This window comes from Pyrgilauda ruficollis, unplaced genomic scaffold, assembly GCF_017590135.1.
Source record: "Pyrgilauda ruficollis isolate IOZ18807 unplaced genomic scaffold, ASM1759013v1 scaffold215, whole genome shotgun sequence".
NCBI classification, from domain to species: Eukaryota; Metazoa; Chordata; class Aves; order Passeriformes; family Passeridae; genus Pyrgilauda; species Pyrgilauda ruficollis.
The window spans coordinates 125968-193977 of record NW_024520873.1 but is presented as its reverse complement, the minus strand read 5'-3'; the positions used below and the strand labels follow the sequence as shown (position 1 = coordinate 193977).

Sequence of the window (68010 nt, the reverse complement as noted above, 5' to 3'; positions counted from 1 at the left end):
GCACGCCTGGTCACCCCTGCCAGCTTTACCTGCTTGTGTCCTTGCTATGCTGGAGGACCTTTAGGCAAAATTGGGATTGTTCAGCCTGGAGAAGAGATGATTTGGGGTGATCTGACTGTGGCCTTCCAGTCTCTGAAGGAGTAGCATGAGTGATGGGGTGCCAGGACAGGGGAGAATGGCTTTAAACTGCCAGAGGGCAGGGTTAGAGGAGATTTTGGGAAGGAATCCCTCCCTGTGAGGGCTGGTAAAACCCTGGCACATGTTGTCCTGGCACAGAGCGTGGCTGCCGCATCCCTGGGAGCGTTCAAAGCCGGGTTGGACAGGGCTTGGAGCAACCTGGGAGGATGAGAGGTGTCCCTGCCATGGCAGGGGTGGAACGGGATGGTTTTTAAGGTCCTTTCCACCCACATGCCCAGGTCAGTCCCACAAACCATCCGAGAGGAGTCAGGGATGGGGTTCGAGCTGAGGTCCCACACGTGTGGAGGAGTTTCTGGGCTGGAAAAGAGACACCCAGGTTTTCCCTGGAATCCCAAAGAGGCGGAGCCGCGGCTCCTCGGCGGCTCCCGGCGCACGGGGATGCTGTTACTCAGCGTGTTTGTCCTCCAGCAGCAAACCCAGACAGGCTCTCACTCAGCACCCTGCCCAGAGGTGAAGCGCTGCAGTATCAGATGGCTCCAGCCACAGGAAGCCCGGACAGACAGGACAGACAGACAGACAGACGCTGCAGCACGAGAGCCGTGCGAGCCCCAGGGCAGCAGATGTGACCGCGAGCAGAAAGAACTTCTCTGCCCGAGGTTTTAATTATCTGGCTGTTGTAAAGGGGCTCCCCTGTGGGGAGGGGGTTTGAAAGGGGAAGAGGCAGCGGCTGCAGGAACAAAGCAGGGAGGGGAAAGGCCGGGCAAGGGGGAGCAGAGCTGCTCGCAGCCCCCAAATCCTGCAAATGCCCCTCACGGGGAGGGGAGGGGATGGTCAGGAGGAGAGGAGATGGTCACAGGGTTTAGCCAGAGTTGTGCAAGAGCAGCTGGCTGGGGCCTTTTGGCTGCAGCAGATGAAAGGGCTGGGGATGCACAGAGGGAGGGAGGGCTGGGAGCTGCAGGAGGAGGGACAGGGCAGGACGCTCCGGCTGCAGCTGCTCCAGCCCCCAGCAGCAGTTGGGCCACGATTTGTGCTCGGAGCCATCCAAGGAAAACTTTGCTCGGGCAGCTCTCCTGCAGCCCCAGCCCTGTGCAAGCGCGTCCCCCATCACCTCAGCCCCCCGTGCTGCCCCATTCCTGGAGAGCTCTCCGTTCCCAAGGCCCCTCCGGATCGTTGCACTGCGCTGACATCACCGCCGGTTGCCATGGCAAAGCCAGGTTGTCCAAAACACGACCCCTTGGCCTCATCCCATGTGTGTCAGGAAATGAAGGTTTTATGGCACATCCCTGCAGCGGAGCAGAAACAGCCGGAGCAGGAACCGCAGCCCCGGCACCGGCAGAGCCCCCCCGGCCACGGCTGCTGGCCCGGGACCCTGCTGGGGACACGGGACCCCCCTCCTCGGGGCTGCCAGCCTGCTTGGTGTCTCCTCAGCTAGTTCTGGCCTCTGAGCTTGCTGCTGTGGGCTGGAACACCCCGAGGAGAGGCAACCTCCTCCTTTAAATTCCTCCCTGGGAGGGTGGGCAGGCCCAGGGTGATGCCCAGGGGAGCTGGGGCTGCCTTTGGATCCCTGGCAGTGTCCAAGGCCAGGCTGGACAGGGCTTGGAGCAGCCTGGGGCAGTGGAAGGTGTCCCTGCCCATGGCAGGGGGTGAAATGGGAGTTTTAGGGTCCCTTCCAACCCAACCCATGGTGTGACTTTATGCATTTTGGGGAGAGGCAGAGAATCTGTGTGAGGAGCAGGGCAGAGGCAGAAAATGGGAGGAAAGGTCCCCAGGGGCTCACAGAGGAGCAGTGGGGGAACCGAACTCTGCTCACACCTGAGCTGGGGCTCACACTGCCTCTGGAGGGACAATCCAAAGGTATTTGGGAGTCCTGGCCACAGAGATTTTCCTGAAGCTGCCCCAGGAGTGGTGGAGCCAAAGGCCTCACAGACCTTTGGGCTTTGGGAAGGAAAGCTCAGGTGTGGTCCCGTGGCAGGGGTGGCACGCTGCTGTGCCAGGCAGCCTTTGTTTGGCCAGGGCCAGGTTTGGGGGATGTGCTGGGAGGTGAGGATTTGGAGCCCTTTGGTTCTGCACGCCCCATGTGGGGTGCTGGGCATGGCAAGTGCCTGCAGGGCTTCTTCTGGCCTTGCCTTGGCTGAAAATTTGGCCTCACCTTGGCTGAAAATTTGGCAGTGCCACGGCTGGATCACCCCGGTGAGTGGCACCAGGAGCCAGCTCGGGCTCCAGAGCAGGGCTGGCAGTGCCACCCTCCTGTCCCCACGGTGCCAACCGACCCTCGCCCCGCTGCAGCCTCCCCCCCTTGCCGTGGGTGTTTTGGAGTTAAAAATAGGCTCCAGATTTCGGTTGGTGAAGGCGGAGGCAGGGAGCAGGAGCTGTTTATCAGTGCCAGGGTTTCCCCTGAGACACTGAAATGACTCAGATAAGAGATGGGCACAACGTGCACGTCCCCCCTGAGCTGCTGCTCCCTCCCCGGAGCTTTTGTCACGTGCTGAGGTGTCCTGGGTGTCACAGTCCCTGGGATGTGCTGAGGTCTCCTGGGTGTCACAGTCCCTGTCTGTGGATGTGCTGAGCTGTCCTGGCTGTCACAGTCCCTGGGATGTGCTGAGCTGTCCTGGCTGTCACAGTCCCTGGGATGTGCTGAGCTGTCCTGGCTGTCACAGTCCCCGTGGATGCTCCATGGAACTTTTGTTCCTGCCAGATTTGGATGCTCTGCAGCATCCTCCCCTTTTGGAAATGTTGCTCTCTGCTGTTAATCCTGTCCCAGCCACAGAACCATGGATTGGTTTGGGTTGGAAGGGGCCTTAAAGCTCATCCTGTCCCACCCCCTGCCATGGGCAGGGACCATCCCAGCTCCTGGATGTTCCCTTCCACCAGCCCAGGCTGCTCCCGAGCCCTTTTCCCACAGTGTCAGCAGGTTCAAAAGCAGCAGCTGGGCTGTAAATCAGCCAAATCAGAATCAAAATTGGCCAAACCACGTTTTTCAGAGGGGCTGGCACAGGGTTTTTTATTCCCTAACTGTTAATACATCTCTCAAACCAAGTTAGCCCTCTGGCTAGTCCCTACACTAACCTTATTATTTAACCTAATGTTATCTCATCATTTGAAGCATTTTTCGGAGTTGCAAGAAAACAACATTTAAACTTCATTGAAAGCCTTCTCCGAGGAAGAGGAGGGAGCTGCAGGGCGTGGGCAGCATCCCCTGGGCAGCCCCCTGAGCCCCCCAGGCAGGTCAGTACCCAGGGCAGGGCTGTGGGGCTGGGTGCTGCCAGCTCACCCCGGGCACATTTTTGGTGCCGAGCCGCCGTGTCCCGCTCAGCAGCAGCAGTTTCCTGTTTGACTCACACCTGACACGGGCCGGGGCCGCTCGGGAGCCGCTCAATGGGGCTGTTTACAATCAGAGAACGTGGGATTCCCAGAAAGAGCCTCAGACCGGACGTCCCGAAGCGAAATACCCCGGGCGTCACCGGCTAAAAATAACCGCGGCAGAGCAGCCACCAAACCCCGCGGCAGCTCCGAGCCCGTGGCACGGCACCCAAATTCCAGCTTGCCATCCCCCCCCCACCTCCCCGGGGCCTTTTTTTGGCATAACTCGGTGCTCCCCGTGCTGGTGGATGCCCCTCGTAGGGATTTCTCTTGGTTTCTGTCTCATTTGTGGGACGGGGGTGGGGGGCAGTAAGGCAAGGGTTAAAATGTGAATAATCGGAGTTTCAGCCAGGAGTGGCTGGTGGGAATGGGTTGAGCTGGTGGAGGGCTGGCAGTGGGTGGGAAGTGAGGCAGGAGCAGCTGCTCGGGGACAGGGACAGGGACAGGGACAGGGACAGGGACTGTGCTGGGCAGCTCTGGGTGGGCACGGGTGGTCATGGCCAGCTCCAGGGGGGCTGAAATTCTCCAGGAGCTGAGTCAGAGCTGGGGAAGGTGCTAAAGGCAGAGAATCATTGAACCACAGGATGGTTTGGGTTGGGAGGAACCTTAAAGCTGCCCCCCTGTGCCACCCCTGCCAAGGCAGGGACACCTTCCCCTGTCCCAGGCTGCTCCAAGCCCTGCCCAGCCTCGGGCACTTCAGGGATGGAGCAGCCACGGATTCTCTGTGCCACTCTCATAGGGATGGATTTCTTTCAAATATCTTTTAAAGATTTCAGTTTGGTGCTTGGTGCAGGGCTCAGGAAGGGACCAGGCTCAGCCTGAGCTGAGCTTTGCTGTCACCCCAGCCCAGAGCTGGGCCCTGCTGCTTTTGTGCCTCTCCCCAGTGCTCGTGGGCTGGAGTGAGAGACAAAAGATGGGTGAGAGCAAAAAAAAGAATCCTCCAGAGCCAGCCCTGCAGCCCATGACCCCTTCCTAACAGAGATTTCAGAAGGCAGAGCTCCCGTTAAGGCACTTATGCAATAGGTTGTTACCAGAGGAAGTTTCTCTTTAACCCCAGGCAGTTGGTGGTTGATTTATGTCCTGCAGCTTTAGATTTTCTAGGTTGCAGTGGTGTTGCATAAGAAGATAATTTGACCCTGCATTTCTTAAAACCTTTTTTTTTTTTTTTTTTGTTGGGATTGTCTCTTTCATCTGCCTCTCATGTACCTGGAGATGTAAAATGCAGGACAATTCTACAGCTTGTCTTACTGTGAGAGTGAATCCCCGAGTTTTCTCAGAGGTGGGGTTGGATTTGACTCTTCCTTCACACCAGGACTGGACACTTTTCCTTGTGAGTTTTATGCCCGGGATAAGAGCAGCTCCGTTGCTGTTTGTGCCTTTAATTTCTCCTGCTCCCTTCATGCACCAGGTCACTTTTGCTCTTAGGCAATAAACACCACAGTGGGGAACACTCCAGGAATGGGATGCAGGGACAATTTGGAGCCATCTCAGCTCATGTGAAGATCAGCCTTGGACTTAATGGCCCTGGGAGCCCTTCCAGTGCAGGTCTCTCCCAGGGAAGAGCTGTCCCTGAGTGGGAGTGATTTCATTTCATGGCAGGGGAGACAGATGGGTCTTGAGCCTCGTGGCAGCTTCCCTTGGGCTCTCTCCTGATTTGCCATTTGCCTTTAACCTAAACTAAAAGCAATTTAGAATGAAAGCACACATTAGAGTTTGTGAACAGAAGGGCAGTTACAGGAGAAAAGCAATTTCCACCAGTGTGGTGGGGGACAGACACGGCCCCATTGTCTGAACCACGGGGTCCTGCCAGCAGAAGGACCAGCCCAGCTTCTCCTCCTCCAGCAAGGAGAGTTGGGATGATTCCTGCTCTTTTCCAGCCTTCCCTGGTGCCCTTTGCACTCACCCTTGCAGAACTTGGGGACAGTGACCCCTTTCTCCTTCCTTGTCTCAGGAATCTGAACCATTCCTGCTCCGGGTGGTGTCTGTGGGAAATCTGAGCTGAACTTCTCAAACTGAGGGATTTTTCCCTTCCCGGGTGAGTATGGGTGGCTCAGAGGCTGCTCCAATTTTAGCCTCCCCTCACCACCCAGATGTTAAACCGGGCATCTTCTGCATCTGCTCCCGGGACATTCATTGTCCGGGAATCCCCGGGTGGCCGATTGTGCCGGCGGGAGCTTTCATGGAAACAGCCCGTTTTCTTCTGTGGCAGCTCCAAGTGTTTGCAAAAAGCTGGTAGAGCCCCAGGAGCTTCTGGCAGCTCCATTTTGTTTTGAAAGCACTCAGTCCCCAGCTGGGTGTGAGAGTAAAACGAAAGGATGCGAGATAAAGGCGCCGGTGCAGCGAGGGCCCGTCATTCTGAAACCAGGCATGGAAACTGTGCCGAGGAGAAAAGCTCGAGAGCGGGGCTTGGGCTCCTCGCCACGCACACCCCGAGCACGCCAGAGAGTGGCTCTGCCTGGGGACAGTCACGTGTGGCCCTGGGAGAGCAGCAGGAGCCTCGAGGGCAGCGGTGGCTCTGACCAGGCTGATGAGTGGCGACAACAAAGGTACCGAAAATGATCTGTCCTGTCCAGCGCCCCTTATCCAGCCCATCCCTTGTGTCCAGGTGTGTCTGGGAGTCCTGTCCAGCTCCCCTCATCCAGCCCATCCCTTGTGTCCAGGTATGTCCTCATCCAGCCCATCCCTTGTGTCCAGGTGTCTCTGGGCGTCCTGTCCAGCTCCCCTCATCCAGCCCATCCCTTGTGTCCAGGTGTGTCCTCATCCAACCCATCCCTCGTGTCCAGGTGTCTTTGGGGAGTTCTCTCCAGCTCCCCTCATCCAACCCATCCCTTTTGTTCAGGTGTGTCCTCATCCAGCCCATCCCTTGTGTCCAGGTGTGTCTGGGAGTCCTGTCCAGCTCCTCTTGTCCAGCCCATCCCTCGTGTCCAGGTGTGTCTGGGGAGTTCTCTCCAGCTCCCCTTGTCCAACCCATCCCTCATGTCCAGGTGTGTCTGGGAGTCCTGTCCAGCTCCCCTCATCCAGCCCACCTCGTGTCCAGGTGTCTCTGGGGAGTCTCTTTATCCTCTGCCTTCTCCTGAGCATCTCTGCCCTCCTGCTCTCCATCGTGCCGGGGGGTTTGGGCACCTCCAGGCCTGAGCTGCTCTGGAGGCTGAGGAGATGTGGAGGTGGAGGGGAGTGAATGGTGTGGAGAAGAGGAGGCTCTGGTGGGTTTTTGGGGTGGTGTTCACTCCCTTTGCTGCCTGCCCGAGGTTTGGGTTGGAAGGGACCTCAAAGTTCACCCAGGGATTTAGGGACCTTCTCTGTAGGAGGGTTTGGGTTGGAAGGGACCTCTAAGAGCACCCAGGGATTTAGGGACCTTCATTGCAGGAGGGTTTGGGTTGGAAGGGCCCTCAAAGATCACTCAGGGATTTAGGGACCTTCATCATAGGAGGGTTTGGGTTGGAAGGGCCCTCTAAGAGCACACAGGGATTTAGGAACCTTCTCTGCAGGAGGGTTTGGGTTGGAAGGGCCCTCAAAGATCAGTTCCACCCTGCCGTGGACCCGCTGTGCCTGGTCTGCACCGCGGTGCTCTGCTCTTGCCTGCACAGCCCAAGGTCCCCGTCCCCTCTGGTGACAATCCAGCCCCTGGTGTTTCAGACGGCTGTGAGCTGCTCTGGGGACAGTGAAGGGCTGGGTTTGGACATCTGGGTGACACCAGGAAGGGGATGGGTGGCAGGGCAGGTGACTGTTCCTCGTTGTCACCTCCGGTTTCTCACCAACAGTGTGAGAGTCTCCTCACCCAGCTCCCCTCACCCACTGGAGCTGGGACGTGGGGGGCATCTCTTCTTCCTTCATCCCAACGCTTTTCCAGCTTTTGTCCCTTCTCTTGCCACCCCCTGGCACTTCCTGGCTGTCTTTCTGTGGGTGGGAAATGGGTTGAGAAGCGCAGCTCCCGACCCCACGGCTCGGGCAGGGACGCTGTGATGGAAGAATTTGTCGAGTTTTGTCCTATCTCAAAAGTGCTGAAACGGGTGAAACGCTCCCACACTCCCCTCCTGGGAATTTCCAGCTGAACCCGACTGGTTTTGGTTCTCTGGACTGTCGAGAAAGCTGAGCTCAGGCTCGGGGGCCCTGGCTCAGAAAGGAGGATGGAAACTGAGGGATTTGGCACCTTCGAGCTGCATCCCTGCAGACCTCTGCCTGCCTGTGAGCTTTGGAGGGCTTGGCAGCACAGCTCTGCTTCCAGCACCTCATCCCCTGGTCTGAGAGGACAGGGAAGGACACAGCACAAGAACTGAGCCTGTCCTGGGATGCTCAGGGAGAGACAGGGAGGCACTTCGCAGACTGTGACAGGAAAACTTTCAGTCCCGGGGTTCCTACAGCTGCTCTGGGCTGAGCAAACACCTCCAGGGCTGTTCCCAACAGCTGGGAGCAGCAGCAGCAGATGGGAGCCCGATGTAATTAGTGCAAATTAGGGTCAATCACAGCCCTTGGAGGAGCAGAGGAGATGCGGCCAAATCTCTCCTCTTTCCTTCCTCCTTTCCTCGTGTTTCAAAGTGCAGGAGGGGCTGCAGGGACCTGGGGGGGCTCTGGGGGTGGCCGAGGAGGTTGTGTCACACCTGGGGGGTGCCAGCCTCTGCTGCCAGCGTGCCCAGCAGCTCAGAGCAGTGCCCAGAGCGTGCCAGGCGCTTTTGTTCCTTCTCCTGGTGTTTAGAAAAACAGAGTTTTGCCGGTTATTCTTCCCTTCCCTGGCTACAAAAACCTCTGGGCTTTAAACAAAGGGAAATAAACAATTCCCAGTGACATTTTCAAAGCTTTTACAACCCTTCTCAGTGGAACTGTTTGGTCTGAGCTTCTCCAAAGAAAAAGGTGAGGAAGAGGAGGGAGTGCTCCATGTGCAGGTGTGATGGATTTGCCATGTGGGAGCTGCTTTTAGGTTATATTAAAAAGGCACAAATCTATAAAAACCCGGTAAAAACCCTGTCCAGCCTGGCCTTGGACACTTCCAGGGATCCAGGGGCAGCCCTCAGCACCCTCCCAGGGAGGAATTTCTCCCTAATAACCCATCTAAATCTGCTCCCTGTCAGTGCAAAGCGATTCCCCGTGTCCTGTCACCCCCTGCCCTCGGGCTGTGCCCTGCTGAGGGGGCAGAGAGGAGCCCACCCGGTTCTCCTGCGCCTGCAAACCCCATCGGGGCTGCTTTGGGCTGGATTTGGTACCCCGTTATAAGGGGAAACATTAATTAAAGGCTCATTAAAGCCACCGAGTGCCGGGAGGGGGCGCGGGGCCGGCCGGGCTCGGCGCAGAAACTTTGAGTCACTCGCTGGGTGTTTTGGAGCGAAATTCGGAGCCGCCGCGGCCCCTTCCCGGCCCATTGTTGTGGTTTGACAATCACATTTTCCTGTTTTTAAAGCAAATGTTTTTCTCTCCCCTGGGGACGTAACCGAAGCCCCGAGAGCGCAGCGGGGGAAGGTGAGAGGGGGGCTCCGGACACGGAGAGACCCCGGGGGGCTCCGGATTTTGAGAGACCCCGGGGGGCTCCGGACATGGAGAGACCCCGGGGGGCTCCGGACATGGAGAGACCCCGGGGGGTTCCGGACACGGAGAGACCCCGGGGGGTTCCGGATTTGAGAGACCCCGGGGGCTCCGGACATGGAGAGACCCCGGGGGGCTCCGGATTTGAGAGACCCCGGGGTGCTCCAGATTTTGAGAAAACCCCGGCGGACTCCGGACCTTGAGAGACCCTGACCCGGGATGAGCCCCCCACCCCCCGGCATCGCCCCTTCCCTCCCATCTCCGTTCTCTTTGTGCAGCAGGAGGGTGAAGGAGGCAGAAGTGTGCTTATTTTTATTTTTTACTACTTTTTTTTTTTTTTTTTTTTTTGAAGTCGGTGGTTCCTCTTTGCAGCGCTGTGGTTTCACGGCCGGCAGCAGGACATGGGGGTATTTTTGTAGGTCTTATTCAAGGAGTGTCTATTTAAAACAAACTTTTGGGTTGCTGAGCACTTGTTACCCCTCAGTTCAAAGCAGAGGACGGGGCTCTTGGGGAAGTGGGGTGGCTGGTGCCAGCCCCCAGAGCCACTTGGGCTGTCTGAGGGTGCTGGAGGTCTCCAAGTCCCCACAGAGGGTGGACCCACCGTGGCATGGGTGGAGGCGAGCCAAGACAAGGAGAAAAACCCATTTATTATTCAAGTTCCTGTATGCAGAGTGTCTGCACGCTCCCAGATTTGCATTGAAAAGGGAATAATTTGACTTTTACTGAATGAAAGCCATGAAGTTCTAATGCTGAGCCGTGCCTCTGCAGCCGTGCCTGGTGTTTCCAGGCAAGATGCAGCTGGGGCTGAAAACCACCAGGAGTGGGCTGATGCTTGTCCAGCGTGGCCAGGACCTGCTCAGTGCTGCTTTAGCCCCATTTCCTTCTCTCAGAGCCGTGCTGAGCCCCTGGGAGGTGACACAAACCCTTCAGTGCTCAGGACCTGTCTCCTCCCGTGTGTTGCCCAACACAGGGCGTGAGCTGTTCCTCTCCTTTCGTACATCAGCAAATAAAAAAGGCACCAAGCTCCCTTGTGCCCCGATCAGCAACTCACCCACCTGCCTGCTGGGCCCGTCCCATCCCTCTGCTGAGCCTGGCAGCATCAGCAGCTTGGCCTCCAAGCATCCCAAATTCTGTCCCCAGCAGATTAAAAATGGAGGGGAAAAGGAGAAAGCCAGTGCTGGGGAGGTGGAGGTTGGGAGGAGCGTGTTAATCCCTGCCTGGGCACCAGGTGAAGTCTTTTGGCAGGGGGATGCCAGGCAGTGCCACGCAGGGCTCTCAGTGCCTCCAGTTCAACATCCAGGGGTTCTCCTGGTCACCTCTGCCCGCCGTGGAGATCCTGGGCAGCTCCCTGATCCCAGGGCTCCAGGTGGGCCAGCTCCATCAGCTCCCCATTCCCAGAGCTCCAGCTCCATCAGCTCCCTGTTCCCAGGGTTCCAGGTGGGTCAGCCCCACCAATTCCCTGTTCCCAGGGCTCCAGCCCCATCAATTCCCTGTTCCCAGGGCTCCAGCACCTTCAGCTCCCTGTTCCCAGGGCTCTAGGTGGGTCAGCCCCCTCAGGTCCCTGATCCCAGGGCTCCAGGTGGGTCAGGTCCATCAATTCCCTGTTCCCAGAGCTCCAGCTCCATCACCTCCCTGATCCCAGGGCTCCAGCCCCACCAATTCCCTGTTCCCAGGGCTCCAGGTGGGCCAGCCCGTGCCAGGAGCTCTCTGGCTGCAGCCCAAACTTCCCAGCTCCATAAACCTGGGCGGGCCGGCCACGCTGCGCTCCCGTCTGACCGAAACCGAGTCACTCCTCACCTGCTGCTGCCGCCACCTGCGTGGCCTCTTCTGCTCCAGATGCTCCCGTTTGCAGTGGGGAGGGCGAGCCTGGGAAGGGGGGCGAGGTGGATCAGAGCTCCGGGGGTCCCTGAGAGGCTCCTGGATGGGGGATGAGTGTTGGAGGAGCTGCTGAGCACAGGGCTGCCTGTGCAACCCCATGCCTGGCTCATCTCCTGGCATATCCTTGTGCCTCCTGCCCTTTTGGGGGGCCAGGCCAGCCCTGCAGACATCACCAGCCTTGTCCTTGTCTTTTCCAGCTCCCTGCCTCGCTGCACGGCTCGGGAGCAGGGCTGGCAACCAGCAAAGCAGAGAAAAGTCTTAGGTGGGAAATCACCCCCCTTTCCCACCCATTTCCACCTCCTGGCAGCCCGAGGGCTTCTCCTGACCCCTTCCATCAGGGCAGAGCTCTGGGGGGCTGTGGGAGCCTCCCCCCAGCCCTGGGCTGGCTCTGGGAGCCGGGACGAGCCCGGGCAGCCTCGAGCGCCTTTGTCTGCTCCGCCGACGGTCGGAGCGTTGCACAACGTGTGTGGGGGTGAAGCACATCCATCTCCTCGCATCAAAATAACCCCTTTCTTTCCCAACCGGCAGCGGGTTCTGCAATACCCCCCCTTGCCTGGCACGGCAGAGCCCCGCCTGGCCGGCCACGGGAGGAGGGACTGCAGAAAGGGAAGCAGTGCCTCGTTTTCCAGGCTAAAAATACCAGCTGTGCTTCCAAAATCATCTCAGTCCGATGATCTCCATTGCCCCCAGGGCTGCTGAAATTCCCCTAATTCAGCCTGAGCTCCTCCCCGAGGGAGGAAGGTCTCGGTGGGATCTGTTTGCTGTGGGAGGCAGGTTTGGCTCTTCGTGTTCATGTAATTTTTGAATGGGATTTGATTGGGATCGATGGGAGAAGCCAGGCTGCTGCTCCTTCTACTGCTTCTGTTTCAAAATGGGACTGGGAAAAATTCACTAAGTTGAATACAGGGACCAGGAAAACTGTGGTTTTCCATCCCAAATCTGATCTGTTAATTTGTAGGGGAAAACCACAAGTTTCCTCCAGGATGTGCTGGGGTACATTCCCATGGGTTGTGGTGTGGTTTTTGGGGGTGCCCTGTGCAGAGACAGAGGTTGGACTCGATGATCCGTGCGTCTCCCTTCCCACTCAGGCTGGTCCATGGTTCCTTTCCGTGATTCTGCACCGGAATGGAATGATCTGCAGGAATTCTGGGGCTGCCTGAGCCCAGCTTGTCCTCCCTGATGAGTCTGAGCCTTTGGAATGATGGATTTAAGGGAATTCAGGGCACTGGAGAGCAGAAAGAGCTCTTTGGGGAGGATGAATCCACATCTCCAGCTGCTGCTCATGGAATGGTCCCCACCACTCTCACCTCTGGTTGGCTCTGCTCAGTAATATGCAAATTTATGCAGAGCGGGTCCCGCTGGGACTCAGTTGTGAAGTTATTGACGGTTCTCAGAATGAGCTGTTAGTCACAAAAACCTTGTCAGGGCAATTTGGGTGTTGCTGGGGCTCTGACGGGACCAGGGCTGAGACTTCTGTTCTGGTGCTATTTTCCAAATCAGAGAGGCATTAAGTGTAACCCTGGTAATTCTGAAGTATTAAAAAAGCTGCTGCCACTGCTCTGGACTGAACTGTCAGGTGCTGTTTGAGGGCTGTGCCTCTCCTCACGTGAGGTTTCATTGTGGATCAACGAGGCTTTGGAAATGAAAGGGGAGGGAAGGCTGGTCTCGAAGAGAACAGACATAAATTAAAGTGAAAGAGAAAGCCCTGGAGGTGGGTGAGATGCACCCTGAAACCTCCCAGCTTCAGCGGGTGCCGAAAATAACCGCTCTGTAAGCAGGGTTACAAATGTGCCGGCCCGTGAGCTCGATGTGTAACTTCCCAGAGCTGTTTTGGTGTCATAAAAGTGAGCAAAATAACTCAGCAGAAGCACATCCCTGCCCACCCGTGTTTCGGTGCTGTCTCACTGCACCCACTGACCCCAGAGGCTCCGGGGCTGCAGCTGAGCAGGGCTGCTCACCGCGGGGCTGGGCAGGGCTTTGCTCTGCGTCTGAAGTGATTTCTTCCTTGGAAAAGAGAAGTGCAATTCCGTGGTTGGAGAATCCCCCCGCGCTTTGGAGTTCCTGGAAAAGCAGCTGTTCCCTCTCTGAGGAGCTGCAGTCGCCTGCTCCCCCACTGGCAGCGAGGGGACCTCGGGGTCTCGCTGTGTTTTTGGGCAGGACTTGAAGCACCTGAGCCCAGGCACCTCCTTCGCTCTGAACTCGGTTCTGTAATTGTGGTGCTCGGCTCTCCTGGTCACTGTGTGGGGATGCTCCTGGTGTCCTGTGCTCAGCTCATCCCGCGGGATGTTCCTGGTGTCCTGTGCTCAGCTCATCCCGCGGGATGCTCCCTCTGTCCTGTGCTCAGCTCATCCCGCGGGATGTTCCCTCTCTCCTGTGCTCAGCTCATCCCGCGGGATGTTCCCTTTGTCCCGTGCTGTACTCATCCCGCGGGATGCTCCCTCTGTCCTGTGCTCAGCTCATCCCGCGGGATGTTCCTGGTGTCCTGTGCTCAGCTCATCCCGCGGGATGTTCCCTTCGTCCCGTGCTCAGCTCATCCCGAGGGATGCTCCCTCTCTCCTGCCCCCGGCTCATCCCGCTCGTCCCGCTGCTGTGGGAGCTGCCCCGTCCCTGTCCCCCGGGTGATGGAGGAGCGCGGGCAGGGAGCGAAACACCTGGAACGGGCAGGTGCCAGGTGGAAGCACTCGGCTCCAGCTCGGTGCCCGGAGCCCTCCCCAGGCTCTGCCGTTCTGCCGCCCCTTTCCCAGCACTTTGGTGGCTCCGCCATCACCCGGGATGGACGGGCTCGGGCTCAAGTTTGGCACCCAGCCCTCGGCCCCGATTCCCGCTGCCCGGGTCTCTCCAGCCGCTGGAAGTCGCCGCTCCCGGTCCCTCGTGTCGCGGAGCTCTGACCCGGAACGCGCCGCCCGCCCCCGGCCCGTCCGGTCCCGGCCCGTCCCGGGGGCGGATCCCGCCCGGTTCCGGAGCGGCGGCGCAGGTGGAGCCGAAGCCCGCGGAGTCCCCGCGCGGCCCGGCCGGGGCCGCCCCCGCTCCGCCGCCCCCGCCCGAGGACGCTCCGGCATCGCCTCGGTCGCCGCCGCCAGCACAAGGTAGGCTCCGGGACACCGGGACACCGGGAAAAGGGGACACCAGGACATCGGGAAAAGGGGACACCGGGACACCGGGGCGGCGGCCAGGGCCAGTCGCGGGTCTGTCACCCTCGGGGATTGTGGGGTCCCCGTCCCCTCTCCGCGTCCCGGCTCGGCTCCGTTCTCCGCAGGAGGGAGCAGCCCCCGCTCCGAGCGGCTCTGCTCGCCCCCTCCCCAGGTGCTGCCCCCCCTGCTCCCGCAGCCCCCGGCGCTGGCAGGCTCCCGGGAGCGGGGTGGGCTGGACGGGGAGCGCCCATCCCGGGGGTGCCGGGTCCCGGCAGTGCCTGCTTGGGGTCTGCAGCTCCGCCGGGGCTCGCTGGGGTGGCGGTGAGCCCGTATCGAGGGACAGCTGTGGCAGGGCTGTCACAGGGACCGGAGGTGCTGTGCCGGTGCCGGGGGAAGCGCCGGGGGATGGTGACTCGCGGAGCAGCTGATGCCAGCCCGTGTCCCGTGGAATGTGTGCGTGTGGCTGCGGGGCTCCGCCTGGACCGGCTGCCAGAGCTGCGGGAGAGAGCTCGGGCTCACGAGTCCCGGAGTCACCGGGTCCAGCGAGGCCCGCGGGCCCGTGGCTGCCTTCCAGAGCAAGCGCTCAGATGTGGCGAAGCCGAGCCTGTGGTTTGCTGGAATGTTTTTGTGCTAATCCGGCTGCCTTTCCCTTCGGAAGGGCCGGCGGCGCGTTCGGGGAGTGCGAGGGCAGAGGAGCAGCAGCACTGCTGGGCTTGCCCTTGGTGCATTTGCTGCACGGGCACCTCTCTCTCTCCAAATACCTTGTGGGAAAAGGATGTGCGCTGGGAAAAGAGCTGTGGATGCCCCAGATATCCCGGATTGTGGCCAGAGCCACGAGCCAGTGCAGCCCACAGATGTGTGTGCCATCCAAGGTTTGCCCTGTGCTGGCAATCCCTGGGCTCTCAGCAGCTTCCCACCCCTTTTTCCACGGTAAAGGTGTTATCTGTGCTCTGCAGGCTTTGCTGAGTAATGGGATGTTGGGAGGTGTGGGATGTGCGGGACGTGGCCGGGCCAGGAGAGATGAGGTGTCACTCACGGCAGAGGGAGGGAAGGAGTGGCCGCAGGGTTTGGATTCTGCCTCGGTGTTTTCCCCCCAGGATGAGCTGTGAGTGGTCCTGCCCGGGGTTTGTTCCAGCAGCCAGGGCCCCGGGAGGATGGGGAGTGTGGGCCCCGCTCCGAGGGTCCGGATGCGATGGCTCTGAGCAGATGTTTGCCGAGGGTTCCAGCCTGAAATCTCAGCCTTTCTCAGGGGATCGCAGGCGCTTCCTGGTTTGCAGCGAGGGTCGGAGGATTTCAGCACTTCCTACTCTCTGCCTGATGTGAGCAGGAAGTGGGAGCCTGAAAATGGCAGCAGAGGCTCTGGCAGTGGGGCTGGAAGCTCAGCAGGGAGTGTGTGGGGTGGTTACACCTGTCCTGAGCAGGGTCCTGAACCCTCCAGGTGTGTCCTTTGGGAAGGGCCAGGTCCCAGTGCCAGGGCTGGTCCCAGAGTGAGCCTCATCCTGCAGCTCAGGGATGGAGGTGAGCGTGGACGGGCACACGGGAGCGTGTCTTTTCCTGCAGTTATTCAATGGCTTCATTGGGAACCTCCCCGGGGCAGGGAGAGGCTTTGGCTGGGTGCTGGCTGCTGTCCTGGGCGGCTCTGAGCTGGCAGGGGCGTTTCAGTGCGACACCGTGGGCAGCAAAGAGAGGAACTCCACATCCTCCTGTCACTGGGGGCCTAGATTTGAGTTGAGAGATGGGGAATTCGGGTGGCTGGAGCACGAGTGGCTGGCCCTGGCTTCTGTGTTCACATTTGGCTGGATGGGAATCGGAGTCAAGACCCAGCTTCCATCAGGGGTTGGAGGCTGGTGGCTCAAAGTCCTCTGAGGCTCTGGGGATGTGAGTGGCCACATCAATGGCTTTGGGATGCTTGATGCCAAAAAGTTCCCCCACCGTGGGACACTGGGACAGGAACAATTCTGGGGAAGCTGAAAGGCAGTGCTGCAAAACTCCGAACCATTTAGAAACTGTTGAAAGAAAAATGAGCTTTGAAAACGTCAGTTGTAAGGAGACCTTGTGTGTTTGGAGTCTGTGGCTCAGATTTTCAGGCTTTTTCCTGTTCCAGCAGTGGGACACAATGGCATACGTGCTTTTTCAGTGAGTCTGGGAAATCCTGCAATCATGGATTTAACAGCTGGGACCTTGAGGAGGGGAAAAAACAAACAAGTGTGTTGGCAAGGCTCCGAAACCAGGCAGCTCCTTCTGCCCCGCTGCCCGACTCCAGCAGGGGAGGTGGCGAATCTCCTCTTCCATCTCTGGTTCAGACATCAAACCTGAGTTGTTCTGATCTGATTTATTGCCTTTTGATCTCCGTCCAGCGCCGCCGCTGCTCTCTGGGACAGCACAGGAGGGAGGTGAGTCAGTCCTGGAGCCGGAGCTGCCGTGCCTGCCTCATCCCCTTGCTATGCTCCCCGAGGGCAGGAATGCATCCGTCCCGTTCAGGCTCTGCCGGCTCCCCATTAAACGCTTCTCTGCTGACTCGGGTGTCCCTGCCAGGCGGGGAGGGGACACACAGCGTGTCCCCAGTGGGTGTCAGGCTGGGGCAGCCCCTGTGAGCGCCTGACACGGCCGGTCCCGCTCTGCGGCTCTGAGTGCCCTAAAAACGCCTCGGGAAGCCCTGCTGGGATGTTTCCCTGCCTTTGTTGGTGCCTTCACACGCGGGGTTTGCTCCTGGTCACCCCACGGCCACCTCCTTGCAGCGGCTGCTCTGCCCCAGGTGCCTTTCCCGAAGGGCAGGGCAGGGCCAGGCTTTGTTTGGGACAGCTCTGTCACTCGGGGAAGGTCTGAATTGGCACGTTTTGCTGTTTGATGTGATGGAGTCATGAAGGGGGTGTCCAGCTCTGGTAAACGTTCACTTTTTAGCAGAAAAACCCGGGTCTTGTTAAGCCGAGCCAAGGAAATTTAGGATTGCAGCTCTGGCCTGCAGACTGCAGGCGAGGGATTTGTTTTCTTTCTCTGTCTTGGAGAGCTCTGCCTTCCCTTGAAGCTGCCTTCCCGATATAGCAGCAGTTGCTAACTCTGAATGAATGTGCCGAATTCCGGCCGCTTGCCTTCGAGTGTGGGCAGAGCCAGCAGCGCTGGGTGGCACTGTCCCAGCCAGCTGTCACACTCTAAACAGCAAACAGAGCCCAAGTGTGCCCGCTGGAGCGAGTTTGGAGCTTTCCCAGGCTCCCCGTGGAGGTGGCTCAGCGCCGCTGAGGTGGCAGAGCTGTGGGTGCCACGCGTCCCTGTCACCGTCCCTGTCACCGTGGCGGTGCCTCTTGGGCAACACCCGAGGGTGCTGAGGAAAGAGCCTTGAGTCAACGCCACGCTGTCACCCAGGGAGGCCTCCAGCAGGGAGGGGACATGCCAGGGGTGGGTCTCCATGGAGGTCCCAGCCCCACAGAGGGGCTGGAGAGGAGCAGTGGCCTCACATCTGACCCCTGCACACATCCAGCCCACCTTTGGGTTCATTTGTGACCCCTGCACACATCCAGCCCACCTTTGGGTCTGTTTGTGACCCCTGCACACATCCATCCCACCTTTGGGTGGGTTTGTGATCCCTGCACACATCCAGCCCACCTTTGGGTGGGTTTGTGATCCCTGCACACATCCAGCCCACCTTTGGGTTCATTTGTGACCCCTGCACACATCCAGCCCACCTTTGTTGGCTTCCTCAACCTAAAACTTCACTCTCAAGGCCGGGTGTGGTGTCTGGTTGCTGGAAGGAGAATTGGGATGGTGTTTGTGGGGTTTCCCCGGGCTGTCCTGCCCCTCAGCACAGTGACAAACCTCCCTGACACCCGGATCCGTCGGGTTTTGTCCCGTGAGCTGTCGGTATCCAGGAGCAGGAACGGCGCCAGAGGGAGAATTGGCTCTTCCACAGGGCTGCATTGCAGAGCTGGATCAAAACACGGCACCAGTGCAAAACAAACCCTGCTGAGCTGGGCTGTCGGAACCCAGGACATCTCTCTGGATGCCCTGCATGGCTCAAAGCCCTGGCAGGGGCTCAGAGACCCTGGTAGGAAGCCAAAGACACCTGGAAATTTGATCTCAACCTATGGAGCAAATTACCAACTTTGTATGAAGAATTACCGGTCACAAAAGTTTAAGTAGCATAGCAGTGGCAATCACAGGGTGAAGGGAAAAATTTTGGAGCACTGTACAGGGGGGTTTTGGACCTTGTACAGGGGGGTTGGAATTCTGCACATGGGGGTCAGGGGGTCCAGGATGGAGGGATTTGGACATGCCCTGTCCTTCTTCTTTCTTCTCCCTGGCATCCATGTTCAGGATGATGTTGGCACTCACAGATTGGTTTAGGGTAGAAAGTCACTGTCTAACACAGGTGATAGGTGTTGGAAAATAACTGTAAACATGGTATAGGTAGTTTTTAGTATAAAAGATAGCTCCAGCCCGAGAGGTGGGGAGAGTGCACTCGGCTGTCCTGCTGAACAGACCTCGGCTGGGCAGAGAGAAAACATTGTAGATAAGAATTAACAAACAAGATTGAAGACCGAAAAACCTGAGAGTCCAGGCTCGTCCTTGGAAAGCGCGGCCACCCAGAACCGCTTTTCCCATGTCGGGGCAGAGACAAATAACAGCGAACCCCGATACTGGGCACGCTCTGCTCCCTGCTGAAAGGTGGAACAGGAGGACAGAGGGGCAGGAGCTGGGGGAAGAGCTGGGAACCGGGGGTGGCTCACGCTGCTCTCCAGGAGAGCCTCGTTTCTCCTCATGGAGAGAATTTTAACGGGTGTGGGGTGTCCCTGTCAGTGGTGCTGGTTGGAGCCTCTGGAACATCCTGCAGCCCTGGAAGCGCCCTGGAGCTCGGCTCCAGAGAGGGGGAAGGCGGGCAGTTCTCCTGGGAGGAGCAGCTCCCTGGTGCTGCAGGAAGGAGTCGGGATGTGCTGCTGGGATCGGCGCTCTGGGGTGTTCCTGAGCCTTCAGGGAGGGAGGATCTGCCCTGGAAGGAGGATCTGCCCTGGAGGGAGGATCTCCCCTGGAGGGAGGATCTCTCATGGGAGGAGGATCTGCCCTGGAGGGAGGATCTCCCCTGGAGGGAGGATCTCTCATGGGAGGAGGATCTGCCCTGGAGGGAGGATCTCCCTTGGAAGGAGGATCTCTTGTGGAAGGAGGATCTCTCATGGAATTTGGATCTCTCATGGAAGGAGGATCTCCCCTGGAAGGAGGATCTCCCAGGAAGGAGGATCTCCCCTGGAAGGAGGATCTCCCAGGAAGGAGGATCTCCCCTGGAAGGAGGATCTCCCAGGAAGGAGGATCTCCCCTGGAAGGAGGATCTCTCATGGAAGGAGGATCTCCCCTGGAGGGAGGATCTCTCATTGGAGGAGGATCTCCCCTGGAAGGAGGATCTCCCCTGGAAGGAGGATCTGCCAGAGAAGGAGGATCTCCCCTGGAGGGAGGATCTCCCCTGGAAGGAGGATCTCCCCTGGAAGGAGGATCTGCCAGAGAAGGAGGATCTCCCCTGGAGGGAGGATCTGCCCTGGAAGGAGGATCTCCCCTGGAAGGAGGATCTCTTGCAGAGGGTGGGGAAAGCTGCTGATGCTGAGGCTGCTTTTCATAAGCTGCTGTTGCGTAAGGGGAGCCTTGGGCAGCACAGAAAATGTGGAGAACTTCCTCACAATGCCGGAGACAAAGCCAGGATTGCTCTCTCAATTTCTTTGTGCTTTCATGAACTTCAAGGCTTATGTAAATTCCCCAGGTTTGCCCAGGGCTCCGTGCACTGACGATAACTTTCATTTGTAGCCCGGGGGTGCAACTTCCACATGAAAATTGTCTCTTCTACCCGTGCCTTGGCCTCTTTGCCCCATCCAGTGCCTTCAGCAGTTCTGGGGGGGCTGCTGGAAGCAGCTGCTGTCGGGGTTATCCTCAGGGCTGCAGGGTGGGAATATTCACAGCAGAGCTGTCTCCCAGGTGGGCTCTGTCCCTTCTCCCACGTCCCTTGCCTTGCTCACGCCCGGGTTTTGCCGTGTCCTTCCTGTCACCTGTGTGTCACCTTGGTCCCTGTCCTGCTCTGGGGGCCTGGCACTGGCTCCTTGCTGTCCCATGAGGGAGGCACCACGGAACTCCTGGCTGCAGGAGCCTCTGCTGAGCTCAGCACCATCCCTGCCCTGGCCTTCTCCTCCTCCCAGGGCTGCACTGGTGGGCACAGAGAGGTGGCAGCATCCCCGTGCCAAGGGACAGTCCCTGCCGTGGCTGGGTTTGTCTGGGCCCTGTCACCTGCTGGCACGGGGACAGCAGTGCTGGGATAATTGAGCTGTGGCTTGTGGTGGCTCTCCAGCCTTTGGAAGCTGGGTTTAACTGGGAGGCCTTAACTGGCCGTCAGTGTCTGGGTGAGGGATGGAATCATCCCTGTTCACCCTCGTGCCCTGGGTAAGTTTTGGAGGGTGGTTTTAGAGCAGACTAATGGGGAATTCAGTTATTTCATAGAATTGTGGGGCGGTTTGGGTTGGGAGGTGCCTCAAAGCATCCAGTGCCACCCCTGCCGTGGGCAGGGACATCTTCCCCTGTCCCAGGCTGCTCCAAGCCCCATCCAACCTGGCCTTGGACACTTCCAGAAGCCAGGGGCAACCCCAGCTTCCCTGGGAACCCTGTGCCCACCCTCCCAGGGAGGAATTTCTTCCTAATTAGCACTGTAGACTCTGTCAGTCTGGCTGGTGACTTACTCCTGACCAAAAACCCAGAGAAAGCACATTTCTGGGATGTGAGTGAGCTGGCAGAGCACAGTGGCATCACGAGGGATGGACACGCTGTGAACTGGCAGGGGCTGCTTTCAGGTGCTGAGTTTGATCTCCACAAACTGCAGCTTGTGTGTTTGTTTTCCCGGTATCTAAGGGCTCAGAGATCTCCCAGAATTGCCATTTAAATTTCCCTGCATTCATCTTGGTGCTGGTTGTTAACCAGGACCAGATCTTTCCTCCCCACATCTGGTGGCTGGGTGCAATCCCAGCCCTTCCTTTCCAGGGGTGAGCTGAGCCAGGAGCTTGAGGGGCTGCTTGGGCAGAGCTGGGCTTTGGGATTTGGAATTTGGGATTTGGGCTTTGGGATTTGGGCTTTGGGCTTTGGGATTTGGGATTTGGGCTTTGGGCTTTGGGATTTGGGCTTTGGGATTTGGGATTTGGGCTTTGTGCTTTGTGCTTTGGGATTTGGGATTTGGGCTTTGGGCTTTGGGATTTGGGATTTGGGCTTTGTGATTTGGGATTTGGGCTCGGGGGGTGCTCCGGGTGCCTCAGTCCTGTCGCTTCCCTTTGAGGCTCCTTTGGCCACAGCAGCATCTCTGCAATTCCTGCTCCACGGAGGTGCCTGGGCAGGCTGAACCTGTGGCAACAGGCTCAGCTCGACGTGGGCTCGGGGTGGTTTGTGCTGGGGTTTGGCCTCATCCCAGCGCACAGGAGCCACGGCCATGCTGGGCTGCAGCTCTGCACTTCCCAGGGCTCAGCCCTGGGGATGCTCGGGGCACCCTGGGGCTGGGACAGCTCACTGGGGTCCCGGTGCTGCCTCTTGTGAGGACAGGGGTTGTCACAGCGACGGCTTCACCCCATGGGTGCTCCCAGCAGCCCTACCTGCTGCGAGCCGGCTCCGTCTCGGCGAGGTGAGAGTTGTTGTGCAGAGTTTCCTCTTTTATATCCTCTTATGTCACGCAGCCCCGGCGGCTGAGCGCGCCCGAAATAGCTGCCAATCCCGGGAGGTTTCACTTCAAGGTCTCTATTCTTGGCTCGCCGGCGTTACTCAGTCATGAGCTCAGGGAGCGCGGTATAAGGACCAGCAGCCAGTGCCATGCAGGGCTCCTGCCACCGGGCCGGGCTGGCTCCGAGGGGACGGCGTGGGCACAGCCCGGCCGGGCAGCCGCGCCGTCGTGCGCTCTGAGGGACCGCGGCTGGCTGGGGGTGCAAGAAACCCTGCTGGAGCCGCTGCAGGACGGCGTGAGTCGGTTCTGAGAGGCTGCTGTGCCTGACCCAGCTCGGCACGGCTCGGCTGCTCTCCCTGCTGCGCCGAGGATCGGCTGGGATGGAGCAGAAGTGAATGTGGGATGCGGAGCCGTGGCTTCCCGGGAGCGGAACTCGCTGGATGTTCTCAGGGTTGGAGGTCTCCACCGCGCTGGTGATGTTCAGCCCATCCTGTGAGTGCCTCTCCCGTCCCTGGGTGTTGGTTCCTTCCCTGCGTGGCTGTGAGCCCTGGTGGGGCTGGGGGAAGGCGTGCAGGGAGCATCCTTCAGGATGCTCACGGAGAGGGAACAACGCTGGGTTCGCTCCTGGGGCTGGCGTGGAGCTCCTGCCAGGGTCTGGTGGGCACGGCCACCAGCGGGGCCAGCTCAGGGCACTGAGCATTGATAGGCCACCAGCAGGGCCAGCTCAGGGCACTGAGCATTGATGGGCCACCAGCGGGGCCAGCTCAGGGCTCTGAGCATTGATGGGCCACCAGCGGGGCCAGCTCAGGGCACTGAGCATTGATGGGACACCAGTGGGGCCAGCTCAGGGCACTGAGGGTGGGTAGGCACGGCCACCAGCAGGGCTGGCTCAGGGCACTGGGGGCTGATGTCCCATCTTGGGTGGTTCTGCAGCCTTGGAGCCACGGCAGTGTCTGTGCCAGCTGCAGCAGCAGGCACAGGACGGGCTCCTCTGTCAGCTGCATTTTCTGGCTGTTTCAGAGCGAACTCACGAGTTGCCCACCAGCTCTGCTCAGATCCGGTGAAGGCCCTGCCTGGGGGGATGCTGGGGTAGTGCTTCCGCAGGACTTTGGCTGGTTTTGAGGGTGCTTCTTGGGAGGAACCTCATTTTCCAGACTTCCTTTCAATTCCTTTAACATTTTCAAGCTCTTCTGCCTGCCTCCAGCCTTGCTGCGTTGGGTGCACTTCCACCCTGGACTGGGTCATGCCCAGCTTGGGGCACAGCCAGCATCCTGCCCCTGGGCCCATCCTGGGTGGGAAAGGTGCTGGTGGTGGCTTTAGCTGAGCTGGGAGGTGCTCGGGGCTCTGTACGTGGGGTTGCTGGGGAGGACTGTTGTGTTCCGAGCTCGCATCCTGCCTCCGCTGCGGGGAACGGTCACGTGCGCGCCAGGCCTTTGTCCTGCGCCTCGCTGCTTTTTTTAAAATTTATTTTTAGGTGCTCTCTGGCTTCCTCTTCCTCCTGCGCCGCGCTGCACTCCCTCTTTCGAACTCCCTCTTCTAGGATTGCTTTTTTGGACAGTCAGTTCCTCCTTAAACCCATTTTTGCAGGGCTTTGTCTGCGCTTGGGAGCCGGCCCAGTTCAGCGTTAGCAGCTGCTGGCTCCTCTGGGTAAGCAAGAACAAATAAAGATTTACTCTGAATGAATCATTTGAGCCTTATCTGTCCTGGGACAGCTGTGCAACTTCTGCTGCACTGCCTGGAGGGCACGGAGGCTCCTCAGAAAGCTCCTCCTGCCACTGAAAGCTCCTCAGTGGGTTTGTGCTGCTGATGCCAGGGCTGCCCCAGCGAATCCTTCCTGTCTCCGAGCTCCATCCCTTGCTTGGTTGTGAAGCTCCACTCTGGAATGGTTCCTTTCCCAGGAGGACTTGCTCCACTCTGGAATGGTTCCTTTCCCAGGAGGACTTGCTCCACTCTGGAATGGCTCCTTTCCCAGGAGGACTTGCTCCACTTGGCTTCTTTGGCCTCATGGATGCTTTGGGTGGTTTGGTCGCTGGGTGAAAATGCAGAAGTGTCGTGGTGGGAGCCACATCCTGGTGGGATCCTGGTTGTGGTGGGATCTTCATGGTGGTGGGATCTTCATGGTGGTGGGATCCACGTCGTGGTGGGATCCTCGTAGTTGTGGGATCCATGTAATGGTGGGATCTTCATGGTGGGATCTTCATGGTGGGATCCTCATCCTGGTGGGATCCTCATAGTGGTGGGATCCTCATAGTGGTGGGATCTTCATGGTGGTGGGATCCATGTCGTGGCGGGATCCTTGTAGTTGTGGGATCCTGGTTGTGGTGGGATCCTCATGGTGGGATCCACATTGTGGTGGGATCCTCATCCTGGTGGGATCCTCCTCATGGGATCCTCATCCTGGTGGGATCCTGGTCGTGGTGGGATCCTGGTCGCGGTGGGATCCTGGTCGTGGTGGGATCCTCGTGGTGGATGAGCTTTGAAGGCAGACAGGGTGTGTGGGGATGAGCTCCTGGCATCCCCCGGGCTGTGGGACACAGCGTGGCACTCAGGAGCTGTGGTGTGGCTTTGCTGGTTTAAGAGGCAGGATTTGCAGATAAGTGGCTGTAGTTTAATAACAAATAACAAATGTTTAATAACAAATGTGGGAGGAGGGAGGGGACGAAGGCAGATAAAGCCTTGGGCTCGTGCCTGGGAAGTTTGGATCTGACACCAAGGTGAGGAGTTGATCGGAGCTCGTGTTGGACCCTGGGCATGGTGGGCTCCTGAGGGATACCCTGGCAGCCCCCAGGATCCACCACCCCTTCCCCTGCCCCTGGCAGCTCCCAGTGCCCCGTGCTGGGCTGAGCAAACAGAGCCTGCACAACCCCATGGGGCTGGGGTGGAACCCGCTTTCCTCCTATGGCAGAGCAGCTCTCAGCCCCTCTGCCTTTTACCACGAGTGTGCCCAGCCAGGGTTCAGCTTCTCCGCCCTCAACTCATTTTTTAGCCATCAGGTGGACGGAATAAAAGTCCTGCTGGCTTTGTCCAGGCAGTATTTGTGGAGCTGTGGGGGTGGGCTGCGTTGTGACACCTCATCCCCTGCGGTGGGTCCATCCCTGGCTGTGCAGGGATGCTGAATCCCCCCTTCCCCACCAGCTGCAGGCTCCTAAAGCCAGCAGGGATAATTCACCTGGATTAAAGCACCAATCTCCCCTCTCCTTCCAAGGCTCTGCCGCCGTAAACAGCCGCGGGCCGAGGTAGGTGAGCGGAGGCAGCGCGGCCCTGCCAAGGCCTCGTGTCCACAAATGACTAAATCCTGCCTGAAAAGTCAAAGTATGAAAACATTATTTTTTGGGTTTGGCTGAGCCTGGTGGATTGCTGGGATCGAGCCGCCTTGGCTGCCTCTGGACGCTGCCTGCGGCTCTGCCCACCTTGCAGCTGGAGAGGAGGGTGGAGGAAGGCTGGCGAGGGCATGTGGGGGGCTGGCGGGGATTTGGGGGTGCCAGTTGTCACCTGAGGGCTGGGTCAGGAGCCTCGCTGGGCCCTGAGGTGGGTGTGTCACCTGGGCTTTGAGCACAAGCAGGGCCGGACCTGCCTCTCCGCATCCCTGCTCCCAGATCGCTTCTCCTTCCTGTGCTCGCATCTCCAGCTGCCCGGGCTGGGGAATTTCCTGCTGCTGGGATGGATAACGCTGATGTGGGGTTTGGATAACGCTGATGTGGGGTTTGGATAACGCTGATGTGGGGCTTTGTCTCCCATCGCAGCCTCCAGGGCAGGCTGAGCTCATTCCCAGCTCGTTGGGCTCTCACAGCTCGCACCCGCTGGCAGGGGCAGTGCCTGGCTGGATCCAGAGGTGGTTTTGGGATCCCTGGTTTGGGATCCCTGGTTTGGGATCCCTGCACTGACCCTGCACCGTTCCCAGGTGCCCGGAGCCACCGGCACAGGGCTGGCAGCCGCCAGCCCCCGGTGCAGAGCCAGGCCCGGTGGTGAGACGCTGGTATGCGAGATGTAAACTCAATCCCAAAGTTTAGATTACAGCCCTGTGAAAAACATCAGCTCCCCTAAATGGAGCCCAGATGGTGGCGGAAGCCTCGAAGGCGAGGGCCAGGAATTGCAGGAACCGTGTGAGCAAAGGGCCCGGGGCCGTGGGGGAGGAGAGGAAGGGAGGTGAGGTTAAGGCATCGAGGGTCAGCTCCTAAAGCAGGCTGGTTCCTCAAAACTGGAGTTATGGCATCCAGGGTCAGCTCCTAAAGCAGGCTGGTTCCTTGGAGCTGGGGTTAAGGCATCGAGGGTCAGCTCCTAAAGCAGGCTGGCTCCTCACAGCTGGGGTTACAGCATCCAGGGTCAGCTCCTAAAGCAGGCTGGTTCCTCAAAACTGGAGTTATGGCATTGAGGGTCAGCTCCTAAAGCAGGCTGGCTCCTCAGGGCTGGGGTGACAGCAGCTCGTTCCCCTCCCAGGAGCCGTGGTGGCCTGGGCCTGCCACAGGGACCTGCTCTGGGACAGGATGGGCTGGGAGATTTCTCTGGAGGCTCTGGCCATGTTAGATGGGCAGAAGAAGAGCCCAGGTCCCTGGAGATATCTCTGTGTGTGCGGGAGCCACACACCCCTTCCTCCCCTTGGAGATGAGGCTGTGAGACACCCAGCAAGGCCAACATCCAACTGGGGCACCTGCAGGGACATGGGGCACCTGCAGGGACACAGAGCTACTATAGGGACACAGCACTTGTAGGAACACGGGGCACCTGGGACACCTCCAAAATCCCTGCAGGACTGAGCCTCTGCTGAGTCTGTGCTTTTGGGTGGTGCCAAAAAGCACCAGGCGGGAGTGAGGAAATGGGACATCGGGTGGGAGTGAGGACTGGTGACTTTGATGCTCTTAATGCAGCGTCAGCACTGCACTCCCCACTTCAGAAAGGCTCAAAAAGCTGCAGAAAGGCTCAAAAAGCTGCAGAAAGGAGGCCCTGCCTGGCAGGGAGAGGCCATGGTGAAGCCCAGGCTGCTTGGTGGGCAGAGCACACTGGAGGCCTCGGCTCCTTGGGCGGCTGGAGCAGAGCTGGAGTGCTGGAGGCAGGGGTTGAGCTGTGGTTTGTGCCTTGGCCTCATCCCTCCTGCGTGAACCATCCCGGTGACGCCACATCTCATCGGTGCTCGTGTCAAATCACAGCACAGGGAGTCCCAGCAGAAGTGTCTGCAGCTGGCCCTGGCCCTGGCCAGGGCTCTCCACGAGCCTCGGTTGCCGTTCCTGCGGGTTCCTTGGCCGCCTCCTTGTTTGTGCTGCGAGGTGTGGACCTCTACCAGTGCGGATGACGAACCCCCGAAAGGGAGCAGGGAACTGGGAGGGTTTGGATTGTTTTTGCCTTGGTGGGACTTTGCTGTCAGAGCTGCATGCTGGGGGTGTCTGGCTGCTTTAGTCACGGCTCTGTGTGCCTGGGTGGAGGTTCTGGGGCTGGGCTGGGTCGCACTGGGGACCAGGGACGGGGCTGGGCTGGGGGAGCTGGGCGCTGGCACGGGGGGACATCGGCCCCAGCACAGCCCAAGCAGCCCAGCCCCACACGGACGTGCCTGGGACACGGTGCCAGCAGAGCCCAGAGGGTGCAGGGTGTGCCTGGGAGGGGTGCAGGGTGTAGGACGGGGTGCTGGCACATCTGGGGGTGGGACAGAGAAACTTGCAGAAGGATTTGCGGGCTCAGCCTGGTTGGAGCTGGGGCGTGTGCTGGATCTGCACGAATCCGTGTGTCCTCCCTGCTCCTCCTGGATCTCCTGGCTTGCAGGGGGAGGCTGGAGCAGATCCTTGCAAAACCCCGCCACATTCCCTCTGTCCACGTGGCTTCTGCGGTCATCCCCTCGCAGCAGCAGCTCTTGCACATTCCTGACCCTGGGAATGAGAGATGGGGCTTGGCTGGAGCTCTCCACTGACCAGCCAGCCTGACCCCACAGCCCAGCTCATGGCAGAGGTTCCCATCCCCATGCTGGGCACTTTTTGGATCCCATGGATCTCCCAGCCATGGGGATGGGGACGCCCCAAAGAGATCTCTGGGATGAGCAAAGCTCCCAAAGTGACATCTCGCCACAAAACCTGGTGGTTTTTATTTTGTCAGATTATCCAAACTAACGGCAGGAACACTCTGACTTACGTTGACTTCATGGCAGGGAGGAGGAATCCCACCCCAAAGGTCTGGCTGGGAACTGTGGCTTTCGTGCAGGAAAAAAAAAGAGCTCCGTGAGGCAAAGGCTGAGCAGGGAATTGGGTTTGGGGCTGGGTCGGTGGATTTGAGCCTGGATGGGGCAGGGGGGGCTCCAGGGAGGGTTTGTGCAGCCTGTGCTGCTCCTGGCTCGGGCTCCAGCTCTGGCAGGGCTGGGCTGAGAGGAGCAGCCAAACAGCTGGGAGAGAGGAGGTGCAGCTCCGGGAGCCAGGCTGGGGGAGCTGATTTCTCTGGGAAGATTCAAATGTGTTTTATCTCGCTGGAATCGTGGCCTCGCAGGGGCTGTGCTCCTTCTCCAGGCCCCTCCAGCTCTGCCAGGGCAGGAATTCACCCGGGTACTGCCCCTGTCTGCAGCAGCCACAGGGGTCTGGAGAGGCAGCCCCTCCAGAGTCCCTCCTTTGGTGTCACCACCCAAAATCCTGAAAACCCACCAGGGCTGGGAGGGGGTTGATGATGGAGGAGGGTTCCCTGGATGGAAACCACTCCTGTGCTTCCATATTTCCCAGCCCTCCACAGCACAACCTCTCCCCTTGCAGGGGTTTCAGCATCACTCATCCTTTCCCTGCTCATCCCTGTTTGCTGCCAACCTCTGCAGCCAGTGCAGCCCTCGGAGCCGAGCCTGGGCTCCCCATTTTCCCTCCAGCAGCCCCTTCCACATCCCACACAGGTTTTTTTTTTGTTGGGTTGCAGGAGCCCTGGCAGGAGGATGCCGAAGCAGAGCTCCCTGCCAGGCTCTGAGGGTGGATAGACCAGCTTTTCTCCTTCCCTTATCACCCTGAGCTTCCGTGCACTGCTGCCCACCACGAAAGGGCTTTTCAGTTCTTGGCAGCAGGGGGAGAATCGTGGAATTGTTAAGGTGGGAAAAGACCTCCAAAATGGTCAGGTTCAGCCTCTGAAGGGCTGGACTGGCTGCAGAGGTTGGCAGCAAACAGGGATGAGCAGAGAAAGGGCTGAGTGATGCTCAAACCCCTGCAAGGGGAGAGGTTTTGCTGTGGAGGGGTGGGAAATATGGAAGCACAGGAGTGGTTTCCATCTAAGGAACTCTCCTCTATCTCCCAGTCCTGTGGGTTTTTGTGGGGGAAGAGTTTGGGTCTGGTTTTGCAGAGGGGCTGAGAGGAGCCCTGGGATGCTCAAAACCAGCGAGGTTTTAAGAGGAGATTTACAGAGCAAACTGAAATTGTTCTTCTTGCCTCTTCTTCCGTGGCATGCCTTAAGTCTTCTTGAGAAGGTTTTTAATTGGAGCACGCCACACTAAAAGAATAATCCCAGGTGTGAGTGGAGTCTGTCCCAGTTTAGCTGGAAATGTTCAGCAAACTGGTGAAGTTATGCCAAATTCTCAAGGGGCATTTGGAAAATGCTCCCAGGGATGCGCAGGGTGGGATTTTTGGGCTGTCTGTGCAGGGCCAGGGGTTGGACTGGATGATCCTTGTGGGTCCCTTCCCACTCAGAATATTCTGTGATTCTGTGATTCTATGAAAACATTTGTTCCTGAAATTGGAGTCATTCCTGGGATTGCAACACCCAGGCTGTGTTTCCAATTAATCTGCTGAAGTCGTCATGTATTTCCAAGTGCATTGGCTCAGCAGAGAGAAATCTGGCACTGGCTGGGGGCTGAAATGCCAGCTGGGATGTGCACGGAATGAAATGAGGGAATGGCCCCCGGGGCTGGCCCGGGGCACCTGGCCCGGGATCACCGAGGGGCTCTGCTGGAGGGGGGGATGAGGGCAGAGCAGGCTCCTCCTGGGAATGGAGCTGCCTGGAATTGTTGTGGAGTTACTGCCGGGTTTTTCCTGACCGCTTCCCTTCTGTTTCTGGGTGTGTGTTTTGTTTTGGGGAGGAGGGGAGGGGCTGCAGCGAGCTCTGCTCTGTGCACTCCCTGTCCTCCGTCCTGGGGGGCCTCGGTGGGGATGGGGGGGAGATGTTTGGGATGGTGGAGTGACCTCTGCACCCCAGCTCCTCCCAGGCTGCTCCTGCACCGTTGGTTTGGGAGGGGAACGATCCCTGGGGTCACTTTTGGGGTCGGTGTTGGGGTTTGGAGCTGGTTTGCTTTGGGATCCGGGCTCCTTTTGCTGCACCCCCACATCAGAGCCGTCCCCAGGGCGCTGCTGCAGGGACAGACACCCCCCCGGCCCTGGATTCTCCCCTCCCTTGCAGCAGCCAGGATTCCCAGCTGGATGTGACCCTGCCGCATTCCTCTCCTCTCCCCCGGGGATTTGCTGAGGAATAAGGTTGGATCTGGGGCCGGGTCCCAGCTGGGTGGGAGCGCTGAGCACAAACACTCACGGAAAGGCCGGGATTGCGTAGAAAGCTTCCTTTTCCAAAAAAAAAAAAAAAAAAAAAAGAAAGGAAAAAAAGAAAGGAAAAAAAGAAAAGCGCAGTATCTCCCTCATTCCCTGGCAAAAGAAATTCTGTCCTTGTTTCCACTGCTTGCCTATGATGCTAAGTCTATTGTCCTTCTTTCTGACAATATTTCTAGGATCACCTGCAGTACCAGGGATGGAAATTCAGAGAAAAGACCTCCACAGCTCAGCTGGAGCTGAGGTACCAGCTGTACTCTGCTTACAGGGTATTATGAAAGCAAAGAAATATATTCTTGTACAGGGAAAGGGGATGGGAGTAGGGAAAGGGAGCAGGGAAAGGGGATTGGGGCAGGGAAAGGAAAGGGAACAGGGAAGGGTGATGGGAGCAGGGAAGAGGGAAGAGAGCAGGGGAGGGGTCGTAGAGGCTCAGGGCGTCTCCTGCTCCGGGGTCAGGGTTGGCTCTTCCCTTTCTGGGGAGCCCTGCGAGCTGCCTTTGGAACAGGGGTGTGCCAGCTGCTGGGAGCTTTGGGAAGCAGAGCAGGGATGGGGTTTTCCTGCTGCAGTGCCTCCCTGGGAGCTGGGAAGCGCTGACGGGGACGGTGGTGACAAGACCACTCCCAAACTGGATCGGGGCCGTTCCCATCTGCGAGGGCAGCACTGGGGCAGCGCGTTCCTCGCTGGGAGTGCCGTGCAAGCCTGAGCACCCTCCTCCAGCCTGAAAGCCTGAACAAAACCCCAGGGAAGCCGGGACAGGAGGGGGAAGGCGGGTTTTCCATGGGTGTTTAACGCTGCAGTGCGTCAACATCACAAATTTCGGGATTCTGTTCAAACCTCCCAAGTTCCCCAGTCCCAAAATAGAGCTCTCCTCTGTGCCTGGGTTCGAAGAGGTCCCTGCTGTGTCGTTTTTCAGCAGGGAGGATGTGATCTTTCTATATTTGCTTGCAGGACAATAACACTGATGGTTTCTATTTTTAACCCATCAGCAGGGCAGAAATGCACTTGGGAATGTTCAGGGAGCGGAGCAGCCCCGGCCCAGCAGCTCAGAGAGGGCCTGGCCCCACTTTTGGGCCAGTAAAGAGGGGCCAGGCTGTGCTGGGATGGTCCCCCTGCCCTGGGGGACTCTGGGGGTGGTGGCAGGAGCAGGGACAAGTGGCGTCATCCATCGTCTCATTCCCCTCCCTCTGGAAGTGTGGCTTTGGCCACAGCTCTGTGCTGCTCAGGTATTGCCACTCCTGAAATCCCAGCCCTAAAACCACCTCAGACCTTGAAAATATGTATGGTTTTGGGGTGTTTTAAAAGAAAAACAGCTTCTGTCACCACCTTGATCGTGCAGAAGGGCTGCAAGTGATAACTTGCTCTCCCAAAGCCCTCAGAAATGGGAGGCGAATACCAAAACCAGCACCGACTTGAGTGGCAACCCCAAATTTGGGGGCTGATTGGTGGCTTGGAGCGTTCCGCTCCTGCCACCCTGCCCTGCTCAGCTGCCGTCAGCAGTGTCCTCGGCAGGCCAGGCTTGCGTGGGTCCTCGCAGGGTTTTCCAGCTGCTGACGTGAGCTGGAGCAGCTGAACTCGTGCACCTCCCATCTGGAGGAGAAAATAGGGATTTAGGGCGGAACCCGCTCCCCGGGGGCTTCGTATCACCCTCGGGGCTGGTTCTGGGTGTCCTGGGTTTTTCCCTGCAGTGGAAAACCCTGCCAGGTTTTTGGGGTGGGTTTTGTGCTGCTGCGAAGCTGCCGAGGCCGAGCAGCGACCGCGGCGTGTCCACGACAGCCGGCGGATTTTGCACTGAAATCCAAAACCCCCGCCTTGTGCGGGGTCCTGGGTGAAGGTGGACGGGGCAGTTTGGGTTTGGGGCCGCTCCTTTTGGGGGTGCTGGCTCTGCCGTGAGGGGCTGCAGCTGCCCGGGCTGGGCCTGGCTGGACAATGGGCGGAAGCCGGGACCGCGCGCGGCTCCCGCGGCCGCTCCCGCTCCTCCCGGGCTATTTCCATCGCATTGTCCGCGGCACAGGAAGGATGTCTCCAGCCCGCTTCCTTTCTGCCTCAAAGGGATGTGGGGCGGGCGGGGAGAGCAGGGGATTTGTTGTGCAAGAGGCACAATCGCTGCTCCTCGAAGCTCCTCTGACTGAGGAGAGGCGGGAGGAGCGGGGGGAAGGCCTCATCTTGCTCTGTCGTGGAGAAATACGGCCACCAAAGGGGGTTCTGGCTTTTGGGGATGTTTTCAGTGTGGGCAGGGCTCGGATAGTGACAAAGGAATGCTGCAAAGCCCCTCCTGCGTTTTTGCACAGCTCCCGCTGTTGTGGTGGGGCAGAGTTGAGGCTCCTCGCTGTGGCGGAGGAGGCCGAGCTCCCACGTGCCAGGAAGTGAAAGCAGAATTAATTAAGACGGGAAATGATCTTAATTTGTTCTGGCTAAATCCCTTTAGCAGCAGTAAAGCCCAAATATCTGAAGCAAAGCTCTCAGTCGGGGCATGGCCCTGCCTCAGAGGTGGCCATGACATCTCTGGGGGTTTGTCTGGGTGGCAGAGCCTTTCCTGGGGCTCTTGGTGCTTCCTGGCAGGAGCCAGACTGGGAAATGCCCATCTCTGTCTGACCTGGATCCCTGCTGAGCCAGGATCACCCTGGGAGAGCCACAGCAGTCCAAACCCAGCTCTCACATGTGCTGGCATCCAGTCCGCCCTGGGACAGCTCCAGCTGATGTTTCCATGGGGGAGCAGAAAGCTTTAAGGATCCCTTTTGGCTTTTTCCCTCGTCCCAGAGCGGATGGGGATGGAGCGGGGCTGTTTTCCCCTCCTCGAGCAGTGTCAGCCGCGTGTGCTCCCCGGGACTCCCTCCCTGCCCCTCCCCGGAGCTTTGTGACAAACGCCGGGGTCAGGGCCAGCCCCTGTGACTTGCCAGGAGCCCCAGAGCTCGCGGATTTCGCTGCTGACAGGAGGTGTCCAGCATGGGGTCAGGGCCAGCCCCTGTGACCTGCCAGGAGCCCCAGAGCTCGCGGATTTCGCTGCTGACAGGAGGTGTCCAGCACTGCCAGGGCGATGGAGCGACGCCTTGGCGGCGTCGGGGCCGGTTCTGCGTGCGAGGGGAAATCTCGGATGGGCTGCGGCCTTGTGAGGGCCCTGGGGCTTGGGGTGACGTTCTGCGGGGTTTAAGGCTCCCCAGTGTGTGTCCTGCGTGGGGCCTGGCCCTGCCGGGGTGCCCAGGGGAGCAGGGATGGCGCGGAAGGAGGAGGGGATTGGGCCGTTCCGCCGTGCTCTCCCTTCTCCCAGGTTTGGGCTGTGGCCGTGGAGGAGCAGCAGCTCTCTAAGCAGCTCCCAAGTGATGCTGGAGGAGCTGCTGCAATGAAATTCCACTTCAGGTTGGCGTGGAAGCTTTTCCTCGCGGTTTTGAAATCCCAGCGAGAGTGGGGGAGGCGGCTTCCTTAGAGCTCATCCTATTCCATGTTCCTGTTTGCAAAGGGGAGAGGGTCTGGTGCTCCCCTCCGGGCCAGGGGGGGCTGGAATGGGCACCCCTGGGAGCAGCAGGAAGGCTGGAATTGGGGCTGGACGCTGATTCACCGTGGCTTCCCCCGGGAGACCTCGGCGTTTCCACCTGCTGCCAGCACCTGCCCGAGCCCACGCAAAACCTCCCTGTTTATTTTGTCTAAAAGCAAAATATCCCCCAGAGGGGCGGGGGGGAGGGATGCCCGCTGTGGCTTAATTGCACTTAATGAGCCTGATGAGGCCGGCTGCCAGCGAGGGCTTTGCCAGGGCTCGGATCTGCCCGTGAGAACTGCAAGGGCGTGGTGGCAGCCGCGCCCGGCACCGGGGATCCGAGAGCTCCGGGGCCGCGGGGCCGCTCTTCCCACGGCCTCGGTGGCCACGGGGACCCCGAGGATCCACAGGGACACGATGCCATCCGTGGGTGAGTGTGCCAGGCGGGTGGGGGGGCCTGGCACAGGTGGGTTGGCGTGAGGGGCGCCTGGAGCATCTGGAGCAGGGCCCGTGGGCTGGGTCCCGGCGTGTGCCCGGTTTTTTGGGTGCCAGGTGGGCTTTTAGGGCCTGGATGTGTTTGGGGTTCTGCAGGGCTGACGCCAGCTCTGATCCTGAGAGGTTTGAGGGCTCAGCCCCGCCATGAGCACTGATTCCTGGGTCTTTGCTGCTGCGCTGGGCTCAGCGGGAGTTTCTCTGCTGGTTCTTTTTCCCTTTTCCCCCATTTCTGGACAGTTCAGCAGCAGCAGCAGCTCCTCTTTCTGGGTCGAAGCCCCAGGGCAGTGTTGCTCCATGCTTGTGGAGCACTCACACACCCACCTGCATTCTCAGTCCTGCCTCAGCCTCCTCCAAGGCTTCTCCTTGTGACTCCAGGTGCTCCTGGCATCTCCTCCCACCAGAAATCCTGCCTGCTGCCTTTCCTGTAGCTTCTCCATCCCGGATGGAATTCCCAGCATCTCCCCACAGCTGCCTGCAAGCCCCAGCACCAAGCCAGGTTTGTGGCAGGGTGGCTGTCCCTGCTGTCCCCGCTGTCCCCAGGGTGTGGCTCCTCAGATCCAGGCAGGTTTCATCCTCCTCTGCACTGAGGATTTGACACCTGCACCTTTCCCAGCCTCGCTGATGCCAACCCTGAGCTTTCCCAGCTCCTTCCCCAGCATCCAGGCAGGGGAGGCAGAGCCCGCCGGGCCCGTGGGGAAGGGCACCCGAAGTGTGTTTGTGCAGGAAACTGAAAATGCTGTGGCTTCCTCCTGTGACAGAAATAACTCACGCTGGGCCCCAGGTCTGCCCTGGGGAGCTCCTCGGTGGCTCCTGCTCAGACGCCCGAGGGTCAGCACGGGGCAGGTTTGGGGTGAGCCCCGGCTGGGCCCTGCCTGGTGGAGGTTGAGGAGTGCAAGGGCTGCTCAGGGAATTGAGTTTGTGCCTTTTTCCCTTTGTGCCAGTGGAGCTGGGGCTGCCCGTGCTTCTCCCAGCTCCTTCTGCTTCTCCTGAGCCTCGGGTTTTTTTCTTCAATTTCCTTTTCTGCCCTCCAACCCAGCCCTGGACCTCGACCAGCGTTCGCCAAAGGGATTTCCTTCCCTGCGGCTTTAATTAACGGGCAGGTCGCCTTGAGTAGCCACTCGCCGGGAGTGGGTATTGAGCGATTCCAGCTTTTTTTTTTATTTCGTCTCAGCGCTTCCAGATCAAGCACCAAGCCGCGCTGAGCCTTCCCCGGGGGGTTGTGACTCAAGCTGGGCTCTTGCAGCAGCGATTGAAAGGATAAATCAGAGCTGTGCCGGCAGCCCCGGGCTCCATCCCGGTTCCCGGTGGATGCCCCGGGCTCCATCCCGGTGGATGCCCCGGGCAGGGCGAGGGCAGCGCGGCGGGAGGAGCCGCCGATCCCTCCTTCCAAACCGGTCGGGAGCGTTCTCCTGCGCTTGGGTAACCGAGGAGAGAGAGGTTCTGCAATCCTTTGATCTCTCCGCTGCTTCCCTTGGCGCGGCGGCCGCATCCTCCCGTGCTGATGTCACCGGGGCTGTCACCGGAGCGCCCCCAGCGCTGCCCCGGCTCCCGGGAGCACCGGGCTGGTCCCGGGACATCGTCCTGCCGGGAGAGCAGGGAGAATGGAGGAGGTGAATCCCGCCGGGAGCGGTGCCGGATCCTCTCCCCGGAGCGGCTCCGCGGGCAGGGGGTGATGCCGAGCTTTGGGCAGCGCTGGGATCCTGGGGTGGCAGATGGGGCCGGAGGGCACTGGGCTGTTCCAGCTCGGCCAGAGCCGCGTGGTTTGCCAGCCTGGAGGTGCTGCCTGTGTCCCAGCCCGTCCCTGCCTGCGCTCCGGGCGGTGCTGGAGCTTTTCTCGCCCCTCAAGGAGAGGAGCGGCGCGGTGCGGAGGAGCAGCGGGGTGTTTGCTGCAGGGAAAAGCCCCGCGGGAGCATCAGGAGGGGCAGATTTGCTTCCCCACAGGGCCAGGGAGATGTTTGGGGCTCCTCAGAGCAGGGGGGAGCGGGCAGATCCCAGCCGGGCTGGGCGAGCAGGTGAGGGGAGCGATCCGGCGGGGCGGGATGCACTCTGGGGGATGTTTCTCTCCTGGAAAAGGAGGATTTCCCCCAAATCTCGTGGGTTTCTGTGATTTGAGGCTGCCTGTGCCGCTCTGGGGAGCACGAGGCCGCCTTGGCTGCCCTTCAGCAGAGCCCTGTGGTCGCGGCGTTCCCGGTGCTCCTCAGGAAGCCGCGGTGGCCGCGAGGTTTCCTGGGGACACCTCTCCCTCCTCCGCTCCTTGGGATGGGCTGGGGTGACCCGTGGGGGCGGGAGGCTGCAGGAAATGACTGCCAGAGGTTTCCAGCTGTGCCAGGGCTGCGGTGGGGATGGAGCCACTCGCCGTCCCTGCTCTGCCCTGGCCCGGCTGCGGCTGCAGGAGATGAGTGAGCCCTTTGATCCCCCCGTGTCCCTGGTGCTGCCCACGCTCAAACCGCATTTTGTGGGACCCGTGGGGCAGCTCCGTCCTGCCTGTGCCCAGAATTTCCTGTGGTTAAGTACCTGGATGTCCCTGAGATCTCAAATTTAGGCCCAAAAGCTTTTGCTGGGGGGGTTTTGCCTCAGCACATTCAGGGTTGGGTGCTCTGAAGGCTTAGAGCTCATCTCTGCAAAAGGGACAGCATCCAGGGAGCTTCTGCAAGTCCCAAAGGTGTTTCCTCCCTGTCCCTGGACTCTGGGCCAGCCCTGAGGTTTTTGGGTCCCGGAGCCATGAGTTTCAAAAGGAAATGTGCACATGTGTGGGGAGAAAATTCCAGGGAGGGCTATTAAATGTCTGACTCAAAGGTCACGAGCTGCAAAAAACCAGGGAGAGCAATCAGAGGAAGCATCTCGCCCTGATCTGCCTCCCCAGGCCTGATGTGCAGCTCGTCTCTAGGCTCCAGCAGGGAAAATTCCCATTTTTGTGCTTGGAGTGCCTAAAAAACTGCTCTGCTCACAGGTGCACGGCGAGGTTGGTGTGTGGCTGAATCCTGGTTTGTGCCTTTGGTTGTGGGAAGGGTTTTGTGCTGCTCTGGTGACTTTGCCAGACTTTAATCATCGTCTGTCTCATTTTTTTAATTTTTTTTTTTTCTGGAAACTTTCTGCAGAAGGAAGTTTGCAAGAATCAGAGCAGAAAAATTTGGGTTTACCCTGGTGGAAAGTGTCTCAGGGGGCTTCTCTTGGAGCAGCATCAGCCTCGTCTGGTTTTGGAGCAGGAATTTGCTGTCTGGTGGGGAGGGGAGGGATCCACCCACATCTGGCTGAGGCGTAAAGCCCCTGAAACTCCCACTCCATGAGCTCCAGAAAGAGTTATCAGAACTTGGCACCCGGCTGCTCCAAACATTACATCTTCCCTGAGCATCATCTGCTCTCTTATGGCTCCTGCGGGACGTGGCCGGCGCTCTCTCCGTACGGGGACAGCCGGGGGGTGCAGGGCTTTCCCTGGAGCTGCTTTCCCTGGAGCAGCTTTCCCTGGAGCTGCTTTCCCTGGAGCAGCTTTCCCTGGAGCTGTTTTCCCTGGGGCAGCTTTCCCTGGGGCAGCTTTCTCTGGAGCAGCTTTCCATGGAGCTTCTTTCCCTGGAGCAGCTTTCCCTGGATCTCCCACCCCTGGATCTCCCATCCCTTGAGCCCCCACCTCCGGATCTCCCACCCCCGGAGCTCTGTGCTAAGGAGAGGAAAGAGGAAAATGCCCCAAAGGCTGGGATTTTGTGGGATCCTGCAAGGAAACCCCTCGGGGACACACGAGATGGAGGTAGGGGACAAAGGGACGCGTGGGCACCTGTGGGGAGTCCCCAGCATCCCCCCAAAAGCTGGGGCAGGGTGGGTTGGGTGATTTTTCGTTCCGGGGAGCAGAGTTTGGTCCCTAATTAAAGCCAGCACCCCGGGGCCTGGCAGGGTTAAACGAGGTACCCAGCTCCGGGATTTCCTATTTCTCCAGTTCCCCCTTTGTGATCTTCGTGTTCTTTCAACACGGTCCCTTTGGTGTGGTTTCTTATTTAAGTGTTTTTAATTTGAGCGAGCTCCCTCCAGCTCATTCCTGCTCCTTGTGCAGGGCTCTGGAGAAGACCTTTTCCCTTTTATTAGAGAGGAGTGTTTTTAATCACCCGCGTTCTTCAACCCGCCTGAACTCTGAACCTTTCACAGCAGATCAGCATAAGATGGGAAAGGCTTTTGTAAAAGAAGATGGTTTGTTGAAAAAAAAAACCCAGCCTGGATTTAACTGCTGCTCCACCTCAGAGCGAGCTGTGGGCAGGCAGGGATGAGGGAGGGGAGGAGGACAGGGATAGACAGGGATACGTGAAGGGATAAATAGGGATGCAGGCAGGGATAAATAGGGATACAGGTGGGGATAAACAGGGATACAGGTGGGGATAAATAGGAATGCAGGCAGGGATAAATAGGGATGCAGGTAGGGATAAATAGAGATACAGGTGGGGATAAACTGGGATACAGGTGGGGATACAGGCAGGGATAGACAGGGATACGTGAAGGGATAAATAGGGATGCAGGCAGGGATAAACAGGGATACATGAAGGGATAAATAGGGATGCAGGCAGGGATAAACAGGGATACATGAAGGGATAAATGGGGATGCAGGCAGGGATAAATAGGGATGCAGGCAGGGATAAGTAAGGATGCATGTGTGGATAAACAGGGATAGAGGTGGGGATATAGGCAGGGATAAACAGGGATACATGAAGGGATAAACAAGGATGGAGGCAGGGATAAATAGGGATGCAAGCACAGATAAACAGGGATGCAGGTGGGGATAAACAGGGATGCAGGCAGGAATGCAGGCAGGGATAGACAGGAATGCAGGCAGGGATGCAGGCAGAGGTGCAGGCAGGGCTGCACAGAACAGCAGAGCTGGGATGTCACTGCTTTGCTCCTCAATAACCTCCCTGCCCTGCTTTGTTTGCCTCTCTCTTTATTTCCCTCTTATGTAAGCCCAGCTCTGTTGACGGCTGATTTGCCTCTTTAAAAACAATCAGGAAATGCCAAAGCAAAGATTTCTGTGCTGGATTTTTTTGTTGTTGTTGTTGTTCTTTTCCGGGATGGCTGGCTGGGAGCAGCGTGGTGGTGTCCCGAGTGACACCAGCCCAGCGCTGCCACCCCCAGCCTGGGGAACTCGCTGCCACCAAACTTCACCCTGTCCCAAAGCTCCTCAGGACTTTCGAGGTGCAAAGTGGGGCTTCCCACCCTCCCTGGCTGTCCCGGCCCTCCCTCCGTGTCTGTCCCACCTCGTGGCTGAGCCCGTGGCCCCTCGGCTGCGTTCCCTGCTCCGTTCCGTGCCGGCAGCCTGGAAAATGCTGGTAAGGCATTTGTGCCGGGGCTGGAGCACAGAGCCCTCATTCATGCCCTGCCCGGCCGCCGCTTTCCCAGGGCACTCCGGGGAGACTCCGTGTCACAGGCTCCCCTCACCATGGAGGATCCCTGGGGAGACTCCGGGTCACAGGCTCCCCTTCCCATGGAGGATCCCTGGGGAGACTCCGTGTCACAGGCTCCCCTCACCGTGGAGGATCCCCGGGCTGCAGCTGCAGTGCTGGGGATGGTTTGTGCCATGGGCTCCTGGCACCACGGCTCTCCCAGTCCCAAACTGGGCATCCCGGTCCCAAACTGGGCATCCCAGTCCTAATTTTCCATCCCAGTCCCAAACTGTGATCCTGGTCCCAAACTGTGATCCCGGTCCCAAACTGTGATCCCTCTCCCAGATTTTCCATCCCAGTCCCAAACTGTGACCCCGGTCCCAAACTGTGATCCCTCTCCCAGATTTTCCATCCCAGTCCCAAACTGTGATCCCAGTCCCAGATTTTCCATCCCAGTCCCAAATTGTGATCCTGGTCCCAAACTGTGATCCTGGTCCCAGCCATGTCTCCTGGTGCTGCTGGCAGGACCCAGGCTGGGTAGGGGACAGGGACAAACCCCCCAGAGCCACGGTGGGACTTTACATTTGGCTTTTTTTTGGGGTGGGGGGAAGGGGAGGAGCCTTGGGCTTGGTCCCCTGGATGGAGGAGGAGGGGGTTGTTTACTGTGACTGCTGGCCCAGGGCCCGGCAGCAAACCCCAAATGAATCCAAGCTCACAAACAGCTCCCGGGGCAGGAGGGGCTTTGCCAGGGGGGTCCGGAGCTGAGGAGGGGTCTCACACCCACATGGGGACAGTGGCTCCTGCCCAGAGCCTGGGTTTCCCTCCCAGTGCCACCAGCCCTCGTCCCGCACTGTCCCGGCACCCAGCACGGGGTGTTTTGTGTTTCCAAGCTCTGGAAAACCGCCCTGAGTTTGGTGGCCTCATCCTGGCCAGGAGCATCAGGGCTGGGACACCAGTGTCACCCCGGGGCACGCCAGGCCAGGCCCTGCTCGCAGGGTGCCTTTTCCCATCCCAGCCTCTCTGAAAATCCAGGGTGCCTTTTCCCATCCCAGCCTCTCTGAAAATCCACGTTGCCTTTTCCCACCCCAGCCTCTCTGAAAATCCACGTTGCCTTTTCCCATCCCAGCCTCTCTGAAAATCCAGGCTGCCTTTTCTCACCCCAGCCTCTCTGAAAATCCACGTTGCCTTTTCTCACCCCAGCCTCTCTGAAAATCCAGGCTGCCTTTTCCCATCCCAGCCTCTCTGAAAACCCACCCGGACATCCCCAGTGCGGGGTGGGCAGAGCTGGGGCCGTGGCAGGAGCAGGGTCCACGCAGCCTCTTCTTGCCTGGCTCCAGAGCCTCTTGGCCCTGGGGATGCTCCACAGCTTTTTCCTGGCTCCAGGCGAGTGCTGAGCAGTTGTTTTGTTTTTCTGGCTGCTGCCCGGCCTCCCTCTCCCCCAGCAGCCCCCATCCCTCCCGGCTCCGCTTCCGCCGCCTCGCCGTTTGTTTTTGTAGGGACTGAAACCAATGATGTGGAGAGAGATTCCCAGAGCTTCTCCCTCCTGGGGGTGTCTGGAGCAGCCCCTCCTTCAGCTGGGGTGCCCCAAGCCCTTCCCACCCCTTTCTGCACCTCCCCAATCCCATCCCACCCCATTTTTCCCCCAATCCCTTCCCACCCCATTTCCCCAGGAAGGGGCAGCATCAGGCTGTGCTGAGCCACGCTGGGCGGCTCAGACCCAACCTCGGAGCTTCCCGTGAGCATTTTTAGGGAGCAGAGGAAGGCTGGCACAGCCCTTTGGGTGCCATCAGCTGTGCCCGGCTGGGCTGGTCCTTCCCCCTCTTCCCCCCCGATCCCATGGGAGTGACGATCCCAAACACGGCCCCCCAGCTCCTGCCCCTCGTCTGGTGACATTTGGCTGGAGGGGACACGGGGTCAGTAATGTCACGGGGCAGGATTTGGTGCCAGAAGTGCCCGGTGCCCATCCTGAGCTGTGCCGGTCACAGCCTGTCCTTGTCCTGCTGCCAGATGCCCGTGCTGCCACCGCCACTGCCACCGCCACTGCCAGCCCTGCTGCCGCGTCCCTCATGGCGAGGGACAGAGGGGACAGGAGGGACAGGAGGGACAGGAGGGACAGGAGGGACAGGCAGGAGGGGACAGGAGGGTCAGGAGGGACAGACAGGAGGGGACAGGCAGGAGGGGACAGGAGGGACAGGAGGGGACAAGGAGGGGACACTGTTTTGGGGTGTAATGGGCAGTTTCAGGTGTGTAACTGGCACTGTTTTGGGGGTGTAAGGGACAATTTCAGGTGTGTAACTGGCACTGTTTTGGGGGTGTAACAGGCGATTTCAGGTGTGTAACTGGCACTGTTTTGGGGATGTAACTGGCACTGTTTTGGAGGTGTAACAGACAATTTCAGGTGTGTAACTGGAGCTATTTTCGGGATGTAACTGGCGCTGTTTTGGGGATGTAAGGGACAATTTCAGGTGTGTAACGGGCACTGTTTTGGGGGTGATTTCAGGTGTGTAACTGGCACTGTTTTGGGGGTGTGAGGCACAATTTCAGGTGTGTAACTGGCGCTGTGTTGCCGTCCCCACGGGGCACTGTTTTGCTTTCACCCCTCGGGGAGGCTGTGCAGGGAACACCTTCACTCCAGAGCCTTTCTCCACCACGATGCCAGGCGGAGGCGCCTGCAGCACCCCAGAGGAGTGGCATTCCCAGGAATCCCCTTCCCCAGGGGAAGGCTCTGCAGGCAGAGGATGCTCCGTGGGCTGCCAGGGTCGCACCAACCCCCCTCCCCTGGCAGTCCCGTGACTCAGCCGTGTCCCCTTTGTGTCCTGTGAAAAATGTGTATTTTATGATTGGCTTTTCGCAAGTATTAAAATGAATATTGTATGTGTTGTGTTAGAAAGTTATGCTGTATTAATTTTCTTAAGTATTAAATTAACTATTAAATACTGGTTTAGGTTATAACATAATGTTAAAATAGAAACTATGCTATGTAAGATATTTGGTTAAGAAAGGACTTGCACCAGATAGATGCCACAGGACACCTAAGCCTTTCAGGGAAAGGGAATTTATTGCCCCCTTATCAGCAGAAAACTTCTTCCCACCTCGCTCAGACAGGAAGATGGCATGAGGATTAAGAGGAAGAAGTTGACAGTGACCAGACAGAATCCTGTGTTTGAATGGAATTTATGCATCATGTATGAGGTGTATGAATATGCAACAGGCTGTTGTTTTTAAGGGTTAATCCTCTGTTAACCGGGGTCCTTTTTCGGGCTCGTGATGCCCAGAAAAAGGTACCCGGACGTCCGTATCTCTTTGTTTTTATTGTCTCATATTGTCCTAACCTCAATTGTTCAAATTTATTATTCTAATTATGTTACTACTATTAACCTTTTAGAATTTAAAAAAAACAAGTGATTGGCTTTTTTCACAGCTGCCGTGACGCCGTGCACCTCCCCGCGGGTGCCCCAGGCCGTCCCCATGGACCTGCGGATCGGGCAGCGCGTGGTCAAGCCCCAGGACACGGCGCTGCTGGCCCTGAAGCAGCAGCAGCTGCAGCACCAGCTCTTCCTGGCCAGCCTGCACCAGCAGCAAGTGGAGCAGCTCGCCCACCAGCACGTCAGGGTAGGGGACAAAGCAGGGGACAGGGCAGGGGGGGCCCACACCCCGCTCTTGGCGGGGTTTGGGGCAGGATTGGGCACTTTGGAAGGTGAATTTTGCCCCCAGAAGCAGGGGCTGGCTTTGAGTTCCCCTCTCTGGGCAGGGATTCAGAGGAAAAGGCTGGAAATCCCAACGCCAAAATAACATTCCCAGGTGAATTCCTGCTTTTCCCTGAGCTGGAACATCTGGAGGGCTTTCCAGCCAGCCCAGGGAGCTCTGTGACGCAAGGGGAGGCAGGTGGAGGGGTTGTGTCTCAATTCCAGGCCAAATTCCAGGGCTGGAGCCTCCAGCCGTGCTGCAGGGATCCCGGGGCTGCCCCTGCCCTGCTGCTCTGCCCCGGGGGCACCAGGAGCCACCGGCACTCACTCGGTTTGTCTGGGAAGTGTCACCGAGCTCCGGTGCCACCCGCAGCTCCTGCCCCGCGCAGGAATTCGCTGCCGGGTTTCATTGGCACAGGAATCCAGCGGGATTTGGTGGGGATGGCTCCTCCAGTCCCAGGGGTGGCTCCTCCGGGAGGCTTCAGAGGGAGGCAGGTGGGAGGACATGTCCAGGGAGCTGTGACCATGCCCAGGGAGGTGTGACAGTGTCCAGGGAGTTGTCACCATGTCCAGGGAGTCGTGACCATGCCCAGGGAGTTGTGACCTGCCCAGGGAGTTGTCACCATGTCCAGGGAGTTGTGACCATTCCCAGGGAGGTGTGACAGTGTCCAGGGAGTTGTCACCATGTCCAGGGAGTCGTGACCATGCCCAGGGACGTGTGACAGTGCCCAGGGAGTTGTCACCATGCCCAAGGAGTCGTGACCATGTCCAGGAAGTCATGACCATGCCCAGGGAGTTGTCACCATGTCCAGGGAGCTGTCACCATGCCCAGGGACCTGTGACCATGCCCAGAGAGTTGTCACCGTGTCCAGGAAGTCATGACCATGCCCAGGGAGTTGTCACCATGCCCAGGGAGCTGTCACCATGTCCAGGGAGTTGTGACCACATCCAGGGAGCTGTGACCATCTTCAGGCACCGAGGTCCTCCTGCCTGTCCCCAGGGCTGCTCCAGGCTCAGGGCAGGACTCATTTCCATGGATCAGCTGGGATTTCCCTCCTATCACAGATTTTTTTTTTCCCTTTTTGTACTCAACAAAGATTTTTATTTTTTGCCGCGTTGCAACACGGCAGACGTGCCCAAACACCCTGAGAGGAGGCAGCGAGTGGGAACAGACAGGTTTTGACTTTTACGATGTCCCCGGGGAGAGCAAAGCGTCCCTGGAGACCAAAACGTGTCAGGCTCGTTGTGATGGAACAACTTCACACGCTCCCATCAGCCTGAATGACACAAGGGACTGTCCCAGACTGCTCTGTCCTCTTGCCTGGGGCTGGGGAGGGGTCAGAGGGCTCGGGTGGGCTCGGGGTGGGTTATGGGGTCCTGTGCCCATGTCCCTGTCCCACAGGTGGCCATGGAGTCCCCACACCGCGAGGCTGAGCCGGGCCAGCAGGAGCAGGAGCTGCGGCAGATCCTCAACAAGGACAAGAGCAAGCGCAGTAAGGGCTGCCTGTGCCCGGGGGCACTCTGGGGAGGGGGCTCGGGGGGGTCTGCCCTTAGCCAGACCAAGCTCTGCCTTCCACTGGGGGAAAGGGGTGGGAGAGCATCCACAGAATGGGGCTGCAACCCCTCTGGGACCCCCGGGGTGGGTTACCCATTCAGGTACAGACCCCAGTGGGACTCCGGGCTGGGTTTGCAGCCCCTGGGCTGGGTTTGCAGACCCCAGACTGGTTCTCAACCCCCAGAGTGGGTTCTCAGACCCCCAGAGTGGGTTCTCAGCCCCCAGGCTGGGTTTGCAGCCCCCGGGCTGGGTTTGCAGTCCCCAGACTGGGTTCAGAGCTTCCAGACTCAGTTTGCAGACCCCCCAGACTGGGTTTGCAGACCCCCAGCCTGGTTCTCAGCCCCCCAGCCTGGTTCTCAGACCCCCAGACTGGGTTCTCAGCCCCCAGCCCGGTTCTCAGCCGCCGGGCTGGGTTTGCAGCCCCCGGGCTGGGTTTGTAGCCCCCAGAGTGGGTTCTCAGCCCCCCAGCCTGGTTCTCAGACCCCAGACTGGGTTCTCAGCCCCCGGGCTGGGGTGCAGCCCCCTCCCAGCCGCGGTCTCCCGGCGCCCTCTGCTGCCGGCGCTGGAGGAGCCGCCGGGGGCTCGCTCCCAATTTTGGGACGCGCAAGGCTCCACATCGCATCTACTTAATTACTAATTAATTAACTGACTCGCGCTCGGAGGTGCCGAATGCCGGCACAGATGAGCACGGAGCATTCCTGTGGGACAGACGGACGGGGAACGGGGTGGGAGCAGAGCCCGCTGTGCCCCTCGGGGGTCCCCAGCCATCCCGGAGCCCTGGGGTCGGGGTCCTGCCCGCAGGGACCCTTCGGAGCGGCTCTGAGCCCCGAGGGGTCACCGTGGTCACCGTGGTGACCGTGCAGGTGCCGTGGCCAGCACGGTGGTGAAGCAGAAGCTGGCCGAGGTCATCTTGAAGAAGCAGCAGGCGGCTCTGGAGAGGACCAGCAACCCCCCCGCTGCAGCCCTGCCCTACAGGTAAAGATTTGTCCCCAAAAGGACCTGTCCCTGCCCCAAACCTGCTCGGGGACAGCTGGGAAGGGGCTCTGGCTTCTCCCCGCAGGTCTCTGGAGCCCCTGGAGCCCGAGGGTCCCTCCCCTGCCATGCTCAGCACGTTCCTGTCCCCCGTGCCCAGCGCTGCTCTCGACACCCCCGAGCATTTTCCACTGCGGAAAACAGGTACGGCCTCGGGAATGTCCCCGTGTCCCCAAGGCCTGGGGAATGTCCCCATGTCCCTAAAGACCTTGGGAATGTCCCCGTGTCCCTCAAGGCCTCAGGAATGTCCCCATGTCCCTAAAGACCTTGGGAATGTCCCCGTGTCCCTCAAGGCCTCAGGGATGTCCCCACATCCCTCAAGGCCTCACGGATGTCCCCGTGTCCCTCAAAACCTCAGGGATGTCCCCATGTCCCTCAAAGCCTTGGGAAAGTCCCCATGTCCCTAGAGACCTTGGGAATGTCTCCGTATCCCTCAAGGCCTCAGGGATGTCCCCACATCCCTCAAGGCCTCACGGATGTCCCCGTGTCCCTCAAAACCTCAGGGATGTCCCCATGTCCCTAAAGACCTTGGGAATGTCCCCGTGTCCCTCAACGCCTCAGGAATGTCCCCATGTCCCTAAAGACCTTGGGAATGTCCCCGTGTCCCCAAGGCCTCAGGGATGTCCCCGTGTCCCTTAAGGCCTCAGAGATTTCCCCATGTCCCCAAGGCCTCAGGGATGTCCCCGTGTCCCCGGCTAGAGCTGGCACTGGCCCCACAGAGCCCGTCCAGCTGTGGCCAGGACTGACCCCTTTCCCCGCAGTGTCCGAGCCCAACCTGAAGGTTCGGTGCAAGCCCAGGAAGTGCCTGGACCGGCGCAAGAACCCCCTGACCCGCAAGGAGAGCGCGCCCCCCTCGCTGAAGAGGCGCCCGCCCGACGCCATCGGTGAGGCCGGGACCTGGACGGGGCTCGGGGGGACCCCGGGGCTGGCTGGGACAGCTCCAGGTCCTATGTCACCCCTGCTTGGGGACAGTGACACCAGGGCTTGGTGTGTCCTCCCCAGGGGCTGGGACAGCTCCAGGTCCTGTGTCACCCCTGCTTGGGGACAGTGACACCAGGGCTTGGTGTGTCCTCCCCAGGGGCTGGGACAGCTCCAGGTCCTGTGTCACCCCTGCTTGGGGACAGTGACACCGGGGTTTGGTGTGTCCTCCCCAGGGGCCAGGAGGTGTTGGTGTGGGACTGGGGATCCAGGAGGTGTTGGTGAGGGATGGGAGGTGCTGGTGTGGGACTGGGGATCCAGAGGTGTTGGTGAGGGATGGGAGGTGCTGGTGGGGTGGGACTGGGGGTCCATAGGTGTTGGTGAGGGGTGGGAGGTGCTGCTGCAGCTGCTCCTGCTGCTTTTGGGGCCCAGGCTGGACCTGCAGGGCTGGAAGTGCCCCAAGTCTGGCGTGGAGGGTTCCCACCACGGAGTGCTGCTTTCCGAGGGGATTCAGCCCCAGAAGGGTGGGGGGCAGAGGCTGGAGGGGCTGGGGGGCAGAGGCTGGAGGGGCTGGGGGGGGGCGTGGCCTCACAGCCCCAGAGGGGGGGGGGGCAGGGGCGGGGGGGGCGGGGGGGCAGAGGCTGGAGTGGCTGGGGGGGGCTGTGCCCTCACCCCGTGTCTGTGCCCCCCCAGACTCATCCCCCAGCAGCAGCAGCACCCCCGTGTCGGGCTGCAGCTCTCCCAACGACAGCCTGCCCGCCGAGCACGCCGCACTGCCCGCCGCCCCGGGCGTGGCCCACGAGGTGAGAGCCCTGGTGCCTCTGGGGACCTGGTGTCCCCTCGGGCCTCAGGGGGAGGCCACGACCCCAGCCCTGAACCCCCTGCCCGGAGCTGCCTCTCCCTGCATGCTGGGATGCCCTGGAGTGCCCAGGGATGCCCAGGGATGCTCTGAGATTCCCTGGGATGCCCTGGGATGCTCTGGGATGCCCTGGGATGATCTGGGGTGCCCCAGGATTCCCTGGGATGCCCTGTGATGCTCTGAGATGCCCAGGGATGCCCTGGGATGCTCTGAGATGCCCAGGGGTGCCCTGGAATTCCCTGCTCCAGGATGCTCTCCCCAGCCCAGCACTCCCCCCACACCCACCCTCCTTCAGGGTGCATTTCCCCTCTGCCAGCGCTGCCGTGTCCCGTGGGTGTCCCCAGGGCTGTCCCCGTGTCCCCAGCCCCGGTCCCTGGCTGGGAGCAGGGCTCTGATGGCTCCCGTTTGCCGCAGGCGCCGCTGGCGCAGCGGCTGCTGCTGCAGGAGAGCTCCCTGGCGCAGTTTGCCCTGCAGAGCGCGGCCTCCCTGCCGGCCATCACCCTGGGGCTGCCGGCCACCACCGGCACCAGGGTAGGTGCCCGGGTTGGGCCCCAGCACTGGGGCTCCCCCTTGGGGTTTGGGGCTCCCGGTGCTGCCCTCGGGCATGGTGGGGACAGTCCTGTGCCCTCCCGGTGCTGTGTTCTGTGACTGTCCCTGTCCCCGAGCCCGTCCCTGTCCCTGCCCTGTCCCTGTCCCTGTGCCTGTCCCCATCCCTGTCCCGTCCCTGTCCCTGTCCGTGCCCCATCCCTGTCCCTGTCCCCGTGCTTGTCCCTATCCCTGTCCCATCCGTGCCGTGCCCTGTCCCTGTCCCTGTCCCTGTCCCTGTCCCTGTCCCTGCCCTGTCCCTGTCCCTGTGCCTGTCCCCATCCCTGTCCCATCCCTGTTCCTGTCTGTGCCCCATCCCTGTCCCGTCCCTGTCCCTGTCCGTGCCCCATCCCTGTCCCTGTCCCCGTGCTTGTCCCTATCCCTGTCCCATCCGTGCCGTGCCCTGTCCCTGTCCCTGTCCCTGTCCATGCCCCATCCCTGTCCCTGTCCCCGTCCCTGTCCCATCCCATCCCCATCCCTGTCCCTGTCCCACCCCAATCCCATCCCTGTCTCTGTCCCATCCCATCCCTGTCCCTGTCCCATCCCTGTCCCATCCCATCCCTGTCCCACCCCTGTCCCGTCCATGTCCTTGTCCCTGTCCCATCCCATCCCTGTCCCTGTCCCCATCCCTGTCCCACCCCTGTCCCTGTCCCACCCCTGTCCCTGTCCCGTCCCTGTCCTGTCCCTGTCCCACCCTGTCCCATCCCACCGGTCCCTGTCCCCGCAGGCCGATGCCGAGCGCCGGGCGCTGCCCGGCCTGGCTCACCGGGTGCCGGTGCTCAACGGGCCGGTGCTGCCGGGCGCGCACCCGCCCGTCTTCATCCCGGCCGGCCTGGAGCAGCGCGAGCCCGGCAGCCCCCTGTCCCCGCGGCTGCAGCCCGTCATCATCCTCGAGCCCTCGGTCACCCACGCGCCGCTGGTGGCGGGTGAGTGTCCGCCTGGGGACATGGGGAGCGTGGCAGTGACAGTGCAGTGACAGTGCAATGACAGTGACAGTGACAGCGGCAGTGACAGCGACAGTGGCAGTGCAGTGACAGTGCAATGACAGTGACAGTGACACTGCAGTGACAGTGACAGTGAGTGACAGTGACAGTGACAGTGATAGTGACAATGGCAGTGCAGTGACAGTGCAATGACAGTGATAGTGACAATGGCAGTGCAGTGACAGTGAGTGACAGTGACAGTGACAGTGACAGTGACAGTGGCAGTGGCAGTGCCAGTGGCAGTGACAGTGACAGTGGCAGTGGCAGTGCCAGTGGCAGTGACAGTGACAGTGACAGTGGCAGTGACAGTGACAGTGGCACTGCAGTGACAGTGACAGTGAGTGACAGTGACAGTGCCAGTGGCAGTGACAGTGACAGTGGCAGTGACAGTGACAGTGCAGTGACAGTGGCAGTGACAGTGACAGTGCAGCGACAGTATATATAATATAAAGAAATATTTTATATTTTTATTATTAATATAAAATAACACATTATTACTGATATTTATAGTCTTTATATTATTTATGGGGGTTTTATTATTTTTAGTTTTAATTTTTTAAAATACATTTTTAAAAAATATTTGACATCTTTACATTTTACATTATGGTAGTAATATTTCTATTAATAATACAATTCGATAAATTATCACTATTAATATCTATATTATTTTAATTAGCTTCATTTTTAATGTTCTATTTTTGAAAATATAACTTAAAAAAACCCCACATTTGACATCTTTACATTTTATATTACGGTAGTATCATTTATATTAATAATATAATTCGATAAATTATATATTATGTATATATTATATATAATATCTATATTATATATATATATATTACAATGTTCTCTTTTTGAAAATATAACCTAAAAATTGACATTCTGGCATTTCTCGACGCGGCAGTGCCGGGCCTGGGCGCCGTGCCGCTGCCGCTGGTGCCCGCCGAGCGGCTGGCGCTGCCCGGGCAGCACAAACCGCTGGGCAGGACGCGCTCGGAGCCGCTGCCGCCCAGCCCCAGCGCCGCGCAGCAGCACCTGCTCTTCCAGCAGCACTTCCTCGAGAGGCTGCGGCAGCAGACGCACCTGGGCAAGGTGGGAGCCGCCGGGAAAGCGGATTGCGAACGGGCGGGGGGGGGGATGTTAATTGGTGGGGGGTTTTAATTAAGGGTAGGTGCTGATGAGAACGGTGAGGAAGGTGGGGGAGAAGGACTGGGTTCTGCCTTAAAAATTCTATTTTGCTTTATATGTAATATTATCTATTATCTGTTATCTATGATATATTATCTATTATCCATTATGTATTATATGTTATCTATTATATATTATCTATTACATATTTTATATATATGTATAAAATATATAATATTCTATATTATATATTCTATATTTATATTATATATTATATATAGCATCTCATATATTCTATATTCTATATTCTATTCTATATTCTATATAATATATATAATATTATATATTATATATTATATATTATATATTATATATTATACATTATATATTATATATTATATATTATATATGGCATATCATATATTATATATTATATACAATATGATATATTATATATGATATATTATATATTATATATTGTACATATATGCTATATGGTGTGTGGTTATATATTGTATATATATGGTATATGGTATATTATATATTATATATTAAATGTATGGCATATGGTATGTGGTATATTATATATTATATATTATATATTGTATATATATGGTATATGGTATATGGTATATTATATATTATATATTATATATATGGTATGTGATATATTATATATTATATATTGTATATACATGGTATATTATATATGATATATTCTATATCATATATATTACATATCATATCGTATGTATTACATATTACATACAATATAGAATATATTACACATCATATATAATTTTTATATACTATTAATAGATCATATAGCTATCTTTTAAAGCTTGTTTTTAGTTTCGTTTTTCTCTCAACAATCTGTCTTATTCTACAACATTTCTGTCAGCATTTTTAATCTCCTTACATACAAATACATTAAAAAATATGTTTATATATACACACATATATTTACATACATACATATATATATACACACAATTATAAGTTTATATACAATTATATACTATGCAAGCCTTTTGTTAGACGTGAAGAACTTTCTAGAAATGCCTTTTTCTCGCTGTCCCCTCGGCTGCAGCGCATGGCCAAGTCCAGCGAGAAGCCCCGGCTGCGGCAGATCCCGTCCTCGGAGGACATGGAGGCCGAGGGGACCCTCCCGGAGGGGACCCTCCCGGAGGGGGACCCCAGCAGGGCGCGGCTGGAGCCCCCCCGGCCCGGCAGCAGCGGGAAGGAGCCCGAGAGGACGCAGAAGATGGGGCAGCCCCCGGAGGAGCTGGTCCTGCAGCAGGTACGGAAGGGACCGGGCTGTGCAGCTCGCAGGGACAGGGGCAGAGCTGCGGCCACCGCCGGTGTCATACAGCTGCGTGTTGTCCCCGAATTGCCCGGTATCGTCCCCGAATTGCCGGGCTTTGTCCTCAAATTGCCGGGCTTTGTCCTCAAATTGCCGGGCTATGTCCCCGAATTGCCGGGCTTTGTCCTCAAATTGTCGGGTTTTGTCCCCAGGTTGCCGGAACTTTGTGCTCAAGTTTCTGGGCATCGTCCCCGAATTGCCGGGCTGTGTCCCCATATTGCTGGGCTTTGTCCTCAAATTGTCGGGCTTTTCCCCAGATTGTCTGGTTTTTCCCGAATTGTCGGTTTTTCCCGAATTGTCGGGTTTTCCCGAATTGTCGGTTTTTTCCCGAATTGCCGGCTCTGTCCCATCGCTGTTGTCACTGCGGGGCTGAGCCGGCAGGGAGCAGCAGATGCTGGGACAGTCCTGTCCTGTCCTGCTTGTCCTGTCCTGCTTATCCTGTCTTGTCCTGCCTTGTCCTTCTTGTCCTGTCCCATCCTGTCCTGCTTGTCCTGCCTTGTCCTGTCCCCCCCTGTCCTGTCCTGCCTGTCCTGCTTGTCCTGTACTGTCCCCTCCTGTCCTGTCCCATCTTGTCCTGTCCCCTCCTGTCCTGTTTTGCCCTGTCCTTCTTGTCATGTACTGTCCCCTCCTGTCCTGTTTTGCCCTGTCCTGCCTTGTCCCATCCTGTCCTGCTTGTCCTGTCCCATCCTGTCCTGTCCTGCCTGTCCTTCTTGTCATGTCCTGTCCCCTCCTGTCCTGTTTTGCCCTGTCCTGCCTTGTCCCGTCCTGTCCCATCCTGTCCCGACTCCAAGCCCGGAGCAGCCGCTGGATGCGGCCCTAGACACACCAAGCGGGGCTCTGTCCCCTGTCCCCCGTGCTGGGGAGGCTGGCCTGTCCCCTGACGGTGTCCTGTGTCCCCAGGCCTTCCTGTGGGACTCCTTCCAGCGGGTGCAGCAGCAGCTCCTCAAGCGCCAGCCCTTGGCCGACCCCCCCGTGCTCCCCCCCGGCCACCGGCCGCTGTCCAGGGCTCAGTCGTCCCCAGCCACGGCCACCGTGTCCCTCCCTGCCCAGGACACCAAGGCGCTGGCCCTGCCCGTGCAGGAGCAGCCGCCCAAGCCACACTTCACCACAGGTACGGTCACCCTGCGGGGCTGTCACCGCTGGGCAGGGACAGGAGGGGACCTGCGGATGTCCTGGGGTGGCTCCGGGTCATTCCTGGACTTGGGAGTGCCAGGAGAGAGCTGGGGGGACTCCTTCTCCTTATCTGGGGGTGCCCGTCTCCTTATCTGGGGGGGCTGTTCCAGGTAGGGTTTGCCCACCTGGCCCCTGGTTGCATTCCTGGGGTTTGGGCCAGAATCTCCCAGGATCAGGGCAGAATCTCCCATGGTTTGGGTCAGAATTTCCCAGGTTTGGGGGAGAATCTCCTGTGTTTGTGGACAGGATCTCCCATGGTTTGGGAGCAGAATCTCTCAGGTTTGGGACAGAATTTCCTGTGGTTTGGGAACAGAATCTCTCATGTTTGGGGGCAGAATCTCCCGTGGTTTGAGAACAGAATCTCCCAGGTTTGGGTCAGAATCTCTCAGCTTTGGGGCAGAATCTCCCGTGGTTTGGGGGGATTTTGGTCAACATCTGGGCTCTCGGAGGCCCTGCCAAGGAGCTGAGGGTGCAGCTCTGGCGCTGCCTGGCAGGGCTGGTTTACGACTCGGTGATGCTGAAGCACCAGTGCTCCTGCGGGGACAACAGCAACCACCCCGAGCACGCCGGCAGGATCCAGAGCATCTGGTCCCGCCTGCAGGAGCGGGGCCTGCGCAGCCGCTGCGAGGTGAGCTGGGAGGGGCCGGGCCCGCCTCCGTCCCTGCCCATCCCATCCCATTCCTCCCGATCCCATCCCACCCTTCCCGATCCCATTCCACCCCTCCTGATCCCACTCCGTACCTCCTGATCCCACCCGATCCTTCCTGACCCCATTCCATCCTTCCTGATCCCACCCGATCCCTCCTGACCCCATTCCATCCTTCCTGATCCCACTCCATCCCTCCTGACCCCATTCCATCCCTCCTGATCCCATTCCACCCCTCCTGAACCAATCCCACCCCTCCTGATCCCACTGATCCCATTCCATTCCACCCCTCCCGACCCCATCCCACCCCCCCTCCCCCCGTTTGTCACCATTTCCTTGCTCAGTTCCCTGCTCTGCCCATCTCCCCCCGGGATTTGGGCTCTGCTGGTCACAGGCAGGGGCTGATCCCCCCAAACCAGCGAGTTTTACCAGGCCCAGCTTAGTAAAACCCAGCCTAGGGCTGGCCCTGGCTGCCTGACTGCAATTTGGGGCTGCTCAGGTTCCATCCCCGGGGGTCCTGGACAGCAGGAGGGGGTGGGGGGGATCCCCCGCGTGTCCCCCCGGTGACAGCCGTGTCCCCCAGTGCCTGCGGGGCCGCAAGGCCACCCTGGAGGAGCTGCAGTGCGTGCACAGCGAGCGCCACGTGCTGCTCTACGGCACCAACCCCCTCAACCGCCTCAAACTGGACAACGGCAAGCTGGCAGGTGGGTCCCCACCCCTCCTGCCACCCTGTCACCTGTCCCCTGGGGCTGGGGATGGCTCCCAGCAGCTCCCCGGGGTGCTGGGCCCACCCTGGTGCTGCTTGCCCTGAGTCCCCGCTGGTCCCTCTCTCCACAGGGATCCTGTCCCAGAGGACGTTTGTGATGCTGCCCTGCGGAGGGGTGGGGGTGAGTGCTCCACCCCTGACCTGGGTTTTGGGGTCACTGCCCCATCCCTGCTCGTGGTTTTGGGGTCACTGCTCCATCCATGCTCCTGGTTTTGGGGTCACTGTTCCACCCCTGCTCTGGGTTTTGGGGTCGTTGTTCCACCCCTGATCCAGGTTTTGGGGTCACTGCCCCATCCATGCTCCTGGTTTTGGGGTCACTGTTCCACCCCTGCTCTGGGTTTTGGGGTCGTTGTTCCACCCCTGATCCAGGTTTTGGGGTCACTGCTGAATCCCTGCTCTGGGTTTTGGGGTCACTGCCCCATCCCTGCTCCTGGTTCTGGGGTCACTGCCCCATCCCTGCTCCTGGTTTTGGGGTCACTGCCCCATCCCTGCTCGTGGTTTTGGGGTCACTGCTCCATCCATGCTCCTGGTTTTGGGGTCACTGTTCCACCCCTGCTCTGGGTTTTGGGGTCGTTGTTCCACCCCTGATCCTGGTTTTGGGGTCACTGCCCCATCCCTGCTCTGGGTTTTGGGGTCACTGCCCCATCCCTGCTCCTGGTTTTGGGGTCACTGCCCCATCCCTGCTCCTGGTTTTGGGGTCACTGCCCCATCCCTGCTCTGCCCTTTGGCCAGGGCTGTTCCTTTTTGGCCCCTCAGGATCTCGGGGCAGCTCCCGAAGCCTCTGGGCTGCCTGGGTGGGGGTGTTTGATGGAGATGTTGGACCAGAGCAGCTCGGGGTCCTTGGGGGTGTCTGAGCATCCCCCTCTGCAAGGGGCTCCTCGATCCAGAGCCCCCCAAGGGGCTGGCAGGAGGGGGTCCCCACTGAGGGAGGGCAGCAGTGACACGGGGACAGCAGCTCGTCCCTTCCGAGGCCTCTCCATTCCCAGCTTTCCCTCCTGGTTTCTCTGCATTCACTGCCTTCTCCTCTCCTCCTGTCCCTGTCCTGTCCCTATCCCTGTCCTGTCCCTGTCCCTGTCCTGTCTCTCTCTCTCTTTCAGGAAGGGGCTCCCTTGGTGCCCTCCTGCTGCCTCTTCTGGTTCTGCTCCTCTCCTTGCCCCCTGTGCTGGGCACCAGCTCTGCTTTCCCTGCTCTGCCTCCTTTCCCTGCTCTGTTCCCCCCCCGGGGGGCACGGGGAGCTCACACCTGGCCCCCGGCAGAAGAGATTTTTTGACTTTTCCGGCTCTGAGGTGGTGCTGAAATCAAAGCGAGATGTTTGGTTAAACACTAAAATGGGATAAATCAGGTAAAGGAGGGGGCTGGGCTGGGGGGGGACAGCGTGGGGTGGCCGGTGTCACCTTGGGCTGGCACAGGACACCTGGGTGAGGGTGTGGCTCCTGTCCCCTGGTGCTGTGTCCCCGCGTGACCGCTGTCCCCCCTGCAGGTGGACAGTGACACCATCTGGAACGAGCTGCACTCGTCCAACGCCGCGCGCTGGGCCGCGGGCAGCGTCACCGAGCTGGCCTTCAAGGTGGCCACCAGGGAGCTGAAGGTAGGGGCTGGCCTGGGGGGTCCCAGGGCTGTGCCCCCTGTTCCTGGGGGTCCCAGGGCTGTGTCCTCCATTCCTGGGGGTCCCAGGGCTGTGCCCTTCATTCCTGGGGGTCCCAAAGCTGTCTCACCCATTCCTGGGGGTCCCAGGGCTGTGTCACCCCGGCACTGGGCACACGGGGTGTGTGTGGTGTGTGTGTGTGTGTGGTGTGTGTGTGTGTGTGTGTGTGTGTGTGTGCCCCTGGGCTGGCAGCTCTGACCCCCGGCCTCTGCTCTGTCCCCAGAACGGCTTCGCCGTGGTGCGGCCGCCCGGACACCACGCGGATCCTTCCACGGCCATGTAAGACCCCTCCCTCCCCCCGGCACCTGGGGAGCCCCAAAAGCAGCTCCGGGGCTCAAAGCCACCCCAAAAAAAGAGCCCGGAGGTGACTCCCACCCCTCTTCCCAGGGGATTCTGCTTCTTTAACTCGGTGGCCATCGCTGCCAGGCAGCTGCAGCAGAAGGGGAAGCTCAGCAAGATCCTCATCGTGGACTGGGTGAGTCCCCCCGTCCCCAGGATGTCCCCAGGATGTCCCCAGGACGTCCCCAGGACATCCCCAGGGGTGGTTCCTGCTCCAGCTCTTGTGGGAACGTGGCTGGAACCCCGCAGTGTGCTCAGGACTGGGGAGCAGGAGCAGATCCCGGGCTGGGGGACCTTTGGGCTCTGTGAGGTTCTGGGGCCGCCCAGCAGCTGCCAAAATCCTCTCTGGGTGTCCCTGCAGGACGTTCACCACGGCAACGGGACCCAGCAGATTTTCTACAGGGACCCCGAGGTTCTCTACATCTCCCTGCACCGCCACGACGACGGCAACTTCTTCCCGGGCAGCGGCGCTGCCGACGAGGTGGGAGGGGACCCCGGGGACCGAGGGGACAGCAGGGCACAGGAGGGCACAGCAGGACACAGCAGGGTACAGCGGGGCACAGCGGGGCACAGGAGGGCACAGCAGGGCACAGCAGGACACAGCGGGGCACAGGAGGGCACAGCGGGGCACAGCAGGGCACAGGAGGGCACAGCAGGGCACAATAGGGCACATCAGGGCACAGCAGGGCACGGGGGCTGAGCAGGGACAGTGCCCCGGGGGCTCCTTTCCCAGCCCTGACCCTGCCTGGGCCACCCAGCACAGGGATGGAGACGGATGGAAAGTCCTGACCCCCCTGTGGCACCAGGCAGGGGGACCAGGACCCCCAAACTGCTTCCCATGGCACAGAACAGGGGCTGGGACCCCCAAACTCACACAAGTCTGACCCCACTCCCCATCCCCTGTGTGGGGCTGACCCCACTCCCCATCCCCTTTTCCCTGTGTGGGGCTGACCCCACTCCCCCTCCCCTCTCCCCAGGACCGTGGTGATGCCCATTGCCCACGAGTTCTGCCCCGACGTGGTGCTGGTGTCGGCCGGCTTCGACGCAGCCGAGGGCCACCCGCCCCCCCTGGGGGGCTACAAAGTCTCTGCCAAGTGTAAGGAGGTGGCTCGGGGTGGGGTGTCCCCCTTGGGGTGGGGTGTCCCCCCTTGGGGACAGGGTGTCCCCCTCCCACCCGGGCTGGGACCCCCGGGAAGGGGTGGCCACTCCTGGGGGAGCCACAGGAGATTTTGGGGTTGGGTTTGGGCAGGGGGAGGTGACATTCCTGGGGGTCCCACAGGTTTGGGCAGGGGGAGGTGACATTGCTGGGGGTCCCAAGGGTTTGGGCAGGGGGAGGTGACATTGTTGGGTGTCCCCAGGGGGAGATGACATTGCTGGGTGTCCCACAGGTTTGGGCAGGGGGAGGTGACATTGCTGGGTGTCCCACAGGTTTGGGCAGGGGGAGGTGACATTGCTGGGTGTCCTGGGCTATTCTTGTCCTGGGTTATCCCTGTCCTGGGACACCCCTGCCCTTGGCTATCCCTGATCTGGGCCACCCCTGACCTGGGCCACCCCTAGCCTGGGACACCACTGTCCTTGTCTATCCCTGTCCTTGTCTATCCCTGTCCTGGGCTATCCCTGTCCTGGGCTATCCCTGTCCTTGGCTATCCCTGTCCTGGGCTGTCCCTGTCCTGGGCTGTCCCAGGCTGTCCCTGTCCCAGGCCAGCCCCTGTCCTGGTGTCCCCAGCCCCGTTGTCCCCTCCCACAGGCAGATACTGGGTGGCCGTGCAGCGCTTCGCCTCCAAGCTGGGCTGCTCCTTCCTCGAGGCTCAGCACCACGAGGCCGACGAGGTGGAGACGGTGACGGCCCTGGCGTCCCTCTCGGTGGCCGTGATGGTGGAGAAGAGGTGACATTGCTGGGATCCCCCTGTGCCGGGGGGGTGGCAGCAGGGCAGGGCTGTGTCCCCACCCTGGATGAGGCTCTGGGCTCCTGGGAACCCCAAACCAAATGGAAACCCAACCAAACCCTGCTGGGAACCCCGAGCTGGGCTCTTCCCAAAGGAAAACCCAACCAAACCCTCGTGCCTGGGGGTGGGGGTGTCAGCTCTGCCAGCAGGGTCCCCTCCTGTCCCTCCCTTGTGTCCCTGTGTCCCCGCAGGAGCGGGATGTGGCCTCTCACGTGTCGGGTTCCCTCGCAGGGCACAGGAGGAGCCCATGGAGCAGGAGGAGCCCATGAACCAGTGACACTTGGGGACGGTCCCCGGCGTGGCCGGAGCCCCCGAAGACCCCGATCCCGTTTGTCCCCCTCGCTCCCGAGGCCCTGGGCGGGCCTGGACTCCTGGAAGGGACATTCCCGAATCCAACGGGACGGGACCACGGAGAGCCCCGAGCCCAGACTGTGCCCACAGCCCCCCTCCAATTTTGGGACCCCTCAAGGGGGGTGAAACCCCCCAGCCCTGCGGCACTGACCCCCCGATCCCGGGACCTCCTCACCGGGCTGGGATGGACGTTGGGACCACCCTGGGGACGGCTCCCAGAGCCTGGGAGGAGCATCCCGGGGTTTGCTGGCTGGGATGGGATCTCTGCACCTTCTCCAGAGGTTCCCTGGCTCCCCTCGCCCTGCTGGGGCACGGGGATGGAGCGGCAGGGACGGGGACGGGAGCTCGGGAGCGTCCCCAGGAAGGTTTGGGGCATCCCAAAGAAGATTTGGAGCTCCTCAAGGAAAGTTTGGAGCCTCCTGGGGTTTGGGGCATCCCAAGGAATATTTGAAGCCTCCCAAGGACAGCTTGGAGCCCCCCAAGGAAGATCTGGAGCCCCCCAAGGAAGATTTGGAGCCCCCCCAGGAAGGTCTGGGGCACTCCCAGGAAGATTTGGAGCCCCCAAGGAAGGTTTGGAGCCCCCCCAGGAAGGTTTGGGGTACTCCAAGGAAGATTTGGAGCCCCCCAAGGAAGATTTGGAGCCTCCCAAGGAAGGTTTGGGGCACTCCAAGGAAGATTTGGAGCCCCCCAAGGAAGGTTTGGAGCCTCCCAAGGAAGGTTTGGGGCACTCCAAGGAAGGTTTGGAGCCCCCCAAGGAAGGTCTGGAGCCCCCCCAGGAAGGTTTGGGGCACTGCCAGCGAGGCTGGAGCGTGGGCAGTGCCCGGGGGTCCCTCTGCCCTCGCTGCCCCGTTTGCACTATGGACCCTGCCAGCCCTGCTGTGACCCCGACTCCTCTTCCCGGGGGGAATTTTGGGAACCTTCCCCTCCTGCCGAGGTGCCTCGAGCCCTTCCAGCCCCCCGAGGCCCTGGCTGGGTGTGGGTCCAACCCCTGAGCCCCTCCCCAATTCCCTCTGGGGACCCCCAGGGATGCCCAAACCCCCTCGGTCCCGTCCCCTGTCCCCGTCCCTATCCTGGGGTGACAGGGGCATATCCAGAGCCTCCAACCCGAGGGTTCCACCCCGATTTCCCTTTTCCCTTTTCCCCAAAAGCCTTCCCTGCAGCCCGAGGGGCTCCCAGCAGGGCCAGGCCCTGTCCTGGCTCTGGGGACAGAGGGGACACAGCTCCGGCCGCGGCGGCGGGAGGAGATTTTGTATAAAAACAAAACAAAACAAAAACAAAAATGAAGTTTTAAAAGGAAAAAAAAAAAAAAGGAATCAAACCCCTTGGTGTGGTTCAGGGTGGGGGTCTCTGGGTGGGGGTCTCGGGGGGGATGGAGGGACTTCCCAAGCTCCATCCTGCTGGAATTTACCAGGAGGAATCCACCACACGCAGATTTTTTTGGGGGTTTTTCCCCCAAAAAATGAGTCAGAAGGGTCACTAGGATGATGTTTTCCTCGTTTTAAGGGTTTTTGGCTCGTTTTAAAGTTTTTTTGGCTCGTTTAAAATGCAGGGATTTATTTTTAAACAAACAAGATGCACCAAAATACTTGAAAATATTTTTGAAAAATATATTTCACCTTTTGAAAAAAAAAAAATTGGTTGGAAACTGGAGTCTCACTCCACAGATAGGTTTTTGCCCTTTATTTTTCAAGCACAATTTATTATTTTTTGAAAGAAGGTTTTAACTTCTGAAGCCAATTTTGTTTCTCAGCTGTAAAATCCTTCCTGTGAGGCACCGAACGAAGCCACCACATGGAGTTTTTAATGGAATTTTCACTTTTTTAAGCACCTCCAGAGTTTTTTGAAGGCTGCAATTGACTCCCCGGAGCAGAGAATCCACTCCCACTGCACGTAAAAATTGGGAATTGGGTAGAAAAAGTCACTCTGGGCCTTCCTGTGGCTCCTGCGTGGAGGATCACAACAGAAATTCCTCTCCCATGGAATATTTGGGAGCTCAGGCCTGTGCAGCCTCCCTGGAAGGGATTTTTCCCCTCTTTTTTCTGCCATAACAGGCAAAAAAAACCTGTTGGTTTTTTTTTTTGCCTGATTGCAATAAAAGCAGCCCAGCCGAGGGAGGTGCAGGGGGGACCCGGCAGCCCCATTTCCGTAGGAAAAACAAGGATTGAACTCTGAAAAATTCCCCCTGGGCTTTATTGGGGTCGTTTTGGTCACCCCAACACTTCCATTGTTCCTTTCCCCGCCCTCTCTGCGCCCCCAAAAGAGCCCAAACCCCCTCAGAGTTCCCAAAACGGCCCCAAAATCCCCAAAATTCCCGGCGGCTTTTTTTTCAGCCTCAATTCCAGTAAATCCCAAGGAATTGGGAGGTTCCACCGAGGGGTTCATGAGGCTCCATCTGCAGGGCAGGAGTGGCTGGGGGTGCCTGGGGGGGGTCAGCAGCCCCCAAATCCCCCCGGATCCTCATCCACGGGAACGTCCCACGGAGCCTTCGGAGCGGGATGAAAGAGGGGGAACCCCCGAGGTCCAGGGAGGGCTCCTTGGGGGGCTCCAGCCCGTCCCTCTCCCCTCATCCTGGAGGAATTTTCCTGCTCGGGGAAGGGCTCGGCTTCCCGGCAGTCCCGGAGGAGGGAATTGGGATCAATCCGTTCCTTACCTGCGAGCCCAAAATAAATCACAGCCCCGAGTTCCTGCAGCAGCGCCCGAACCAGCCCAAAGCAGCTCCTGCTGCGGCTCCCTCGCGCTCGTTCCTAAAGTTTTTGGGGTCCCCGGGGCTGTCGGGGGTCTGGGGGTCGTTCCCTCCTCTCTCCAGGGAGGCTCCCGTGGGGTTTTGGGTGCTGGAGCTGCTTCCGTCGAGGTGGAGACCTGGGGGGAGACAGTGGGGTCAGGATGGGCTGGGCTTCCCAAAATCCTACAAATCCATCCTGTGGAGACAGTGGGGTCAGGATGGGCTGGGCTTCCCAAAATCCTACAAATCCATGGCCTGGAGCTAACGGGGTCAGGATGGGATCGGCTTCCCAAAATCCTACAAATCCGTGCCCTGGAGCTAACGGGGTCAGGTTGGGCTGGGCTTCCCAAAATCCTACAAATCCATGCCCTGGAGGGAGACAGGGGGGTCAAGCTGGGATCAGCTTCCCAAAATCCTACAAATCCATGCCCTGGAGCCAGCGGGGGCAGAGCCGCCCGGCATTCCCGGATTTCCCAGATCCGCGAGGGATTTGCCGGGAAACGTCCCCACACCTGAGCTGGGCACTAAAACCACCCCAATCCCGGCTTTTCCCGCAGGTGGGATCTCGGGCAGCCCCTCGGGAGCCCTCCCGGAGCCGAGGCCGGGCAGGGCTGGTGGAGCCAGGGGGAGGATGGAGCAGGAATCGGCTCCGGGGTGGATCCCTGTGGGATCCCAGCCCCGGCTCCCCGAGGTTTATTCCAGCTTTATTCCAGCTTTATTCCAGGTTTATTCTGTCCCCTCCCGCTTTGTCTCCGGCTGTTTCCTGCTCAGCCAGAGCTTCCCCTCTCTGGAGAGGAGCCTGGGGAGGGATAAATGAAATCCTCCAGGAATTCACCCCCAGGAGTCGTGCCAGGGGTGGGGGACAGAGGGGAAAACCCCCCAAAGGCTGATGTGTGAGCCCTTGGGATGGGTGACGGCACATCCAGAGGCACGAGGGCAACGGGCAGCCAAAATTCCAGAGTCACGGCCAGGCGGGAGCATCTCAACCCAGCCACGGAAAAACGGATCAGCTCCCTGAGCCCAGCGAGGTCTGATCCCAAAAAAACACCTTCCCACCGGGATTTCGGGATCCTCCAGAGGGTTGGACAAGGTTTAACACCAAAAAACCCTCACGGGGGATTCCAGGGATGCGGGAGGAGCCCGGCCCTGCAGGATTTGGGATGAAGAAGCTCACGGATCTCCCTCCTCACCCTCCCTCGGCATCCCTGCCTTTGTCACCCCGGAGCAGCGGGAGCTGAGGCCGGGCACGGGCGGTGCCGAGCTCCGAGCTCCCCCTCCGCTGCCGGGAGCCTTCCCTGACAGCCGGGATGAAAAACGGGCTCGTTCCAGAGGCATTCCCGGGGCCGAGGCAGCTCCGGCTCCTTGCAGGGGCCATAAACCCAGAGATATTTCCTCATTCCCCAGGGCTGGATCCGTGATTTCATGTCTGGATTAATTTTAACTAATCCTCAGCAGTGTGGGGACTCTGCCATGGAGAGCAGCTCAGTTCCCCTGGGTGTTTTTTGGTGGTTTTTTTTTTTTTTCTTTTTTTAATGAAAATGGGGATTTTTTTTTTTTTTTTTTTGAAAAACCAGCCCCGAGCTCCCCCTCCGCTGCCGGGAGCCTTCCCTGACAGCCGGGATGAAAAACGGGCTCGTTCCAGAGGCATTCCCGGGGCCGAGGCAGCTCCGGCTCCTTGCAGGGGCCATAAACCCAGAGATATTTCCTCATTCCCCAGGGCTGGATCCGTGATTTCATGTCTGGATTAATTTTAACTAATCCTCAGCAGTGTGGGGACTCTGCCATGGAGAGCAGCTCTTCCCTGGGTGTTTGTTTTTTTGTTTTTTTTTTTTTTTTCTATTTTTAATGAAAATGTGGATTTTTTTTTTTTTTTTCTGGAAAAACGTATCCTGCAGGTCTGGTCGTGGCTGTGACAATCTGGGGGATTTTGGGGAATGTCCCACATCCCTCACCCGGGCGGCTCCTCCTGCCCCTCCAACACCTCCCCTTGCACCCCGAGTGAAAACAGCGGCTCTGGGAAGAGCAGATTTTGGGGAATCCTGTGACCTCCAAACCTGCTCTGCTCCAGGAGGAAATCCCAGGAGCACCAAATCACCCAGGAACAGATTTCCCGGGATTTCGGCAGCTCCTCTCACCTCTCCTGAGAGCCCAGCCCCGAACTGGGGGTCCTGGACCACCCTGAGCACTTTAACGAGGGGCTGGATCCACTTTTAAGGGACTGATTTGGGGAAGGGGAAGGGATCCCTGCTCTCCTGCCGGGTCGCAGAGGGACCCGGGGGATTCTAAAGCAGCTCGAGATGGATTTCCTGAGCAGGGAAATAATAATAGGGAATAGGAACAGGGATGGGAGCTGTTCCCGAGCTCCCCCAGCGCCCCGGAGCAGCGAGAGGTGTTTATAAATAAAAGCAAATGAAGCAGCCGCCAGACAAAGCCGATTCCAGGCGAGAGCAACAGTCCCCAAAGGGAAGATTTATCCAAGGTCTTTCAGGAGAGACAATTAAGTGAGGGCAACGCGAGAGAGGCGATAAATCCACGGAGACAAATGAAGGGCAAGGAACATCAGCTCCCGGCCTCTCCCCCCGGCAATTCCAGCTTCCAGCCTCATTTTCTTCTCAGGCGGGGAAAGAAACCATTTTAATGTGCTCAAGACTCTGCCGAGAAAAGCCGAGCTGGGGGAACTTCAAACGTGATTTCTGTTGCCTGAGGGCTCCATCCCTCTTTTTCCCCGGCTGATGTCTCCCGGTTAACAAGGGCACATCCAGCTTTTCCAGCCCGCTTTGATATTTAATAGCTGAGTTCCACCATCCAGGGGCTGCTTTCCATTAGGAAATCCCAACCCCACCGCGTTCGTTCCCCCCCTCCAGGAGGGAGACAGAGCCTCCCCAGCCCGGCACCGCTTCCCCAGCGGCTCTTCCCAGGTTTTGGGTTTTTTTGGGAGAATCCCTCCTTCCTCTCCCTCCCTGCCCGGTTGGGATTGTTCACCGGGACCCCAAAACGCCGCAGGCTGGTCCGGGGAGGGCGAGTCCCTCCCCAGCTGGAGGATGCAGGCTCTCGGGGTGGATTTGAACGGGAATGATGATCTGGCCGCGCTCACGGGAGCTCTCCAAAGTGACTGAAGGGTCTTTAATCCCTCTGTTTACCCCTCAGTTCTGCCAAGAACTCGGTTTAAATAAACAGCTCTGGGAGCCGCGTCGCGTTCTGCACACGGAGGGAGCAGAAATGGGTCTGGGGGTGCTGGGGAGGGGGCTCAGCCTCCCCCACCTCCCCAGGGCAAAGGGATTTTAGTCTGGCTTTGCAAAATTCGGGATGAAGCCGAGCAGCTTCCCTGTCTTTGGGGAGAGCCCCCACAACACCCCCAAAACTGGAGAATCCAACCCCAAAGTGCCAAACCCAAAAAGGGGTGCCCAGAAGAGGGTGAGGGGTCCGGGGGGGAATGAGGGGCTCAGCACCCCGACAGGTCCTGGCAGATTTTGGGCATCCCTAAGTGAGGACAAGGAGCCACCCACTCCTCCTCTGGCTGGCCCCGAGGGGAGGTGACCTGGCAAGGAGAGGATTTAATGTCTGAAACAACAGGGTCTGTCCCTAAAAACTGGTATTTACACATGAATTTAGCGAAGTGTCAGATTTCCTGCTGGCTGGGAGGGATCTGGCTGGGAAAGGGAGTTTCAACGTGGCCCATCCTGAAGGGAAATCCCCTGGGAGACGCTCGGCACCCTGAGCCAGCGCTGGCACCTCCGCGACCTCGAATTTGGGGATGTTCAGTGCCCGAGGAGAGGCAGGAGGAGCCCTGGTCCTGTCTGGGGACAGTGGAGCCTCTCGGGAGCTGGGGTCCCATGAGGGATCCCCCTCATGAGCTCCTGGCTTGGGAATGTCCTCTGGAACTTTCTGCTCCTCTCTGCGGGAAGTGCCGGTGCCTCATCGCCCGCTCCTCCCGTTCCCAATTCCTCCCAGCCCTAAAACTCTGAATTTTGGATTATTCCCCTCTCAGCATCCCGAGGGACGCTGAGGATGGAGCTGAGTCTGTCAGATTTCCCCACGCAGCGCAGGATTCCCGTGGATCCAGCGGGATCACGGATCCCATCCTGTCTGCAGAGCTCTGGGAGAGGAACAGGGGGAAGCCAGGCAGGCTGGAGGACACGAGGCCACCCCAGGGCAGGGCGGGGTTGACACCTCAGCAGCCCCAACAAGGCCAGGACAGGATTTGGGAATAAATCAGATTTTTAAAACCCCCTTTTGAACCTTTCCCACCCCTGCTGAGTGAGATCAGAGCAGCTCAGGAACCGCCACCTCCTCCCGCTCCGGGGACAAACCCCTCATCCTTGGAGCGCCAGGAGGGGCGGCCACCATTCCCAGCGGGATCGAGCTGGGAAGCGCCTGGAGACCGCGGGGACACGGCGGCGACGCGGCCACACGTACCCGGCTCAGTGGGACGCCGACATGGACCAGGCGCCCTCCATCCTCCACACGGAGAAGGCGTAGCTGAGCCTCTCGTGGGCCAGGAAGTTGCAGCTGGTGGCGACCTTGTGGTCCAGCTCGTCGCTCTGCAGCACCTGGCACAGGAAGTCGATGTAGCGAGCGGCCAACTTGAGCGTCTGGATCTTGCTGAGCTTGTCCGAGGGCAGCGTGGGGATGATCTTGCGCAGCTCGGCGAAGGCGTCGTTGAGGGACTGGGTGCGCTGGCGCTCCCGCACGTTGGCGATGACGCGCTGGGCGTGGGCGTCCTCGGGGGGCTGCGGGGCCGGACTGCGCCGGCTGCGCTTGCCCTGCGGCGAGGGGGCTCCGCCGGGGCCCTGCCCGCGCTTGCGGCCGCTTTTCCTGGGCAGCCGCTCGGCCTCGTCCTCGCTGGTGGCCGCGCTGCCCTCGGGGGACTCCGGGGAAAGGTTTTCCTCCTTCATCTCCTCGGCTCCCTGGGCTCCCGAGGCGCGGCCCGGAGCATTCGCCCTCGGGGCTCCCCGGGCGCCCCAAGCCCCGCAGAGCCCTCCAAGGAGCTCCTTGGCTTCTCCTTTGGGCCAGGAGAGGAGGGCGCTGGGATGACTTCGGGAACGGCTCCTGCTGATAGGGCGAGCGGGGCGGGGGCGGACCAGGCGCAGACCAATGCAGGGGAACGCCAGCGGCTCTGGAGCTTATGGGTTCCAGATTTCCTCTCTCCCTCCCCACCGCCACCCCGAGCCCTCCGGCACAGATGCTCCGGCTGCCGCCCGGATGTCAGGGACGTTCTCGGTGCCAAGGGAGCCCCAGCCATGGAGCTCAGCGGCGGCTTTGGGGGGTTTTGAAAATGGTTTTTCAACCCAGTTGATCCCACAAAGAAATATCGCCTTGTTTGGGGTGGAGGAGGAGACTTTCACCTGTGAGGGAGCCAGGCGGGGATGTGGAGCCACAGGGGTTGCGATGAGCGGGTCAGGAACTCCCAAAATCCAAAGGAAGAAGCAACCAAAGGGAGATCGGCATACGTAGAGCTCTTGAGGAAAGGCTTTGGTCAAAATGAGCTTGTGTCCATTTGTCCATCCATCCATCCATCTATCCATCCATCCATCCCTCCCCTGCCTCCATTCCTGGCATCCCTCATCACCCCCATCCATCACCAAATTCCTGTAGAGTAAATCCAGTGGCTCCTGGGTGGAAGAGGAATAGGAATAGGAAATGGAAGAGGAAGGGAAACACGAAGGGGAAGGGGAAGGGCAGGACCTCTCTGGGAATCCCCCAGGAGAGGACTGGGGCCGGATCTGGAGCCCTCTGCTCCAGCAGCGCTGCAGAGGGCTGGGGAGCTGCCACCAGCTCCAGCTGAGGCTCAGCCTGTGCCTGGCCTTTATTCCTTAATGAATTCTTTTTTTTTTTTTTTATTGTTTTCCTTTTAAAAGAAAATAAAATTGAATTGAATTTCACCAGGAGAAGGGTTCTGGCCGGGGGAGGGGAGGTTTGGGATCGGGGCTGGGATCCCGGAGCCAAGGGAGAAACACAATGAGCTTTGAAGTGCAGGAAGGAGCAGCCCCACACCCCAAGGGGCTTTTGTCCCCACATTTGGAGGGTTTGTGGCTTTTCCCTCAAACATTTCAATTTGTTCTTTCAGTGAGTGTTTTTTTGGGAGGATATTCATCCAAACTTCTCATGGAAAGGTCACGAGGCACCAAAGTGGTTTCAATAACTCCTCCAGCTCGCTGGGGGTTTTTCTGGTGCTGCTTTTGACACATCAGGGAAAATTTCAAGCCTTAAAGAAAAAAAAAAAAACAAAAAAACAAAAAACAACTGAGCCAAGCCCAGCTCACTTGACTCAGGGAGAAGTCACTGGATGGAAGGTTTGAATTCCCAATTCCCACCAATTCCTGGCCCCTCTGGACACGTCCCCTCCTGGTTTCCCCCCACCCCCTCACATCCATCACCCCCCAGGAGGATTTTGGGGTTTTTTTGGGGGAATCTCCTCCCAGGGGACAAGGGGCAGGACAGCAGGAAACAGCCTCGAGTGGTGCCACCAAGGGTTTAGGTTGGACATTGGGAAAATTCCTCCTGGGCAGGACCCTCCAGCCCAGGGCAGGGGTGGCGTCCCCATTCCTGGGGGGATTTCAAAGTGGAGGTGGCACTTGGGGACATGGTCAGGGTGGCTTTGGCAGTGCTGGGGAAGCATTTGGTGCTCTCAGAGGGTTTTGTTTTGCTTTGTTTTGAGATTTTCCTTCCGAGCTCCTTTTCTTTGTTCCGGAGGACAAAAATAATCCCCGTTTCATCCCGTGTGAAGAAAAAAAAAAAAAAACAAACCAAAAAAAAAAAAGAGGATGAGGCTGATAAATGGGGAAGATGAAAGGGAGCCGGGAATAGCCGCTGCCCCTGGAGGCC

The 68010-nt window shown here is 59.0% G+C and overlaps 3 protein-coding genes across 3 annotated transcripts in view; 1 reads left to right on the top strand and 2 right to left on the bottom strand.

Annotated features, from left to right (window-relative positions):
* Window positions 1-33846: 33846 nt before the first annotated feature.
* Window positions 33847-58610, top strand: HDAC7 (histone deacetylase 7). The gene is made up of 22 exons (XM_041468242.1): window positions 33847-34063; window positions 42907-43097; window positions 44574-44664; window positions 45590-45701; window positions 45787-45902; window positions 46520-46642; window positions 47370-47479; window positions 47950-48066; window positions 48848-49046; window positions 50011-50198; window positions 51325-51534; window positions 52498-52708; window positions 53265-53398; window positions 54000-54120; window positions 54254-54303; window positions 55663-55770; window positions 56051-56106; window positions 56215-56302; window positions 56528-56733; window positions 57144-57327; window positions 57724-58052; window positions 58344-58610. The coding sequence occupies exons 1-22, from the start codon at window positions 34051-34053 to the stop codon at window positions 58387-58389; spliced, it is 3003 nt and encodes a 1000-aa protein (XP_041324176.1). The 5' UTR covers window positions 33847-34050; the 3' UTR covers window positions 58390-58610.
* Window positions 58611-61190: 2580 nt separating this feature from the next.
* LOC121353967 (twist-related protein 2-like) lies at window positions 61191-67387 on the bottom strand. The gene is made up of 2 exons (XM_041468215.1): window positions 65602-67387; window positions 61191-61322 (listed from the first exon to the last, which is right to left on the bottom strand). Exon 1 carries the CDS (start codon window positions 66078-66080, stop codon window positions 65607-65609), a length of 474 nt encoding a protein of 157 aa, XP_041324149.1. The 5' UTR covers window positions 66081-67387; the 3' UTR covers window positions 61191-61322; window positions 65602-65606.
* Window positions 61220-68010, bottom strand: part of SLC48A1 (solute carrier family 48 member 1) — a 20457-nt gene continuing 13666 nt past the window's right edge. The window contains exon 4 of the mRNA XM_041468218.1: window positions 61220-61322. The gene's annotated coding sequence lies outside the window, so the exon portion shown is untranslated. The remainder of the gene's footprint in view (window positions 61323-68010) is intronic.

Coding starts and splice junctions, on each gene's coding strand:
- HDAC7 (XM_041468242.1), top strand. Junction 45,903..46,519: donor TTTTCCACTGCGGAAAACAG/GTACGGCCTCGG, acceptor CTTTCCCCGCAG/TGTCCGAGCCCAACCTGAAG. Junction 54,304..55,662: donor TGCCCTGCGGAGGGGTGGGG/GTGAGTGCTCCA, acceptor TCCCCCCTGCAG/GTGGACAGTGACACCATCTG.
- LOC121353967 (XM_041468215.1), bottom strand. CDS start 66,080: ATGAAGGAGGAAAACCTTTCCCCGGAGTCCCCCGAGGGCAGCGCGGCC.